The sequence below is a fragment of the Schistocerca gregaria genome, unplaced genomic scaffold, assembly GCF_023897955.1.
Source record: "Schistocerca gregaria isolate iqSchGreg1 unplaced genomic scaffold, iqSchGreg1.2 ptg000378l, whole genome shotgun sequence".
Taxonomy (NCBI): domain Eukaryota; kingdom Metazoa; phylum Arthropoda; class Insecta; order Orthoptera; family Acrididae; genus Schistocerca; species Schistocerca gregaria.
Genome location: NW_026061824.1, coordinates 6,755,815 through 6,827,903, shown reverse-complemented (window position 1 = coordinate 6,827,903; position 72,089 = coordinate 6,755,815). Strand labels below are relative to the sequence as shown.

Genomic DNA, 72,089 nt, shown 5'->3' with positions numbered 1-72,089 from the left:
CCGATCGTCAGAACGCTCGGAGTGGTGAATTCCATCCAACATAATCACACTCAATGTTTGAATAAACATAGGAGTCATGAAACGGAATCTCCCTGTTGAGAGAGAAGATCCATGTACCACAATTTGTGCAGCACATTGATTATTTTTAGTGACCATTGCAATAAGATTTTTAAAAATTTAAAGCAATTGAAGGAGATACGAAATCAAGAATATTTATCAAATTCCTAACATTTGTTATTCAGTAAAATTCAAGTGGTGTCCAATCTGCACTAAAAACCCTTTGAATGGAGAATCTGTTTCTGGTCATACAACCAGATGACCCTGCTATAAACAAAAAACATTTACACACATTTAACGGTTCAAATACATTACTCCACTGCGAAACAGATGAATATAAGTTATAAGGGTAACATTCAAAAGAAAAACCTCGGAAAAGAAACAGATCCTTCCTAATAACTCCAATACTCAGAATGCTTGGAGTGGTAGTTGCCATCAGACAAAATCACACTCCATGTTTGAACAAACATAGCAGTCATGAAACAAAATCTCCCTGTTGAGAGGCAAGAAACATGTACCACAATTTGTGCATGTGGTGTCAAATATGCACCAAAACACGATTGAATGGGGAATCTGCTTTCTGGCCATACAACCAGATGACCCTGCTGTAATAAACAAACATTTACCCACATTTCACGAATCAAATACATTACTCCAGTGTGAAATTGACCAATATAAGTGATAAAGGTTTCAATCAAAGGAAACACCCAGCAAAAGAAAACAGTATTTCTAATAACTCCAATCGTCAGAACGCTCGGAGTGGTGATTTCCATGCAACATAATCACACTCGATGTTTGGATAAACATAGCAGTCATGAAACGGAATCTCCCTGTAGAGAGAGAAGAAAACATGTACCACAATTTGTGCAGCACATTGATTATTTTTACTGGCCATTGCAATAAGATTTTTAAAAATTTAAAGCAATTGAAGGAGATACGGAAACAAGAATATTTATCAAATTCCTAACATTTGTTATTCAGTAAAATGCAAGTGGTGCCCAATATGCACTAAAAACAATTTGAATTAAGAATCTGTTTCTGGTCATACAACCAGATGACCCTGCTCTAAACAAAAAACATTTACACAAATTTAACGATTCAAATACATTACTCCACTGCGAAAGAGATTAATATAAGTTATAAGGGTAACAATCAAAAGAAGCACCTAGGAAAAGAAACAGGTCTTTCCTAATAACTCCAATACTCAGGATGCTTGGAGTAGTGCTTCCCATCCAACAAAATCATACTCAAAAGTAGAACAAACATAGCAGTTATTAAACGTATCTCCCCACTGAGAGAGCAGAAACATGTTACACAATTTGTGCAGCACATTTATTATTTTTCGTGACCATTGCAATAAGATATTTAAAAATAAAAAGCAAATGAAGGAGATACGTAAACAAGAATATTTATCAAATTCCTAACATTTGTTATTCAGTAAAATGCAAGCGGTGTCCAATCTGCACTAAAAACCCATTCAATGGAGAATTTGCTTTCTGGTCATACATCCAGATGACCCTGCTCTAAACAAACAACATTTACACACATTTAACGATTCAAATACATTACTCCACTGTGAAAGAGATGAATATAAGTTATAATGGTAACAATCAAAAGAAGCACCTAGAAAAAAAGAAAGAGGTCTTTCCTAATAACTCCAATACTCATAATGCTTGGAGTGGTAGTTCCCATCAGACAAAATCACACTCCATGTTTGAACAAACATAGCAGTCATGAAACAGAATCTCCCTGTTGAGAGGCAAGAAACATGTACCACAATTTGTGCATGTGGTGTCAAATATGCACCAAAACACGATTGAATGGGGAATCTGATTTCTGGCCATACAACCACATGACCCTGCTGTAATCAACAATCATTTACCCACATTTCACGATTCAAATATATTATTCCACTGTGAAATCAATGAATATATGTGATGAGGGTAACAATCATAACAAGGACTCAGCAAAAGAAAGAAGTCTTTCCTAATAACTCCGATTGTCAGAATGCAAGAAGTACTGCTTCCCATCTAACAAAATCACACTAAAAAGTAGAACAAACATAGCAGGCATTAAACGGAATCTCCCTGTTGAGAGGCAAGAAACATGTACCACAATTTGTGCAGCACATTCATTATTTTTAGTGACCATTGCAATAAGATTTTTAAAAATATAAATTAAATGAAGGAGATACCTAAACAAGAAGATTTATCAAATTCCGAACATTCGTAATTTAGTAAAGTGCATGTGGTGTCCAATCTGCACCAAAAGACCATTGAATAGAGAACCTGCTTTCTGGCCATACAACCAGATGACCCTGCTGTAAACAAAATACATTTACCCAAATTTCACGAATAAAATACATTACTCCACTGTGAAATTGACCAATATACGTGATAAAGGTATCAATCAAAGGAAGCACCTACAAAAGAAAACAGTATTTCTAATAACTCCAATCGTCAGAACGCTCGGAGTGGTGATTTCCATCCAACATAATCACACACGATGTTTGAATAAACATAGCAGTCATGAAAAGGAATCTCCCTGTTGAGAGAGAAGAAACATGTACCACAATTTGTGCAGCACATTGATTATTTGTAGTGACCATTGCAATAAGATTTTTAAAAATTTAAAGCAATTGAAGGAGATACGTAAACAAGAATATTTATCAAATTCCTAACTTTTGTTATTCAGTAAAATACAAGTGGTTTCCCATCTGCACTAAAAACCCATTGAATGGAGAATCTGCTTTCTGGTCATACAACCAGATGACCCTGCTCTAAACAAAAAACATTTACACAAATTTAACGATTCACATACATTACTCCACAGTGAAACAGATGAATATAAGTTATAAGTGCAACAATCAAAAGAAGCACCTAGGAAAAGAGAGAGGTCTTTCCTAATAACTCCAATACTCAGGATGCTTGGTGTGGTAGTACCCATCCAACAAAATCGCACTCGATGTTTGAACAAACATAGCAGTCATAAAACAGAATCTCCCTGTTGAGAGGCAAGAAACATGTACCACAATTTGTGCAGCACATTTGTTATTTTTAGTGACCATTGCAATAATATTTTTAAAAATATTAAGCAAATGAAGGAGATACCTAAATAAGAAGATTTATCTAATTCCGAACATTCGTTATTCAGTAAAAAGCATGTGGTGTCCAATCTAGACAAAAGACCATTGAATAGAGAATCTGCTTTTTGGCCATACAAACAGATGACCCAGCTGTAAATAACAAACATTTACCCACATTTCACGTCTCAAATACATTACTCCACTGTGAAATTGACGAATATAAGTGATAAAGGTATCAATCAAAGGAAGAACCTAGCAAGAGAAAACAGTATTTCTAATAACTCTAATCGTCAGAACGCTCGGAGTGGTGATTTCCATCCAACATAATCACACTCGATGTTTGAATAAACATAGCAGTCATGAAAAGGTATCTCCCTGTTGAGAGAGAAGAAACATGTACCACAATTTGTGCAGCACATTGATTATTTGTAGTGACCATTGCAATAAGATTTTTAAAAATTTAAAGCAAATGAAGGAGATACGTAAACAAGAATATTTATAAAAATCCTAACATTTGTTATTCAGTAAAATGCAAGTGGTGTCCAATCTGCACTACAAACCCATTGAATGGAGAATCTGCTTGCTGGTCACACAACCAGATGATCTTGCTCTAAACAAAAAACATTTACACACATTTAACGATTCAAATACGTTACTCCACTGCGAAACAGATGAATATAAGTTATAAGGGTAACAATCAAAAGAAGCACCTAGGAAAAGAAAGAGGTCTTTCCTAATAACTCCAAAACTGAGGATGCTTGGTGTGGTAGTCCCCATCCAACAAAATCACACTCGATGTTAGAACAAACATAGCAGTCATGAAACAGAATCTCCCGGTTGAGAGACAAGAAACATGTGCCACAATTTGTGCATGTGGTGTCAAATATGCACCAAAAGACGATTGAATGTTGAATCTGCTTTCTGACCATACAACCAGATGACCCTGCTGTAATCACAAAACATTTACCCACATTTCACGATTCAAATATATTATTCCACTGTGAAATTGATGCATATATGTGATGAGGGTAACAATCAAATCAAGGACTCAGCAAAAGAACGAAGTCTTTCCTAATAACTCGAATTGTCAGAATGCTCGGAGTAGTGCTTCCCATCCAACAAAATCACACTCAAAAGTAGAACAAACATAGCAGGCATTAAACGGAATCTCCCTGTTGAGAGGGAAGAAACATGTTCCACAATTTGTGCAGCACATTGATTATTTTTAGTAAGCATTGCAATAAGAATTTTAAAAATATAAAGCAAATGAAGGAGATACCTAAACAAGAAGGTTTATCAAATTCCGAACATTCATTATTCAGTAAAGTGCATGTGGTGTCCAATCTGCAACAAAAACCTGTTGAATGGAGAATCTGCTTTCTGGCCATACAACCAGATGACCCTGCAATAAACAACAAACATTTACCCACTTTTCACGAATCAAATACATTACTCCACTGTGAAATTGACGAATATAAGTGATAAAGGTATCAATAAAAGGAACACCTAGCAAAAGAAAACAAAATTTCTAATAACTCCAATCGTCAGAACGCTGGGAGTGGTGATTTCCATTCAACATAATCACACTCGATGTTTGAATAAACATAGCAGTCATGAAACGCAGTCTCCCTGTTGAGAGAGAAGAACCATGTACCACAATTTGTGCAGCACACTGATTATTTACATTGACCAATGCAATAAGATTTTTAAAAATTTAAAGCAATTGAAGGAAATACGAAAACAAGTATATTTATCAAATTCCTAACATTTGTTATTCAGTAAAATGCAAGTGGTGTCCAATCTGCACTAAAAACTCATTGAATGGAGAATCTGCTTTCTGGTCATACAACCAGATGACCCTGCTCTAAACAAAAAACATTTAAACACATTTAACATTTCAGATACATTACTCCACTGCGAAACAGATGAATATAAGTTATAAGGGTAACAATCAAAAGAAGCACCTAGGAAGAGAAAGAGGTCTTTCCTAATAACTCCAATACTGAGGATGCTTGGTGTGGTAGTCCCCATCCAACAAAATCACACTCGATGTTTGAACAAACATAGCAGTCATGAAACAGAATCTCCCAGTTGAGAGGCAAGAAAGATGTACCACAATTTGTGCATGTGGTGTCAAATATGCATCAAAAGACGACTGAATCGGGAATCTGCTTTCTAGCCATACAACCAGATGACAATGCTGTAATCAACAAACATTTACCCACATTTCACAATTCAAATATATTATTCCACTGTGAAATTATTGAATATATGTGATGAGGGTAACAATCAAAACAAGGACTCAGCAAAAGAAAGAGGTCTTTCCTAATAACTCCAATTTTCAGAATGCTCGGAGTAGTGCTCCCCATCCAACAAAATCACACTCAAAAGTAGAACAAACATTGCAGGCATTAAACGGAATCTCCCTGTTGAGAGGGAAGGAACATGTACCACAATTTGTGCAGCACATTTATTATTTTTAGTGACCATCGCAAAAATATTTTTAAAAATATAAAGCAAATGAAGGAGATACCTAAACAAGAAGATTTATCAAATTCCTAACATTCGTTATTCAGTAAAGTGCATGTGGTGACCAATCTGCAACAAAAACCCATTGAATGGAGAATCTGCTTTCTGGTCATACAACCAGATGACCCTGCTCTAAACAAAAAACATTTAAACACATTTAACGATTCAGATACATTACTCTACTGCGAAACAGATGAATATAAGTTATATGGGTAACAATCAAAAGAAGCACCTAGGAAGAGAAAGAGGTCTTTCCTAATAACTCCAATACTGAGGATGCTTGGTGTGGTAGTCTCCATCCAACAAAATCACACTCAATGTTTGAACAAACATAGCAGTCATGAAACAGAATCTCCCAGTTGAGAGGCAAGAAAGATGTACCACAATTTGTGCATGTGGTGTCAAATATGCATCAAAAGACGACTGAATCGGGAATCTGCTTTCTAGCCATACTACCAGATGACCCTGCTTTAAACAACAAACATTTACCCACTTTTCACGAATCAAATACATTACTCCACTGTGAAATTGACGAATATAAGTGATAAAGGTATCAATCAAAGGAAGCACCTAGCAAAAGAAAACAAAATTTCTAACAACCCCAATCGTCAGAACGCTGGGAGTGGTGATTTCCATTCAACATAATCACACTCGATGTTTGAATAAACATAGCAGTCATGAAACGGAATCTCCCTGCTGAGAGGAAATAAACATGTCCCACAATTTGTGCAGCACATTTATTAACTTTTGCGACCATTGGAATAACATTTTTAAAAATATAAAGCAAATGAAGGAGATACCTAAACAAGAAGATTTATCAAATTCCGTATAGCCGTTATTCAGTAAGCTGCATGTGGTGTCCAATCTGCACCAGAAACCGATTGAATGCAGAATCTGCATTTTGGCCATACAACCAGATGACCCTGCTGTAAACAACAAACACTTACACACATTTCACGATTCAAATACATAACTCCACTGTGAAATTTATGAATATAAGCGATAAAGGTATCAATCAATGGAATCACCTAGCAATACAATGAAGTCTTTCCCAATAACTCGAATGGTCAGAATGCTCAGAATGGTAGTTCCCATCCAACACAATGACACTCAATGGTAGAACAAACGTAGTCATGAAACGAAATCTCCCTATTGAGAGCGGGGAAACGTACCACAATTTGTGCAGCACATTGATTCTTTTTTTGTGACCATTGCAAGAAGATTTCTAAAAATTTAAAGCAATTGAAGGAGATACGAAAACAAGAAGATTTATCAAATTCCGAAGATTCGTTATTCAGTGAAATGCATGTGGTGTCCAATCTGCAGCAAAAACCCATTGAATGGAGATTCTACTTTCTGGCCATACAACCAGATGACCCTGCTCTAAACAAATAACCCATAACCGCATTTCACGATTCAAATATATTATTCCACTGTGAAATTGATGAATATATGTGATAAGGGTAACAAAAAAACAAGCACCTAACAAAACAATGAAGTCTTTCCTAATAAAACTCCAATACTCAGGATCCTCGGAGTGGTGGTTCCCATCCAACAAAATCACACTCGATGGTAGAACAACCTTAGCAGTCATGAAACGGAATCTCCATGTTGGGAGGGAAGAAACATATACCACAATTTGTGCAGCACATTGATTATTTTTAGCGACCATTGCAATAAGATTTTTAAAAATGTAAAGCAAATGAAGGAGATACCTAAACAAGAAGAATTATCATATTCTGAACATTAGATATTCAGTAAAGTGCATGTGGTGTCCAATCTGCAGCAAAAACATATTGAATGGAGAATCTGCTTTCTGGCCATACAACAAGATGACCCTACTGTAAACAATAAACTTTTAGCCACATTTTACGATTCAAATACTTTACTCCTCTGTGAAATTGATGAATACATGTGATAAAAGTATCAACCTAAGGAAACACCTAGCAAAACAATTAAGTCTTTCCTAATGACTCCAACGGTCAGAATCCACAGAGTGGTGGTTCCCATCCAACAAAACCACATTCGATGGCACAACAAACATAGTCATGAAACGAAATCACCCTATTGAGAGGAAGGAAACATGTACCACAATTTGTGCAGCACATTGATTGTTTTTAGTGACCATTGAAATAAGATATTTAAAAATATAAAGCAAATGAAGGACATACCTAAACAAGAAGATTTATCAAATTCTGAACATTAGATATTCAGTAAAGTGCATGTGGTATCAAATCTGCACCAAAAGACCATTGAATAGAGAATCGGCTTTCTGGCCATACAACCAGATAACCCTGCTGTAAACAACAAAAATTTACCCACATTTCACGACTCAAATAAATTACTCCACTGTGAAATTGATGAATAAAAGTGAAAAGGGGAAGAATCAAAATAAGCACGTAGCAAAACATTGAATTCTTTCCTAAAAACTCCTATATTCAGGATGCTCAGAGTGATGGTTCCCATCCAAAAAAAATCACACTTGATGGATGAACAAACTTAGCAGTCATGAAACGGAATCTCCCTGTTGAGAGGGAACAAACATGTACCACAATTTGTGCAGCACATTTATTATTTTTAGTGAACATCGGAATAAGATTTTTAAAAATATAAAGCAAATGAAGGAGATACCTAAACAAGAAGATTTATCAAATTCTTAACAATAGATATTCAGTAAAGTGCATGTGGTGTCCAACCTGAACCAAAAACCCATTGAATGGTGAATCTGCTTTCTGGCCATGCAACCAGATGAAACTGCTGTAATCGACAAATATTTACCCACATTTCACGATTCAAATATATTATTCCACTGTGAAATTGATGAATATATGTGATAAGTTGAAGAATAAAAATAAGCACCTAGCAAAACAATGAAGCCTTACTAAAAACTAATACTCAGGATGCTTGGAGTGATACTTCCCATCGAACAAAATCACACTCGATGGAAGAACAAGCATAGCAGTCACGAAACGAATCTCCTTGCTGAGAGGGAATAAACATGTCCCACAATTTGTGCAGCACAGTGATTACTTTTTGGGACCATTGGAATAACATTTTTACAAATATAAAGCAAATGAAGGAGATACCTAATCAAGAAGATTTATCAAATTCCGTACAGCCATTATTCAGTAAGGTGTAAGTGGTGTCCAATCTGCAACAAAAACCCACTGAGTGGAAAATCTGCTTTCTGGCCATACAACCAGATGATGCTGCTGTAAACAACAAACACATAACCACATTTCAAGATTCAAATATATTAACCCACTGTGAAATTTATGAATATATGTCATAAGGGTAACAATCAAAACAAGCACCTAGCAAAACAATGAAATCTTTCTTAATAACTCCAATACTCAGGATGCTCGGAGTGGTGGTTCAAATCCAACAAAATCACACTCGATGTTTGAACAAACATAGCAGTCCTGAAACAGAATGTCCCTGTTGAGAGGGAAGAAACATGTACCACAATGTGTGCAGCACATTGATAATTTTTAGTGACCATTGCAACAAGATTTTTAAAAATATAAAGCAAATGAAGGAGATACCTAAAAACGAAGATATATCAAAATCCGAACATTCGTTATTCAGTAAAGTACATGTGGTGTCCAATCTGCACCAACAGACCATTGAATAGAGAATCTGCTTTCTGGCCATACAACCAGATGACCCTGCTGTAAACAACAAACATTTACGAACATTTCACGAAAGAAATACATTACTCCACTGTGAAACTGATGAATATAAGTGATAAAGGTATCTATGGAAGCACCTAGCAAAAGAAAAAAGTCTTTCTAATAACTCCAATCGTCAGAACGCTCCGAGTGGTGATTCCCATCCAACAAAATCACACTTGATGTTTGAACAAACATAGCAGTCATGAAATGGAATCACCCTGATGAGAAGTACGAAACATGTACTACAATTTGTGCAGCACATTGTCTATTTTTAGTGACCATTGAAATAAGATTTTTAAAAATTTAAAGCAATTGAAGGAGATACCTAAAAACGAAGATATATCAAAATCCGATCATTCGTTATTCAGTAAAGTGCATGTGGTGTCCAATCTGCACCAAAAGACCATTGAATAGAGAATCAGCTTTCTGGCCATACAATCAGATGACCCTGCTGTAAACAACAAACATTTAAAGAACCAAATACATCACTCCACTGTGAAATTGATGAATATAAGTGATAAAGGTATCAAAGGAAGCACATAGCAAAAGAAAAAAGTCTTTCTAATAACTCCAATAGTCAGAATGCTCGGAGTTGTGGTTACCATCCTACACAATCACACTCGATGGTGGAACAAACATAGCAGTCATTAAACGGAATCTCCCTGTTGAGAGGGAAGGAACATGTACCACAATTTGTGCAGCACCTTGATTATTTTTTGTGACCATCGAATAACATTTTTAAAAATATAAAGCAAATGAAGGAGCTACCTCAATTGTGATATTCTGAACAATCGTTATTCAGTAAAGAGTATGTCGTGTCCAATATGCAGCAATAACCCATTGAATGGAGAAACTGCTTTCTGGCCATACAACCAGATGACCCTGCTGTAAACAACAAACTCTTAACCACATTTCACTATTCAAATTCAATACTCCACTGTGAAATTGATGAATATAAAGTAACAATCAAAAGAAGCATTAGCATAACAATTAAGTATTTCCCTATAACTCCAATATTCAAAATCATCGGAGTGGTGATCCCATCCAACAAAATCACACTCAATGGTTAAACAAACATAGCACTCATGAAACAGAATCTCCCTGCTGAGAGGGAAGAATCATGTACCACAATTTGTGCAGCACATTGATTATTTTTCGTGACCATGGAGTAACATTTTTAAAAACATAACACACATGAAAGAGATACTAAAATAAGAAGATTTATCAAATTCCTAACATTCGGTGGTCAGTAATGTGCATGTGGTACTCACTCTGCACCAAAACAAGAAGATTTATCAAATTCTGAACATTCGATGTTCAGTAAGGTGCATGTGGTGTCCAATCTGCAGCAAAAATCAATTGAATGTAGAATCTGCTTTCTGGCCATACAACCAGATGACCCTGCGGTAAACAACAAACACATAACCACATTTAATGATTCAAGTATATTAACCCACTGTGAAATTGATGAATAAATGTGATAAGGGTAACAATCAAAAGAAGCACCTAGCAAAACAATGAAGTTTTTCGTAATAACTCCAACACTCAAGATGCTCGGAGTGGAGGTTCCCATTCAACAAAATCACACTCGATGTTTGAACAAACATAGCAGTCATGAAACGGAATCTCCCTGTTGAGAGGGAACAAACATGTACCACAATTTGTGCAGCACATTGATTATTTTTAGTGAACATTGGAATAAGATATTTTAAAATATAAAGCAAATGAAGGAGATACCTAAACAAGAAGATTTATCAAATTCTAGACATTAGTTATTCACTAAAGAGCATGTGGTGTCCAATTTGCACCAAAAACCCAATAAATGGAGAATCTGCATTCTGGCCATACAACCAGATGACCCTGCTGTAAACAACAAACTCTTAACCACATTTCACGATTCAAATACATTACTCCACTGTGAAATTGATGAATGAGAAGGGTAACAATCAAAAGAAGCAATTAGCATATCGTTGGATTGTAGATTATTCAAACTTATTTGTTCATAGACTTTCCATTTGGCGTTTGTTTACTTTCAGGTAACGATTGTTTAAATTCACGTAGCTCGTTAGATTACATCCATTGTAGGTTCATTATCTTACTGATTTAAGAATATAGTTTGTTGTATTAAGAGATCATTGTTTAAATTTTATTACTGTACATTGCCATGAGTACTAAGTGTGGAAGCTGCCGTAAGAAGATAGAATCGGGTGTGGTATGTGGAGGATGTGGGGGTGTTTTTCATTGGGGCTCATGTAGCGGGAAATTTGACGAGATTATGCTTTTGGCTCTTCCATGGAACTGTAGGTTCTGTAGTATAGAAAAAAGATTCGTACAACAGGAGGAAAAGATGTGTGCCCTTCAGGCTGAACTAGATTCGGTAAAAACTGAATTAACTAAGTTCAAGGGGGAAAAAGCCTGCGGGAAATGGGAATTGGTAACAAGGAAATCGCAAAAAGGGACCAGCCATGTAGATGTTGTCGAAGTTCCAGTTATGAATAAATTCTCCTTGTTACCTGGAGTAGGAAGGGAGGAGCCAAAAACAGGAGTAGTTGAAAGTAGGGTGCAGCAGACTACTAAAATTGGTAACAGCATTAGGTCGGGAAAATCTAGTAATAGGAAAAGAAAAGTCTTGCTGCCAGGGAGCAGTCATGGGAGGGGTGTAGGCCAACTAGTGCAGGAGAAATTAGGAGCAGATTACCAGGTCACGAGTTTGTTTAAGCCAAGTGCTAGGCTTAGCCAGGTGATAGCAGAAATAGGACCACTCTGTAGGGACTTTGACAAGAATGATGAGGTGATAGTAATAGGTGGGGCAGGAAACAGCCTGGCTAAGGATAGGAATTATGATATTAAGAGTGACCTGGATAAAATATGAGCTGCAACAGGATGTGCGAATGTGGGTTTTGTTGAGGTATTGCAGCGTTAGGATCAGCACTCGGTTAACCCTTCTGTGTGGCGAGTTAACAGAGAGTTGTGCGAGCAGCTGCTGGACGGTGCAAAAACACACATTTGTACAGTGCCTGTTGGTAGCATTGGGAGATGGGGATACACTCGACATGGCCTGCACCTAAATAGTCTAGGGAAGAATAGATTAGCTGATTTAATTGTAAGTCGTCTAAAGGGGGCCACTAGCACTCAAGGCAAAACCCCTGTGACCCAAAAGGGCATAGGAGCACCTTTTTTTAGGTTGAACAAAATGTCCAGACGGGCAGCTCTTAAAGGTAAAAAAAATAAATGGTTCGAATAAAGGTAGAGGAAACAGTTATGTTAATATATTTCACCAAAATATCAGGGGATTAAGGAACAAAACAGACGAACTAATAATTTGTTTTGAGAATATTAAAAATACAACAGAAGTTGATGTACTGTGCCTGTCTGAACATCATATAACTACACAAATGGAAAATGGAAATATTAATGGGTATAAACTAGCAACTTATTTTTGTAGAGACAATATGGAGAAAGGAGGAGCTGCCATTTATGTTAAGGGGGAACATAGTTTTAAAAACAGAGAAACCGCAAAATTCTGTGTAGAACAGCACATTGAAGTATGCGCTTGTGAGCTTAAATTGGACAGTGGTAAATTCATAATTGTGACTGTGTATAGGACCCCACTTGGAAATTTTCAAATGTTTCTTAAAAACCTAGATCTCTTGCTGTGTTGTCTGACAGAAAAGGGAAAACACATTATCATTTGTGGAGATTTTAACGTAGATTTTCTTAAACACTCAAGCAAGAAGAACGACCTTGAACTATTACTTTGCTCTTACAATCTGACATCAGTCATTGATCTTCCTACTCATATTGTACAAGACAGTAGCACCCTGATAGATAACATTTTCATAGACCAAGATAAATTAAAAGAAGTAAGCACCTATCCTATTAAGAACGGGCTTTCTGATCACGATGCACAGCTACTTTCAATTCATGACTTTGCTCCATACAGTAATGAAAAAAAAAAAAAAAAAAAAAAAAATAATACACCCAATTAACCATATAACAATTCAACAATTTAAGGAAAGCTTGAGAAGCGTAGACTGGGAGGATGTTTATCGGGAACCTGATGCAAATGTTAAATTTAACTTATTCCATGATAAACTTGTGGGCATATTTGAAAACAGTTTTCCTAAGAAATTAGTGAATCATAATTCAAATAAACTTGATAAAAAACCATGGCTGACTAAAGGGATTAAAATTTCTTGTAGCCGGAAATGGGAACTATACCAAGACACTAGAATAAGTCGAGATGAAGAAAAGCTCAACAATTATAAGAAATAATAATATATTAAGGAAAGTTATAAAAAAATCCAGAAGTATGTGTATCAAGTCTGAGATTAGCACCTCTGATGACAAAACAATATGGAATATAGTTAAAAGGGAAACAGAGCAACCAAGGTCACAGGACAACAGTATTACTGTTAAGCACAATGAAAAGCTTATAAATGAAAAATCACTGGTTGAAAATATTTTTAATAATCATTTTATAAATGTAGTGGAAAATATAGGCACCAGCTGCTCACCAGATAGGGCAGAACTCCATATGAAAGTGGCATTCCTGGTGCAAACAAATGAAATTGAAATCCTACCCACCTCACCGTCTGAAATTAAGAAAAAAATAAATTCACTTAAGAATAAAAACTCACATAGAACTGATGGTATCTCCAATAGAATACTAAAATCTTGTCCACACCTGATAAGTCGAGTTCTTAGCCACATATGTAATAGCTCATTGAATCAGGGAATATTTCCTGACAGATTGAAATAGGCCATAGTTAAACCCTTGTATAAAAAAGGTGACAAGACAGACGTCAACAATTATCGTCCTATTTCGCTTGTGACATCCTTCTCAAAAGTGTTTGAAAAAGTAATGTACTCAAGAGTAACTTTACACATTAGTGGGAATAACGTTTCAACAAAATGTCAGTTCGGTTTTCAGAAAGGTGTTTCAACAGATAGTGCTATACACACTTTCACTGATCAAATTTTAAATGCTCTGGATAGTAGAACATCACCAATTGGGATTTTCTGTGATCTCTCTAAGGCTTTTGATTGTGTGGGTCATGAAATCCTCTTAGATAAGCTGAAGTACTATGGAATGAATGGTTCAGTACACAGACGGTTCACTTCATATTTAACTGGTAGAATGCAGAAGGTTGAAACAGTAAACCCACATAGTACACAAAGGGCAGCAGATTATTCAGACTGGGGATGTATCAAGAATGGGGTACCACAGGGTTCTGTCTTGGGGAATTTATTGTTTTTAATATATGTTAATGACTTGCCTAATTATATTCATGAAGATGCAAACTTGGTCCTCTTTGCAGATGACACAAGTATTGTAATCAAGCCTAAAAAGCAAGAATCAGCTGAGGAAAATGCAAATAATGTTTTTCAAAGAGTTATTAGGTGGTTTTCCGCAAATGGACTTTCATTGAACTTTGAAAAAACACTGTACATACAGTTCAGTACAGGGAAAGGCATACCACCGGAAATAAATATAGAGTGTGGGGGAAAATCTTTAGCTAAAGCAGATCGTTCAAAATTTCTGGGTGTCTGTATTGATCAGAATTTAAAGTGGAAGACACACATTGACAATCTACTGAAACGATTGAGCTCAGCTACCTATGCTATTAGTGTCATTGCAAATTTTGGAGACAAGCACATCAGTAAGTTAGCTTACCACGCATATTTTCATTCGTTGCTTTCTTACAGAATCATCTTTTGGGGCAATTCATCACTAAGAAAGAAGGTATTTATTGCACAAAAACACGTGTTATCAGAATAATGTCTGGGGCTCATCCAAGATCATCTTGTAGACAATTATTTAAAGAATTAGGGATATTGCCAGTAGCTTCACAATATATATACAGCCTAATGAAATTTGTTGTTAGAAACCCAGATCACTTCAGAATTAATAGCATACTCCACAGCTACAATACTAGGAGACAGGGTGACCTTCACTACCGTTCATTGAATTTGACATTGGCACAAAAGGGGGTCAATTCTACTGCCACAAAGATTTTTGGTCAATTGCTAAACAATATCAAAAGTCTGACAGACAAACAATCGGCATTCAAAAGTAAGTTAAGAGAATTCCGGAATGACAACTCCTTCTCCTCCATAGATGAATTTTTTGACATAGGCCAAAGAAATACAGTAAGCTTTAACAATTGTACCGTATATAAGACTAACAATGATTACTTGGGATAAATGAATCTTGTGTACCTTGACACTTTCCACATCATTACGAAAGAATCGTGTTCATGACCCATGGAACAAGTAATATAACTAACTAAAACAGAATCTCCCTGATGAGAGGTACGAAACATGTACCACAATTTCTGCACCACATTGATTATTTTTAAACACCATTGAAATAAGGTATTTCAAAATATAAAGCAAACGAAGGAGCTAGCTAAACAAAAACGTTTATCAAATTCCGAACATTCGGTGTTCAGTAAGGTGCATGTGGTGTCCAATCTGCACCAAAAATCCATTGAGTGTAGAATCTGCTTTCTGGCCATACAACCAGATGACCGTGCGGTAAACAACAAACACATAACCACATTTAATGATTCAAGTATATTAACCCACTGTGAAATTGATGAATAAATGTGATAAGGGTAACAATCAAAAGAAGCACCTAGCAAAACAATGAAGTTTTTCGTAATAACTCCAACACTCAAGATGCTCGGAGTGGAGGTTCCCATTCAACAAAATCACACTCGATGTTTGAACAAACATAGCAGTCATGAAACGGAATCTCCCTGTTGAGAGGGAACAAACATGTACCACAATTTGTGCAGCACATTGATTATTTTTAGTGAACATTGGAATAAGATTTTTTAAAATATAAAGCAAATGAAGGAGATACCTAAACAAGAAGATTTATCAAATTCTAGACATTAGTTATTCAGTAAAGAGCATGTGGTGTCCAATTTGCACCAAAAACCCATTGAATGGAGAATCTGCATTCTGGCCATACAACCAGATGACCCTGCTGTAAACAACAAACTCTTAACCACATTTCACGATTCAAATACATTACTCCACTGTGAAATTGATGAATGAGAAGGGTAACAATCAAAAGAAGCAATTAGCATATCGTTGGATTGTAGATTATTCAAACTTATTTGTTCATAGACTTTCCATTTGGCGTTTGTTTACTTTCAGGTAACGATTGTTTAAATTCACGTAGCTCGTTAGATTACATCCATTGTAGGTTCATTATCTTACTGATTTAAGAATATAGTTTGTTGTATTAAGAGATCATTGTTTAAATTTTATTACTGTACATTGCCATGAGTACTAAGTGTGGAAGCTGCCGTAAGAAGATAGAATCGGGTGTGGTATGTGGAGGATGTGGGGGTGTTTTTCATTGGGGCTCATGTAGCGGGAAATTTGACGAGATTATGCTTTTGGCTCTTCCATGGAACTGTAGGTTCTGTAGTATAGAAAAAAGATTCGTACAACAGGAGGAAAAGATGTGTGCCCTTCAGGCTGAACTAGATTCGGTAAAAACTGAATTAACTAAGTTCAAGGGGGAAAAAGCCTGCGGGAAATGGGAATTGGTAACAAGGAAATCGCAAAAAGGGACCAGCCATGTAGATGTTGTCGAAGTTCCAGTTATGAATAAATTCTCCTTGTTACCTGGAGTAGGAAGGGAGGAGCCAAAAACAGGAGTAGTTGAAAGTAGGGTGCAGCAGACTACTAAAATTGGTAACAGCATTAGGTTGGGAAAATCTAGTAATAGGAAAAGAAAAGTCTTGCTGCCATGGAGCAGTCATGGGAGGGGTGTAGGCCAACTAGTGCAGGAGAAATTAGGAGCAGATTACCAGGTCACGAGTTTGTTTAAGCCAAGTGCTAGGCTTAGCCAGGTGATAGCAGAAATAGGACCACTCTGTAGGGACTTTGACAAGAATGATGAGGTGATAGTAATAGGTGGGGCAGGAAACAGCCTGGCTAAGGATAGGAATTATGATATTAAGAGTGACCTGGATAAAATATGAGCTGCAACAGGATGTGTGAATGTGGGTTTTGTTAAGGTATTGCAGCGTTACGATCAGCACTCGGTTAACCCTTCTGTGTGGCGAGTTAACAGAGAGTTGTGCGAGCAGCTGCTGGACGGTGCAAAAACACACATTTATACAGTGCCTGTTGGTAGCATTGGGAGATGGGGATACACTCGACATGGCCTGCACCTAAATGGTCTAGGGAAGGATAGATTAGCTGATTTAATTGTAGGTCGTCTAAAGGGGGCCACTAGCACTCAAGGCAAAACTCCTGTGACCCAAAAGGGCATAGGAGCACCTTTTTTTAGGTTGAACAAAATGTCCAGACGGGCAGCTCTTAAAGGTAAAAAAAATAAATGGTTCGAATAAAGGTAGAGGAAACAGTTATGTTAATATATTTCACCAAAATATCAGGGGATTAAGGAACAAAACAGACGAACTAATAATTTGTTTTGAGAATATTAAAAATACAACAGAAGTTGATGTACTGTGCCTGTCTGAACATCATATAACTACACAAATGGAAAATGGAAATATTAATGGGTATAAACTAGCAACTTATTTTTGTAGAGACAATATGGAGAAAGGAGGAGCTGCCATTTATGTTAAGGGGGAACATAGTTTTAAAAACAGAGAAACCGCAAAATTCTGTGTAGAACAGCACATTGAAGTATGTGCTTGTGAGCTTAAATTGGACAGTGGTAAATTCATAATTGTGACTGTGTATAGGTCCCCACTTGGAAATTTTCAAATGTTTCTTAAAAACCTAGATCTCTTGCTGTGTTATCTGTCAGAAAAGGGAAAACACATTATCATTTGTGGAGATTTTAACGTAGATTTTCTTAAACACTCAAGCAAGAAGAACGACCTTGAACTATTACTTTGCTCTTACAATCTGACATCAGTCATTGATCTTCCTACTCATATTGTACAAGACAGTAGCACCCTGATAGATAACATTTTCATAGACCAAGATAAATTAAAAGAAGTAAGCACCTATCCTATTAAGAACGGGCTTTCTGATCACGATGCACAGCTACTTTCAATTCATGACTTTGCTCCATACAGTAATGAAAAAAAAAAAAAAAAAAAAAAAAAATAATACACCCAATTAACCATATAACAATTCAACAATTTAAGGAAAGCTTGAGAAGCGTAGACTGGGAGGATGTTTATCGGGAACCTGATGCAAATGTTAAATTTAACTTATTCCATGATAAACTTGTGGGCATATTTGAAAACAGTTTTCCTAAGAAATTAGTGAATCATAATTCAAATAAACTTGATAAAAAACCATGGCTGACTAAAGGGATTAAAATTTCTTGTAGCCGGAAATGGGAACTATACCAAGACACTAGAATAAGTCGAGATGAAGAAAAGCTCAACAATTATAAGAAATAATAATATATTAAGGAAAGTTATAAAAAAATCCAGAAGTATGTGTATCAAGTCTGAGATTAGCACCTCTGATGACAAAACAATATGGAATATAGTTAAAAGGGAAACAGAGCAACCAAGGTCACAGGACAACAGTATTACTGTTAAGCACAATGAAAAGCTTATAAATGAAAAATCACTGGTTGAAAATATTTTTAATAATCATTTTATAAATGTAGTGGAAAATATAGGCACCAGCTGCTCACCAGATAGGGCAGAACTCCATATGAAAGTGGCATTCCTGGTGCAAACAAATGAAATTGAAATCCTACCCACCTCACCGTCTGAAATTAAGAAAAAAATAAATTCACTTAAGAATAAAAACTCACATAGAACTGATGGTATCTCCAATAGAATACTAAAATCTTGTCCACACCTGATAAGTCGAGTTCTTAGCCACATATGTAATAGCTCATTGAATCAGGGAATATTTCCTGACAGATTGAAATAGGCCATAGTTAAACCCTTGTATAAAAAAGGTGACAAGACAGACGTCAACAATTATCGTCCTATTTCGCTTGTGACATCCTTCTCAAAAGTGTTTGAAAAAGTAATGTACTCAAGAGTAACTTTACACATTAGTGGGAATAACGTTTCAACAAAATGTCAGTTCGGTTTTCAGAAAGGTGTTTCAACAGATAGTGCTATACACGCTTTCACTGATCAAATTTTAAATGCTCTGGATAGTAGAACATCACCAATTGGGATTTTCTGTGATCTCTCTAAGGCTTTTGATTGTGTGGGTCATGAAATCCTCTTAGATAAGCTGAAGTACTATGGAATGAATGGTTCAGTACACAGACGGTTCACTTCATATTTAACTGGTAGAATGCAGAAGGTTGAAACAGTAAACCCACATAGTACACAAAGGGCAGCAGATTATTCAGACTGGGGATGTATCAAGAATGGGGTACCACAGGGTTCTGTCTTGGGGAATTTATTGTTTTTAATATATGTTAATGACTTGCCTAATTATATTCATGAAGATGCAAACTTGGTCCTCTTTGCAGATGACACAAGTATTGTAATCAAGCCTAAAAAGCAAGAATCAGCTGAGGAAAATGCAAATAATGTTTTTCAAAGAGTTATTAGGTGGTTTTCCGCAAATGGACTTTCATTGAACTTTGAAAAAACACTGTACATACAGTTCAGTACAGGGAAAGGCATACCACCGGAAATAAATATAGAGTGTGGGGGAAAATCTTTAGCTAAAGCAGATCGTTCAAAATTTCTGGGTGTCTGTATTGATCAGAATTTAAAGTGGAAGACACACATTGACAATCTACTGAAACGATTGAGCTCAGCTACCTATGCTATTAGTGTCATTGCAAATTTTGGAGACAAGCACATCAGTAAGTTAGCTTACCACGCATATTTTCATTCGTTGCTTTCTTACAGAATCATCTTTTGGGGCAATTCATCACTAAGAAAGAAGGTATTTATTGCACAAAAACACGTGTTATCAGAATAATGTCTGGGGCTCATCCAAGATCATCTTGTAGACAATTATTTAAAGAATTAGGGATATTGCCAGTAGCTTCACAATATATATACAGCCTAATGAAATTTGTTGTTAGTAACCCAGATCACTTCAGAATTAATAGCATACTCCACAGCTACAATACTAGGAGACAGGGTGACCTTCACTACCGTTCATTGAATTTGACATTGGCACAAAAGGGGGTCAATTCTACTGCCACAAAGATTTTTGGTCAATTGCTAAACAATATCAAAAGTCTGACAGACAAACAATTGGCATTCAAAAGTAAGTTAAGAGAATTCCTGAATGACAACTCCTTCTCCTCCATAGATGAATTTTTTGACATAGGCCAAAGAAATACAGTAAGCTTTAACAATTGTACCGTATATAAGACTAACAATGATTACTTGGGATAAATGAATCTTGTGTACCTTGACACGTTCCACATCATTACGAAAGAATCGTGTTCATGACCCATGGAACAAGTAATATAACTAACTAAAACAGAATCTCCCTGATGAGAGGTACGAAACATGTACCACAATTTCTGCACCACATTGATTATTTTTAAACACCATTGAAATAAGGTATTTCAAAATATAAAGCAAACGAAGGAGCTAGCTAAACAAGAACATTTATCAAAGTCCGAACATTCGTTAATCAGTAAAATGCATGTGGTGTCCAATCTGCACCAAAAACCCATTAATGGAGAATCTGTTTTCTGGCCATACAACCAGATGACCCTGCTCTATACAACAAACATTTACACACATTTAACGATTCAAATACATTACCCCACTGCGAAATACATGAATATAAGTTATAAGGCTAACAATCCAATGAAGGTCCTAGCAAAAGAAACAGGACTTTCCTAATAACTCCGATACTCAGGATGCTCGGACTGGTGGTTCCCATCCAACAAAATCACACTCGATGTTTGAACAAACATAGCAGTCACGAAACAGAATCTCTCTGCTGAGAGGGAAGAAACATGTACTACAATTTGTGCAGCACATTGATTATTTTTAATGATCACTGCAATAAGATTTTTGAAAATATAAAGCAAATTAAGGAGATACCTATAAACGAAGATATATCAAATTCCGAACATCTGTTATTGAGTAAAGTGCATGTGGTGTCCAATCTGCACCAAAAACCCATTTAATGGAGAATCTGCTTTCTGGCCTTACAACCAGATGACCCTGCTGTAAACAACAAACATTTACCCACATTTCACGATTCAAATAAATTACTCCACTGTGAAATCAATGAATATAGGTGATAAAAGTATCAATCAAAGGAAGCACCTAGCAAAACAATGAAGTCTTTCCTAATAATTCGATGGTCAAAATACTCGGAGTGGTGGTTCCCATCCAACAAAATCACACTTGATGGTAGAACACATGTAGTGATGAAACGAAATCTCTCTATTGATGGGGAAGAAACATATACCACATTTTGTGCAGCACATTGATTACTTTTAGTGACCATCGCAATAAGATTTTTAAAAATATAAAGCAAATGAAGGAGATACTAAAACAAGAAAATTTATCAAATTCCGAACATTCGGTGTTCAGTAAGGTTCATGTGGTGTAAAATATCACCAAAAACCCATTGAATGGGGAATCTGCTTTCTAGCCATAAAACCAGATGACCCTGCTGTAAACAACAAACACATAAACACACTTCACGATACAAATACATTAATCCATTGTGGAATTGGTGAATATAAGTGATAAAGGTAACAATCAAAAGAAGCACCTAGCAAAAGAAAAAAAGGTCTTTCTAATAACTCCAATAATCAGAACGCTCGGAGTGGTGATTCCCATCCAACCAAATTACACTCGATGTTTGAACAAACATAGCAGTGATGAAACGGAATATCCCTGATGAGAGGTATGAAACATGTACTACAATTTGTGCAGCGCAATGTTTATTTTTAGTGACCATTGAAATAAGATTTTTAAAAATATAAAGCAAATGAAGGAGATACCAAAACAAGAAGATTTATCAAATTCCGAATATTCGGTGTTCAGTAAGGTGCATGTGGTGTAAAATATCACCAAAAACCCATTGAATGGACAATCTGCTTTCTGGCCATACAACCAGATGACCCTGCTGTAAACAACAACCATTTACCCACATTTCACGATTCAAATAAATTACTCCACTGTGAAATTGATGAATATAAGTGATAAAGGTATTAATCAAAGGAAGAAACTAGCAAAAGAAATTTTGTGTTGAGAAATGATATTCATAGTCATAATACTAGAAACAGAACATCTGTAGACGTATCATATCATAGATTATCAAAACCGCATAACTCTTACCTAGTTCTTGGACTAAGGATGTTTAATAGACTAAGTGCTGACTTTAAAGAACTGCCTGTAAATATCTTTAAAGCTAAATTATACAAGCTACTAGTGAACAATCCATTTTATACCATTTGTGAATTCTTTGAAGATGAAAATATTGTATTCTAACGTGTACCTATTTTATGTTAACCAATTTACATCAATATAGTAGTTTATATAGAAATATATGCTCTTGACTTTGCTATTGCTGTAATCAGCCGAACAACAATAAAATAATAATTATTATTATATGCCTACTTTGGTTTCTAATAGCCGCATTTCTGAAGTTTTATCTGTTCGTCCCAAACTGACAGGCCCTCATCGGAATGGCTCGTAGTTTAACAGCCCTTGCACAATCCCATCTTGTCTTCTCTCTGAATTTTCCCATTGTCTATTCCCATTCCACACATAATTATTTCTTGCCCTGTTCTCATTTCGTCTCCAGTTGCCCTTGCTTTCAGTATTGGAATTTCCCTGGCAGTTATAATGTCGATTTTGCTGATAATTTTCATTGTTCCCATTATAATTACTTCGATAATTTCCACTCTTTCATTTCATACCAAAATTGTCACTACAATTCATAATCAAGTCAACCGAGTGTAATTTTTCGACCCCTGGAAAATTACGCACGTCAACACCTGGCCAAAATCCGCTAAAAGGAGTCGCCACCGATTTCATGGCTAAATTATCCCAAATCTCAGTTGTTTCTGTAATCGTGCTACCTCATTCTCATTGTCTTTAATTACGGCGTTACAACACTCTACATGATTCCCGACAGTCTTTACTTTTTCCACAACATTGTTTTCAAGTATTGACAATTTGCCATAGAAATTTTTCGTATGCAACTCCATTCTGGTAACCATTTCCTCCTCTGTAAGTTTAGAAATTTTTCGTATGCAACTCAATTCCGGTAATCATTACCCCCCTATCTAATTTTCCTTTCATTTGCAAATACTTCGAAAATTTTTGCGGTTTCTTCCGCTTCCCGTTTGATCGTTAGTTTGACTTTATTGAGCGTAACTTCTATGTTGACACCCTATCCTCAATCTTATTTGCACATTATTCTAAATTAATTTTCATTAATTCCATGTCAGATCTGATACTTTCAGTTCCTTTAACGAATTGCTGAGCCACTTGGCTATTTTCTTTCGAAAGTTTTACTTCTACACGTTTTGCATTTGCTAACAATTCGAGACACTTTTATTTTCAATTACGTTCTTAAATTCAGAATTTTGTTTTAAAAGTAATCGCAACATCGTGGATGTATCTAATTCTTCGACGACATTTTTTGATAACTCCATTCCTGTACTGGTACAAACCTCGCCACTTGCATTCGAATTTGCCTAACCCCCCTCCCCCCCCCCCCCCCCCCAGCAACAAGATTGTATGTCATATCCTCCATTAACGTCATTTTAAAGCAAGAAATTTTTAAACTTATTAACCCACAAAATACGTCTAAAAACAGTCAACAACATGAACAAATCAATATATGCACTTACCTTGTTTTTCGCATGGTCTTGCCGTTAACTGTAGGCCTAATTTTGTTGTTTCTTAATTGCTTCCGTACTTTAAAATATGTTATTTGCCTTCGTCATTGGATTCCTTTTCCTCTTCCCCTTTATTGGTTGATTTACTGTTACTGTACCTATTGTTATCTGTGAACATAGAACAAGTATCAGTTCGAACAATTCAATTTGAATCCCGGGCAGGAAGTTCCCATATGTATTGTACCTCTCTCGTCCGGGGAAGAAATATTGAATATCATCAATTATTTTATATCAAATTATGACACGTGTTTAAAAACCCGTGAGGTCTTCCTGGTTTCAATAGTGGACCACAAGTCCCCGTCAGTCTGTTCACTCTATTAACAGAGCATAAGAGACTTAAAGAGAAGGTAACTTCACAGTACGAACATTAAATAATTTAATTACCTCACCATGAATACTCTTTGTCTAGGGGTAACTTCTGGATTTGCTGTAATTGTTACTACAATGGGTCCTTGGGTTTGTAATATGCTACGTAACTGATACTGTTTAATGGCTTCCATATTATATATTTTCGTAATATCATCTTCATAACAATCAGTACTTCACCAAAATAAGCTTTCCCAACATAAGTCGTTGTCTCAAAATGTTCATCAACACGAATTTTCTCAAAATTTTCCATTTCTCATGACTTCTCATGACACTGTCTCTTGGACTTAGTATAACGTAACTGTTTCTGCCTCAACAATCCATGACCTTACAAAGTACGCAGGTGTACCAACATGAATTGAGCATACATATTTTTTACATCGCACGTATACATCTATGAAAACAGTGCGAAAATTGAATAGAGTTCTCAAATAGTTCTGCAGCAATGCATAATATTATTGTCCTGCAAATTATTAGTTTTTATAATAGAGCGATAATATATCTGTCTATGTTGACATTATTAAAGTTCACAGTAATTTTATATATAACTGTTCTTTCATGTCGATTCACAGCAACACATATATACCTTGTGGATTGTATCGATAGTTTCAGTCGTTCATTAAGCCGGGTTCACACACGCAACGAAAGTACCGCCACAAGTCAAGTCATTCTGGAGTGGCGCATTGAGCTACCGTTCACACAGGACGCCACAAATTCTTCGTAATTGCGCAGTTCGCAAAATGGCGTCACCTGTCTCGGCTGATTAAACGGCTGTACATATTACTAAATAAGATGTTTTGGAAACATAATAAATATAAAATATTACTTACCAAAGTGTTTCTCATCTCTCTTGTCTCGACTACACGTTATAAGAACCGGTCTGCAGCTTCAAACCAAGCAAGGCTGGGTTTATAAATACCGTCTGTAGATGCACCACTCTTAAGTGATTTCAGTACTTCTTTATGTTCATTCATGTAAGCATTTCGAATTTTTAATTTTGTTGTAGCTACATCAATTCCAGGTACATATTCACGCATACTGTTTACTATTTCAATTAAAGCAGCATCTCTCAAATTTCTGTCTTTGTATGGTTCGCTTTTGTGGTTCCAAAGGCATTCTCGTTCTTGATACACTTCCAAGAATCTCATAATTGTCGCTGTTGACCACTTTTTCAGCATATTAATAGCAAACTCCCAAACAAAAGCACTATCTACGAACGAATACGCACTAGAATGGTTTGAATCCAGCCACGAGGTAGCAATGGAATGACGTTATTCGATTGTGGAGAAGGCAAAATGGTGCAACAAAGTAGAACCAAGTTCAACTGTTTGTGGCGTGACAAAAGTTGCGCTTCTTAAATGGCGTCACCGAAAACTAAGAGTTCACACATGCAACTACAAAGCAACAGCAGTTCGCCATTAGCAGTGGCGATACTTTTGTTGCCTGTTTGAACATTACAACTTCGTGGCACATTTGCACAAAAACACGTTGAATGGAGAATAATTTTTGTAGTAACTCAAACAAGTATATTTATTACAATCTGAAGATCTGTTAGTTGGTAGGTGCACGTTGAGGCTCATTTGCACCCAAAACACATTGAATAGAGAGTAACCTTTGTAGCCACACAACGACATCACCCTGCGTTTTCTTTTTAAAAAAAAAAAAAAAAAAAAAAAAAAAGAAAAAAAAACTTTACCTACATTTCGCAATTCGAATAAACTATTCAGTTGTGAACTTGAGAAACAATAATCTGATAAGAATAAAATTTAAAATAAGGGCAAACGAAAAGGATGAAGGCTTTCTAGTATCTCCCATATTCAGTATGCTGCAAGTGGTGGTTCCCTTCCACCAGATTTCAGGATATATGCTAGCTTCCTACATCTGCAGAGTAGATATGAATGGAGGAGGAGTTGCCACATTCATTAAAAACTGCCATAAAATCAAGAATACTAACATTAATAAATTCTGTTTAGAGCAGCATCTAGAAGCATGTGCAACAGATGTAGAGTTCAATAACAGATCCTATATAATAGTGACTATTTACCAAGCAGCTGCAGGAAATTATAATCTATTCATATCAACAAAGTTAATTATGGCAAAGTCTTGTGAGCTTAGTACAATTCGAAGTTACTTGTGTAACCAGTCTATTATAACTGGGACATTTCCTGATTGGCTAAAATATGCAGATGTTAAGCCTCTATTCAAAAGTGGGGATAAAGAGATAACATCAAACTACAGACTGATTTCATTTTTGCCAGCATTCTCAAAAATTTTAGAAAAAGTAATGTATAGGCAGCTTCTCAACCATCTGACCACAAATAACATATAAGCAAGAACACACTTTGGATTTCTGAAGGGTTCTGATATCGAGATGGCTATTTACACCTACAGTGAAAATGTACTTAATTCATTAAATAACAAATTATAAGCAGCAGGTATTTTCTGTGATTTGTCAAAGGCATTTGACTGTGTGAACCACAACATCCTTTTAAATGAATTAGAATTCTATGGTGTCACGGCAGTGCTGCAAAATGGTTCAAGTCATACCTTGGTAACAGGAAACAAAGGGTGTCAGTGCAAGGGACTAGTGAATTAAGTCATCAGTCATCAGAATGGGAAGAAATTACATGTGATATCCCACAAGGATTCATCTTAGGGCCATTGCTTTTTCCTGTGCACATTAATGATCTCTCATCAGTTACACAGCCAGAAGCAGAGTTCATTTTGTTTGCAGATGACACAAGTACTGCAATAAATAGTATGTCGAGTGTAGTTTTAGAAAGATCTGTAAATGATATTTTCATGGATAATAATAAATGGTTTAAAGCCAACATTAAACTTCGAAAAGACTCACTATATCCAATTCAGAACCTGTAAGAGGTTTCCACCCAGTAAATGCATAAAGTATGAAGAAGAGCAGACAGAAGATGTTGACAGTCTTAAATTCCTGAGATTACAACTTGATAATAAATTCAGTTGCGAAAAGCACACCACAGAACTGCAGTAACACCTCAATAAATCTGTGGTTGTAATTCGAGTGGTAGCAGACATAGGTTACATAAAAATGAAAGAGCTTCAAGTCAAACAAAAGTTTTTAGAGTACAAAAGCATGTAATACGTATTATTTGTGGAGTAAATTCATGGACGTCCTGTACATACCTCTTCAGAGAACTGGGTACACTAACTACTGCCTCTCTGTTTATTTACTCCTTAATGAAATTTGTCTTAAGTAATATATCTCTTTTTCCAACAAACAGCTCAGTTCATACATACAATACCAAGAACAAAAATGATCTGCACAAAGTCTTAAAAGCAATTACTTTAGATCAAAAAGGGGGTCAACTACTGAGAAACACTTATCTTCAATAATATGCCAGCAAAAATAAAAAATTTAGTTACAAATGAGAATCAGTTTTTAAACGAGCATGAAAGACTTACTAGTGGCCTACTCTTTCAATTCCACTGACAAATTTTTTAATAGAAACAAATGATGTTTCGTATATACTCACACTATTAGTTGTGGTTGATTGGGAGGTCGTTCCAAGGTGTGGCAGGCAGCGAAAGACGTCCCCGGAGGCTGATCAGAAGGCCTCCCCGATGCGTCTGACAAACCGGTTTCAGGCACTGTCTCTGGCTGAGTCAGATGCAGCTGCCTGCCCTGTTTCAGAGGATCATTCTCAGCCTTCAAGGTACGAGCAATCGCAGAGGGTGGGCTTACTGGTAGTTGGGAGCTCCAATGTTAGGCGCGTAATGGGGTCCCTTAGGGATACGGCGGCTAAGGAGGGGAAGAAATCCAGTGTGCACTCGGTGTGCATTCAGGGAGGAGTCATTCTGATGTGGAAAGGGTCCTTCCGGATGCCATGAAGAGCACAGGGTGCAGCCAGCTGCAGGTGATGGCACATGTCGGCACTAATGACGTGTGTCGCTTTGGATCTGAGGAAATTCTCTCTGGATTCCAGCGGCTATCTGATTTGGTGAAGGCTGCCGGTCTTGCTTACGAGATGAAGGCAGAGCTCACCATCTGCAGCATCGTTGACAGAACCGACTGCGGACCTTTGGTGCAGAGCCGGGTGGAGGGTCTGAATCAGAGGCTCAGACGGTTTTGCGACCGTGTTGTCTGCAGATTCCTTGACTTGCGCCATAGGGTGGTGGGGTTTCGGGTTCCGCTGAATAGGTCAGGAGTTCACTACACTCAGCTGGCGGCTACGTGGGTAGCGGAGGCTGTGTGGCGTGGACTGGGCGGTTTTTTAGCTTAGAAGGCCTCGGGAAAGTACGGGGTGGGCTGCAATGTCAAAGGGTGCTTGGCAATTACAGCACGTGCTTGGATCAAGGAACAGTCGGAATTATAGTTGTAAATTGTTGTAGTTGCGCTGGAAAGTCCCTGAGCTTCAAGGGATAATAGAAAACACAGAAGCTGATATCGTTATAGGTACAGAAAGCTGGCTAAAGCCTGAAATAAGTACTTCAGAAATTTTTACGAAGTCTCAGACGGTGTTCAGGAAAGATAGATTAGGCAGAATTGGTGGTGGAGTGTTTGTGTCTGTCAGTAGTGGTTTATCTTGCAGTGAAGTCGAAGTAGATACTCCATGCGAATTGGTATGGGTGGAGGTTATACTTAACAGCCGACTTAAGTTAATAATTGGCTCCTTGCGGAACAGTTCAGAGAAAGTTTGAGTCTCGTAACAAATAAATACCCCACTCATACGGTTATAGTTGGTGGGGACTTCAACCTACCCTCGGTATGTTGGCAAAAATACTTGTTAAAAACCGGTGGTAGGCAGAAAACGTCTTCCGAGATTGTCCTAAATGCTTTCTCCGAAAATTATTTCGAGCAGTTAGTCCACGAACCCACGCGAATTGTAAATGGTTGCGAAAACACACTTGACCTCTTAGCTACAAACAATCCAGAGCTGATAGAGAGCATCATGACTGACACAGGGATTAGTGATCACAAGGTAGTTGTAGCTAGGTTCAATACAGTTTCTTCCAAATCCATCAGAAATGAACGCAAAATAATTTTATTTAAAAAAGCGGATAAAGTGTCACTAGAAGCCTTCCTAAAAGACAATTTCCATTCCTTCCGAACTGACTATGCGAATGTAGACGAGATGTGGCTCAAATTCAAAGATATAGTACCAACAGCAATTGAGATATTCATACCTCATAAATTGGTAAGAGATGGAACGGATCCCCTGTGGTACACAAAAAAGGTCCGAACGCTGTTGCAGAGGCAACGGAAAAAGCATGCGAAGTTCAGAAGAACGCGAAATCCCGAACATGGGCTAAAATTTACAGACGCTCGAAATTTGGCACGTACTTCGATGCCAGATGCCTTTAATAGGTTCCACAACGAAACATTGTCTCGAAATTTGGTAGAAAAACCGAAGAAATTCTGGTCGTATGTAAAGTACACAAGCGGCAAGACGCAGTCAATACCTTCGCTGTGCAGTGCCGATGGTACTGTTACCGACGACTGTGCCGCTAAAGCGGAGTTATTGACCGCAGTTTTCCGAAATTCCTTCACCAGGGAAGACGAATGGAACATTCCAGAATTTGAAACACGAACATCTGCTAGCATGAGTTTCTTAGAAGTAGATACCTTAGGGGTTGCGAATCAACTCAAATCGCTTGAAACGGGCAAGTCTTCAGGTCCAGATTGTATACCAATTAGTTTCCTTTCAGATTACGCTGATACTATAGCTCCCTACTTAGCACTCATATACAACCGCTCGCTCACCGATAGATCTGTACCTACAGATTGGAAAATTGCACAGGTCGCACCAATGTTCAAGAAGGGTAGTAGGAGTAATCCATTTAACTACAGACCTATATCATTGACGTCGGTTTGCAGTAGGGTTTTGGAGCATATACTGTATTCAAACATTATGAATCACCTCAAAGGGAACGATCTATTGACACGTAATCAGCATGGCTTCAGAAAAGATCGCTCTTGTGCAACGCAGCTAGCTCTTTATTCGCACGAAGTAATGGCCGCTATCGACAAGGGATCTCAAGCTGATTCCGTATTTCTAGATTTCCGGAAAGCTTTTGACACTGTTCCTCAGAAGCGACTTCTAATCAAGCTGCAGAGCTATGGGGTATCGTCTCAGTTGTGCGACTGGATTCGTGATTTCCTGTCAGGAAGGTCGCAGTTCGTAATAATAGACTGCAAATCATCGAGTAAAACTGAAGTGATATCAGGTGTTCCCCAGGGAAGCGTCCTGGGACCTCTGCTGTTCCTGATCTATATAAATGACATGGGTGACAATCTGAGCAGTTCTCTTAGATTGTTTTCAAATGATGCTGTAATTTACCGTCTAGTAAGGTCATCCGAATACCAGTATCAGTTGCAAAGCGATTTAGAAAATATTGCTGTATGGTGTGTCAGGTGGCAGTTGACGCTAAATAAGGAAAAGTGTGAGATGATGCACATGAGTTCCAAAAGAAATCCGTTGGAATTCGATTACTCGATAAATAGTACAATTCTCAAGGCTGTCAATCCAACTAAGTACCTGGGTGTTAAAATTACGAACAACTTCAGTTGGAAGAATCACATAGATAATATTGTCGGGAAGGCGAGCCAAAGGTTGCGTTTCATTGGCAGGACACTGAGAAGATGCAACAAGTCCACTAAAGAGACAGCTTACACTACACTCGTTCGTCCTCTGTTAGAATATTGCTGCGCGGTGTGGGATTCTTACCATGTGGGACTCACGGAGGACATCGAAAGGGTGCAAAAAAGGGCAGCTCGTTTTGTATTATCACGTTATAGGGGAGAGAGTGTGGCAGATATGATACACGAGTTGGGATGGAAGTCATTACAGCATAGACGTTTTTCGTCGCAGCGAGACCTTTTTACGAAATTTCAGTCACCAACTTTCTCTTCCGAATGCGAAAATATTTTGTTGAGCCCAACGTACATAGGTAGGAATAATCATCAGAATTAAATAAGAGAAATCAGAGCTCGAACAGAAAGGTTTAGGTGTTCGTTTTTCCCCCTCGCTGTTAGGGAGTGGAATAGTAGAGAGATAGTATGATTGTGGTTCGATGAACCCTCTACCAAGCACTTAAATGTGAATTGCAGAGTAGTCATGTAGATGTAGATGTATTAGCATTGTTATATCAGCTTAAGAATAGGATGTATTGTATATACTCATGCTATTATTATTGTTATTACAGCTTTAAATAAAATAAAAATATGAAAAAAAATAATTGACATTTTCCACATCCATGAGGATCTCCTCAGCATGGATCTATAGACTGAAAAACTAATCTAATCTAAGATTTCCAGTTGATGGGAAAATAAACATTGCATCTGTACAATGGAATCTCCCTGCTGTAAGGAAATAAAGCTTTACTACATATTGAAATGTACATTGATTGTTCCTAGTAAATCATTTTTATATGTTTTTAAATATATAGAGTAAATGAAGGACATACTAGTCACCCCCCCCCCCCCCCCCCCCATGAACCATGGACCTAGACGTTAGTGGGGAGGCTTGCATGCCTTAATGCCTCAGTGATGCAGATCGCCATACCGTAGGTGCAACCACAATGGAAGGGTACATGTTGAGAGGCCAGACATACGTGTGGTTCCTCAAGAGGGGCAGCAGACTTTTCAGTAGTTGCAGTGGCAACAGTCTTGATGATTGACTGATATGGCCTTGTAACACTAACCAAAACGGCCTTGCTGTTCTGCTACTGCAAACGGCAGAAAGCAAGGGGAAACTACAGCAATAATTTTTCCTGCGGACGTGCAGCTGTACTGTATGGTTAAATGACGATGGTATCCTGCTGGGTAAAATATTCCAGAGCTAAAATAGTCCCATATTTGGGTCTCTAAATGGGGACTACTCAAGAGGACGCCATTATCAGGAGAAATAAAACTGGCATTCTACTGATCGGAGCATGGAATGTCAGATCCCTTAATCGGGCAGATAGGTTAGAAAATTTAAAGAGGGAAATGGCTAGGTTAAAGTTAGATATAGTGGGAATTAGTGAAGTTCGGTGGCAGGAGGAACAACACTTATGGTCAGGTGAATATGGGGTTGTAAATAAAAAGTGAAATAGTGGTAATGCAGGAGTAGGTTTACTAATAAATAAAAAAATAGGAGTGCAGGTAAGCTACTACAAACAGCATAGTAAACGCATTATTGTGGCCAAGATAGACATGAAAGACCATGCCTACAACAGTAGTACAAATTTATATGCCAACTTACTCTGCAGATGATGAAGAAATTGATGAAATGTATAATGAGATTAAAGATATTATTTAGGTAATGAAGGGATGAAAATTTAATAGTCATGGGTGACTGGAATTCGACAGCAGGAAAAGGAAGAGAAGGAAACATAGTGGGTGAATGTGGATTGGGGGTGAGAAGTGAAAGAGGGAGCCGTCTGGTTGAATTTTGCTCAGATCATAACTTAATCATACCTAACACTTGGTTCAAGAATCATTAAAGAAGGTTGTATACATGGAAGAATCCTGGAGATACTATAATGTTTCAGATAGCTTATATAATGGTAAGACAGAGATTTAGGAACCAGGTTTTAAATTGTAAGACATTTCTAGAGGCAGATGTGGACACTGACCACAATCTATTAGTTATGAACTGTAGATTAAAACTGAAGAAACTGCAAAAAGGTGAGAATTTAAGGAGATGGGACCTGGATAAACTGACTAAACCAAGGGTTTTAAGTTTCAGGGAGAGCATAAGGGAACAATTGACAGGAATGGGGGAAAAATACAGTAGATGAAGAATGTGTAGCTCTGAGGGATGAAGTAGTGAAGGCAGCAGAGGATCAAGTAGGAAAAAAGATGAGGGCTAGTAGAAATCCTTGGGTAACAGAAGAAACATTGAATTTAATTGATGAAAGTAGAAAATATAATAACGCAGTAAATGAAACAGGCAAAAAGGAATACAAACGTCTCAAAAATGAGATCGACAGGAAGTGCAAAATGGCTAAAAAGGATGGCTAGAGGAAAAATATAAGGATGTAGAGGCTTATCTCACTACGGGTAAGATAGATACTACCTACAGGAAAATTAAAGACACCTTTGGATAAAAGAGAGCCACTTGTATGAATATCAAGAGCTCAGATGGAAACCCAGTCTTAAGCAAAGAAGGGATAGCAGAAAGGTGGAAGGAGTATATAGAGGGCGATGTACTTGAGGACAATATTATGGAAATGGAAGAGGATGAAGATGAAGATGAAATGGGAGATATGATACTGTGTGAAGAGTTTGACAGAGCACTGAAAGACCTGAGTCGTAACAAGGCCCCAAGAGTAGACAATATTCCATTGGAACTACTGACAGCCTTAGGAGAGCCAGTCCTGTCAAAACTCTACCATCCGGTGAGCAAGAAGTATGAGACAGGTGAGATACCCTCAGACTTCAAGAAGAATATAATAGTTCCAATCCCAAAGAAAGCAGATGTTGACAGATGTGAAAATTACTAAACTATCAGTTTAATAAGTCACAGCTTCAAACTACTAACACGAATTCTTTACAGACAAATGGAAAAATGTGTAGAAGCTGACCTTGGGGTCAGTTTGGATTCCGTAGAAATGTTGGAACACGTGAGGCAATACTAACCCTACGACTTACCTTAGAAGAAAGATTAAGGAAAGGCTAACCTATGTTTCTAGCATGTGTGGACATAGAGAAAGCTTTTAACAAAGTTGACTGGCATACTCTCTTTCAAATTTTAAAGGTGGCAGGGTAAAAAAAAGAGAGTGACAGGCTATTTACAATTTGTACAGAAAGCATATGGTAGTTATAACAGTTGAGGGGCATGAAAGGGAAGTAGTGGTTGAGAAGGGAGTGAGGCAGGGTGGTAACCTTTATCTGACGTTATTCAATCTGCATTTTGAGCAAGCAGTAAAGGAAACAAAAGAAAAGTTCAGAGTAGGCATTAAAATCCATGGAGAAGAAATAAAAACATAGAGGTTCGCTGATGACATTGTAATTCTGTCAGAGACAGCAAAGGATTTGGAAGAGGAGTTGAACAGAATGGACAGTGTCTTGAAAGGAGGGTATAAGATGAACATCAACAAAAGAAAAACAAGGATAATGGAATGTAGTCGAATTAAGTCAGGTGATGCTGAGGGAATTAGATTAGGAAATGAGACACTTAAAGTAGTGAAGGAGTTTTGCTATTTGGGGATCAAAATAACTGATGATGGTTGAAGTAGAGAGGATATAAAGTGTAGACTGGCAATGGCAAGTAAAGCACTTCTGAAGAAGAGAAATTTGTTAATATCGAGTATAGATTTTAGTGTCAGGAAGTTGTTCTTGAAAGCATTTGTATGGAGTGTAGCCATGTATGGAAGTGAAACATGGACGATAAATAGTTTGGACAAGAAGAGAATAGAAGCTTTCAAAATGTGGTGCTACAGAAGAATGCTGAAGATTAGATGGGTAGATCACATTACTAATGTGGAGGTATTGAATAGAATTGGGGAGAAGAGGAGTTTGTGGCACAACTTGACAAGAAGAAGGGACCAGTTGGTAGGACATGTCCTGAGGCATCAAGGGATCACAAATTTAGTATTGGGGGGCAGCGTGGAGGGTAAAAATCGTAGAGGGAGACCAAGAGATGAATACACTAAGCAGATTCAGAACGATGTAGGTTGCAGTACGTACTGGGAGGTGAAGAAGCTTGCACAGGATATTGTAGCATGGAGAGCTGCATCAAACCAGTCTCAGGACTGAAGACCACAAAAAAAACAACAACAATACAACAACTTAAAAAAGTATATTTATTAAGATCAAACAATCTGTTAGTTGCTAAGGTGAACATTGTGACTCATTTGCACCAAAAACAAATTGAATGGAAAATAGTCTTCGTAGCAACACAACCACATCACTCTGCTGTAATGAATAAATTATTCAAATGTGAACTTGAGACATATATATATCCAATTAGAATAAAATTTAAAAGAATGCCATACCAAAAGAAAGAAGGCATTCTAGTGTCTCACTTTCACCAAAAATACATTGAATGGAGAGTAATCTCTGTAGCCGCACAGCTACATCAGCCTGCTGCTTAGAACAAAACTTACTACATTTTGCAATTACAATAAACTAGTAAACTGTGAACTTAAGAAATATATCTGAAAATAATAAAATTTAAAAAAAGGACATACCAAAAGAAAGAAGGCTAGCTAGTGTCTCCCACACTCATTATGCTGGTTGTGGTGGTTCCCTTCTACCAGATTCACAGCAGAGCGGAAAATAAACATTGCACCTGTACAATGGAAGCTCCCTGCTGTGACAAAATCAAGATTTACTACATATTGTAGTGTACATTAATCCTTCTTAGTGATCCTTTTATATGCATAACAAATATGTAAAGTAAATGAAGAACATCTAAAAAAGCATATTTATTAAGATCAGAATACCTGTAACTTTGTAAGGAGCATGTTATGTCTCAATTGTACTAAACGCATATTGAATGGAGAATAATCTTTGTAGCAACACAACCACATCACATTGCCGTAAAGAAAAGAAATAAAACTTTACTACAATTGGTAATTCAAAAACACTAGTAAACTGAATTTGAGAGATATATTAGAAAAGAATTAAATTTTAAAGAAGGCTATACCAAAAGAATGAAGGGTAGCTAGTATCTCCCACACCCATTATGCTGGTTGTGGTGTTTCCCTTCCACCAGGTTGCAAGTCGATGGGAAAATGAACATTGCACCCGTAGAATGGAATGTCCCTACTGTGAGGAAATAAGGATTTACTACATATTGTAATATACATTGATTGTCCTTAATGACCTTTGTGATATAATTTATAAATATATAAAGTAAATGAATGGCATACCTAACATGTATATTTATTAAGATCCGGAGGTCTGTAAGATGGTAAGGTGCACACCATGTCTCACTTGCATAAAACATTATTGAATGGAGAACAATATTTGTAGCAAAACAAGCACAAGAATAAAATTTAATAGAAGGGCATACCAAAAGAAAGAAGGCTTTCTAGTATCTCCCATAGTCAGTATGGTGCATATTTTGGTTCCCTTCCACCAGACTGTAGACGATGGGAAAATAAACATACCAGTACAGTGGAGTCTCCCTGTTGTGAGGAAAGTTAGACATACAACATTTTTTAGATATACAACATTTTGTAATGTACATTGACCATTCTGACATGATTTTTAAATATATAAAGTAAATGAAAGACATATCTAAAAAAAATATATTTATTAAGATCCAAAGATCTGTAAGTTGGTAAGATGCAGGTTTTGTATCATTTGCACCAAAAACACATTGAATGGAGAATAATCTTTGTAGCATCACAACCACATCACCCTGCTGTAAAGAACAAAATCTTTACTACATTTTGCAATTAGAATAAATTATTTAACTGAGAACATGAGAAATATATCTGATAAGAATAAAATTTAAAAGAAGGGCATACTAAACAAAACAAGGATTTCTAGTTTGTCCCATAGTCAGTATGATGCATGTGGCTGTTCCATTCCACAAGGTATCCAGTCAATGGGAAAATAAACATTGGACTCGTACAATGGAATCTCCATGCTGGGAGAAATAAAGATTTGCTACATATTGTAATGTACATTGATTGTTCATAGTGGTCACTGAGATTTGATTTTTAAATATTTAAAGTAAATGAAGGACATTCCTAAAAATGTATTTATTAAGATCCGAGAATCTGTTAGTTGGTAAGGTGCACATTATGTCTTATTTGAACCGAAAACACATTGAATGGAGAATAAACTTTCTTGCCACACAACATGATAACTCTGCTGTAAATAACAAAACCTTCCCACATTTCACAATTCAAATAAATTATTCCACTGTGAACTTGATGAATATAACTGATATGATTATAATTCAAAAGAAGGACATACCAAAAAAGAAGACTTTCCCAGTATCTCCCATGTTCAGTATGCTGGATGTGGTGGTTCCCTTACACCAAAATCCCATTCTATGGTATAATAAACATTGCAACCATGCAATGTAATCTCGCTTCTGTGAGGAGAGATAGATTTACTCCATCATGTCAAGCAAATAAATTTTTCTTTGTAAACATACCGATACAACATCTAACAATATAAAGCACTAGAAGGACATACATAATTAATAAGATTTAGAAGTTTGGAATATCTGTTGGTTAATATTGTACATGCGGTGTCTCATTATAAAGATATACCAAAAGAAAGAAGATTTTCCTAGTTACTCCCATAGGATTTGGTGGTTCCCTTCCACCAAAAACACAGTTGACGGAAAAAAATTGCAGACATACAATGTAATTTCCCTGCTTAGAGGAGAGAAATATTTTCTTCTTAGTGAATATTGGGATATGAATATGTAAAATATAATGCAAAGGAAGGACATTCTTAAACAAAGCACAGTCTTTCTTGGCGTATTCCACTGACGCATTCTTCTTGCGTTATCAGCAGAGTGGTGGCGTAGTCTTGTCGCAATGTTTCAATGAGTTTCATACCCATCATTTTCTGGTGAAGTGTTGGGATGCTTTGTTCTGCATATCTATATGTCGAGCAAGCCACACGTGGACTCCCGCTGAGATCATCCGAGGAAGTGAGGAGGGAGACCAGCAGGGTACTCAAGAAAGCAAGAATGCCTGAGAACAACATTTAAGCAGAAGAGCACAAGGCACTGATGAACCTTCACGATCACAGGGGTCTAGCGGTCTTAGCAGCAGACAAAAGCAATGCGACAGTCCTACTGAAGTCGGAAGATTACTGGTAGAAGATCTACATCTTAGTGAAAGGTCCAGCATACAAAGAAGTGGGGAAAGACACAATTGCTTCTGTTACAGGCAAGACCATCAATCTTCTCAATAGCTCAAGACTTGACAGAAACACCATCAGGAAGCTTTACCCTCGGGCACCGGTTCCACCAAAACAGTATGCGCTCCCAAAGTACCTTAAGGAGAATGTCCCACTACATCCTATATTGAACACCATAAATTCTCTGATGTATGGTGTAGCCAAGCACCTAGCACACCTGTTAAAACCACTCGTGGGTCATTGCCCTCCCCATGTCAAGAACTCGACCAAATTTGTTAAGGTACTCCAAGGGTTACATCTGGACGAGAAGGATCTAATAGCTGGCTTTGATGTCACTTCTGTTTTCACCTGTGTGCCTCTGGATGATTCCGAGGCTCTGCTTGAAGATCACTTCGATGAGGACACACTCAGACTCTTTTGTCTTGTGTTAACCACAATGTACTTCAAATGTGGTGGGAAATCAACAAACAGATGGTGTTACCATGGGTTCCCCTCTGGCCCCAGGTATGCCAACTTGTGCATGGAGCCCTTTGAAAATGTGGCATTGAACACTATCTGCCATAAACCAAAGGTGTTCTACAGATACATAGATGACACTTTTGTAGTGTGGCCCCATGGTATGAAAAAACTATAGGAGTTCCTACACCATCTCAACGATGTACATGATAGCATCAAATTTAGCATGGAGGTAGAAGAGAATGGCTGCCTTCCCTTCTTGGATATTTTGACCAGGAAAAATCCAGACAGTACATTGGGACATTTGGTCTACAGCAAGATGATGCACACGGACTTATATCTCAATGCTTGGAGTTGCCACCATCCAGCAAAATGTAACACAGTAATGAACACCTTAGTACAAAGAACCTGGTCAATCTGTGACAGCGAGAGTTTGCCATGTGAGTTAGCACATATGCGGGAAACCTTCTTTAAGAGCTACACTGTGACACAAATAAGATACGCCTTGCATGCAGACAAGGAGAAACAAGAAGAAGATAAGCAAAACGTGTGGCGTTTCTGCCATGTGCTGGACTGCCAACAGCCAAGATCATAAAAATATTAAAGAAACAAAATAACGACCATCTTTTGTGCACCAAAAAAGTCAAAGATATTCTTGGCTCAACCAAAGATCAGCTGGGGTTGCAGACACTGCACATTTACAGTATTGAGTGCGAATTTGGGATGGAATATATCAGGTAGATACAATGATACATCAGAAACGTATGACTAGGACAGACAAACAAGTCTGCGGTAGCAAAACATAGCATTATCAAGGGACAATCAGGTAGATACAATGATACATCAGAAATGTATGACTAGGACAGACAAACAAGTCTGCGGTAGCAAAACATAGCATTATCAAGGGACACATCTTCGAAGAAGCTGTGCAGCATCAACAGTTTCTGGGGCTCGATCTTCAAAGAGGCAGTGGAGATATGTCTGCACAACAATTTAGTAAACAGCAGTAGCGGTTTTCAGCTCAGTGCAGCTTGGAATTCCACAATTGACATAATACATCAGGAACACTCTGATCTGAAGGCAGTGGCATCCGCAGACAGATTGGATAGCCACCTGGTCTAGATACTGGGCAGGGCCGCAGCCCCTGCCCCCACTAATACCCACACGGTACTCCCTGAAACGTTGTGACAAGATGACACCACCACTCAGCTGATAACCAGAGAATAATTCATCAGAGCTTGTTTATCAAACTCTGATAATCTGTTAGTTAGTAAGGTGAATCTGGTATGTCATTTCCACCACAAAACCCATTCAAGGGATAATAATCAACTTAGCCACACAACCACATCACCCAGCTGTAAAGTAAAAAAATTTGAACATTTCACAAATCAAATACATTTTTCCACTGTGGACTGGAAGAATGTAACTGATAAGAATGCAAAGCAAAAGAAGAACATACCAGAAGAAAGAAGATTTTCCAATTATCTCCAGTAGTCAGTATGGTGGATGTGGTGGTTCCCTTCACCAAAACACAGTCGATGAGAAAATAAACATTGCACCCATGCAATGAAATCTCCCTGCTGTGAGGAAAGAACCATTTACTATGTTTTGTATTGCAAATAGATTGTTCTTCGTGAACATAGGGATATGACTATCAAAAATACAATACAAAGTAAGGACATACCTAAACAAAGCCGATTTATCAATTTTAAAAAATCTGTTAGTATGGTACATGTGGTGTTTCATTTCCACTGAAAACCTGTTGAAGTGAGAATAAACATTGTAGCCAAACAACAACATTACCCAGTTGTAAAGGATAAAAAATTTACAACATTTCAAAGAACAAATAAATTATTCTACTGTGAAATTGATGAATATAACTGATAAGAATGTAGGTAAATGAGAACATACAAGAAGAAAGAAGAATTTCCCAGTCTCTCCAGTAGTCAGTATGCTGGATGTGATAGTTCCCTTACACCAAACACCCAGTGGATGTGAAAATAAACATTGCCACCTGTTGTAACCTCTACAGGAATGCCACGGATTACCGCTAACCAAAATGTGGTGGTATCGACTGGAGCAGCTGTGAACAAACAAGAATGGAATGGAAGGACAGTCAAGATGACAGACAACCAAGCAAGGTACCAAGATCAACAACAAAGTATTAAGCAACAGGGTCATAAGAGATAACCTCACGAAATCAAACTATGCCCCCTCATAAACGGGAAGCAAGCACACACAATGTGAACACGATGTCTGTAAGCGAGATGTCTACTGACTCAATGCAAGCACCAGGCTGCCTCACTGAGTGAGAGGCAGGGTATTTTGCTATTGTCCACTGGGCCACATGCTCCACAGTGGCGCCCCCACATTAGACTCAGGGTCAGTAGCACGTGCAGCCACAGCATTCGGGGTGATTGCTCCAGAGACCTCTAGTGGTCATCAAGTTCCATGCGGTCTCCTGTGGATTTGAAACTCATGGAGCTTGGTACCAGATCCTTCTCCCCCCCTGCATTGGGGTGAAAATGCCCCTGTCTGTGCTGCGGTGTTCGGCAGATGGGAGAAGACCCAGGCTTGTCAACTGCCATTGTCGGGGAGGAAGGGACACCCGAGGTGTCCATGTCAGCCAAGCCAGAGGCCAGGGTGTTGCAAGGAGCTTCCGATCCAGCTCAGGATGGGAATGGTTGGCGGTAGGCTTGCGGGGATGTAGCAACCGAGGGCAGTGGCAACGACTCAATGACCATGTCTGTACCTGAAGGAGGTAGTGTAGGAGGAGGTGGCAGCGGTAGTCCGACAGGGGTACATGGATGGAGCTGGTTATGATGGTGGGGCTAGAATCCTTTCGACACTTGCACTGACGTCACACACTGACCATGGGCCATGACGACCATGGCAGACGCACAGCCCACCTTGCTCCCTTACATGCGGGCCCACAAGGCCATGCTCGGGGTGTAACGCTGAGATGGCTAAGAGTGGGGTGGGAAGTTGACAGCTTCAGCAAATGGAGCAGGGTCTGCAACTGTCGCCCAAGGAGGAGCTCTGTCAGACTATGTCCGTCAGTTGGTGTGTTGGGATATGTGCTCAAGAACAGGGTGAGGGCTGATGTCGTTAGAGATGTTTCCACTACCTTTGTCAACTGTTGTTTAAATGTGCTGTTCTCAGCCATTGGTATTCCGATGTGTGAGGGCTGCCCCAGTGCCGTAGGCCGACGCATCCACCACCACAACCAAGGTGCGATCTAGAGATGAGGGAGTAACTCAAGGGGCACACTTCAGCATCGCCTTTAAATGAAGAAAAGCCTGGTCACAGGCAGGAGTCCTATCAAAAGGTACCCCTTTGTGATGCAAGTGATTGAAGGGTTGAGCAACAGAGGCAGCTTGGGGCAAGAACTTTAAGTAATAAGTAACCTTGCCCAAAAACACCTGGAGTTCAGATAAGTCCTTGAGATGAGGAAGGGCCTCAATGGCCACGACATTGCAATCTGAAGGGTGAATGCCATCTTTGCTAAGCCAGTGGCCTAAGTATTCCACTTCTAGTTGAAAAAAAAAAACAACACTCGTCCAGGTGACAGCGTATACCCACTGATTGCAGAGCGTGAAACAAGGTGCTGAGGTTGTGCAAATGTTCCTGGCAGGAACGCCCGGTGACTGATATGTCATCTAGATAATTAACGTAGGCTGGGATAGGCTGTGGCATAAGCTGCTCCAGGAACCATTTTCAAATTAGCTGGCACTGAAGAGACACCAAATGGAAGGCGCTTGTACTTGTATAAGCCAAAAGGTGTGTTGATAACCAAGATGTTCAAGGAATTGGAATCCAAAGGTAACTGGTGGTATGCCTCAGCCAGGTTGATCTTAGAAAAGTACTCGTCCCCACAAGTTTGGCGGGAAGTTCTTCCTGTTGGGAAATGGGGTAAGTGTCTACTAAGGACTGAGCATTGACAGTAGCACTGAAGTCCCAAAACAGCTTAAGGGACCCATTGGGTTTCCATATAACCACCAATGGTGTCACCCAAGCACTGTATGTCACAGACTTGAGGACGCCAGCAGCCTGGAGCCGATGAAGTTCCTGCATGACTGCTAGTTGTGAGGCCACCAGAATGGGTCTGGCCTGGAAAAAGCAAGGCTGCACATCTGGCTGAAGTGTGATGTGTGCCTCAAAGTGTGAAGCACACCCGAGATATGTCACAAACAATGATGCAAAAGGCGAGCACAGATCGTCCAGGTTCTGAAAAGGAACAGCCAGGGAAATGACCATAACTTCTTCGGAAATTGAAAAGCCAAACAGTTGAAATGCATCTAGTCCAAAAATATTTGAAGCTGAGGGATGGTCGACGACAAATAGGGTAAAGAGCCAGGGAACATGTTCGTAGGTGGACTGTTTACAAAGGGGAATGGAACCGTCGCCACAGGCAACCAAACATCAAGAGGGCGGCAACAATGCAGGAGAGGCCAAGCGAATATACAATGCAATATTTATCCGGGAGATGGTGGCCCCAGTGCCAACCTGAAAACTGGCATCCTCGGTAAAAAGGCGGAGCGTGAGGAGTAGCCTCCGTACTGATGGGTCCCCCAGTGGGACGACTGATTGCAGAGCATTTACTGTATCCTGAGGCCCATTAGGTGAAGGACAGAGGTGAGTCGAACGAGTATGACAAACAGATCACATGTGGCCCTCCTTCTTACACAGCATGCACGTTTTCCAGCAATGGGGGCAATCAGCTAGAGCATGTGCGGTAAAGCACTGTGGGCAAGATGGAAGCTGGCCACACGACCAGCTCTGATACCATAGAGACATCAGACAAAGAGGAGTCCCAGTGCCACTGGTCTCTGTTGGCTGGGCCACATCGACATTGCAAGGGTGGAACCCACAGAGATGCGTCGATCGCAGCCACTTGCAGCTGAGCCTTGAGACACTCATTAGCCACCTCAGCAATTTCAGATGAGTGGGCAATTCGGAGAATCTCTTCCAATGAGGGATTATTGAGTTTCAATGCCTCAGTGTGGACCTCAGTATCGGGAGCCAGCTGAACCACCACATTCTGGACCAGGGAGCCCACATACGAAGCCTTACATTGCTGATTGGTGCATTTAAAATCACATTGATGGCTGAGATCCTGCAAGTCCATGACCCAGGAACGATATGATTGTCCAGGCTGTTTATGGCACTGGTGGAACTCCTGCAGAGGGGCGACCACATAGTAGCACTAGGAATAATAGTTTGACAGCAAAAGGCATATCTCCTGGAAAGAGAGAGCTACAGGATCAGACAAGGGTGCCAACTTGCGGAGAAGAAAGAATGTGTCTGGGGTGGCCCAAGACAAAAACAATGGCCACTGCAGTAGGTCATCCGTGATTTGAAAAGCCGTGAAATGTTGTTTCAGCCTATGTAAGTATGTTTTACAGTCATCTTTAGCGTCATCAAAAGTTGGGAATGACAGCGGATGTGGGGAAAGCATCGGACACCCGAGGACTTGAAGCTGTTGTGGTAATGCGTACCGGGCATCAACTGTACCCTTTAGCAACCACATCGACTTTTGTAATTTGTCTAACTGGAGGCTGCTGCTGCTGCTGCACGAGCTGCTGCTGTTGTTATTGCAACAGACAGACCAACTTAGCCTCGATGCGAACAACTATCAAGGTTTACCTTGTCACCAGAATGTTGTAACGACGGCAGGAACGGTCGGGGGATTGCCACTAACGAAAATGCGGCGGGATCGAATGGTAGCGGCCGGCGAACAAACAAGTCAGACGAATGGGAATGGAAGGACAAGCACGATGACAGACAACCAAGAAGACACCAAGATCAACAAGAAAGTATTAAACAATGGGGTCCCAAGAGAGAACCTCAAGAAATTAAAACAAGATCCCCTCATAAACAGGAAGAAAGCACACGCAATGTAAACACGATGTCTGTAAGCGAGATATCAACCAACTCAATGCGAACACCAGACTGCCTCACCAATTTTTTTTCTTTATTGTTATTTTAACACTTCATACAAAAGGTGGGCTGGCAGCGGCAATATTACGCCGCTCTTCGGTCACAGATAGCACAAATAGAAACAAGGAAGGTACAGAAAAACAAAACATAATGGTGGTTCAAAAAATGGCTCTGAGCACTATGGGACTCAACTGCTGTGGTTATTAGTCCCCTAGAACTTAGAACTACTTAAACCTAACTAACCTAAGGACATCACACACATCCATGCCCGAGGCAGGATTCGAACCTGCGACCGTAGCAGTCGCACGGTTCCGGACTGCGCGCCTAGAACCGCGAGACCACCGCGGCCGGCCATAATGGTGGACAAAAAAACAGTAGACACATGAGTAAAAAACATGGAGCCATTTACAGGTGTAGTAAAATAAAAAAACGTTCAGCACTTGTACACAAACAATGATGACTGAAATGACACACGTGAACGATGGAGCATGGGCGGTGAAAACACTGAGGCACTAACACGACGGTACACACAAAGAACTGAAGGTGATGATCTCTGGTGCGCAAATGTTCACTTGACGTGTACGGGTCCGGGGACCTGCCAAAAGGGGAAAAGGTGGGGGAGGAAGGGGAGGGGAGGGTGTAGATGCCAGTGGCAGAGGAGATGGAAGGTGGAGGAAAGAAGGTACGGGGGGGGGCGGTAGGGGAAGCCCAGGGGGAGGAGGGGGGAAGGAAGGGAGGAGGAAGAGAAGGCAGAGAGGGTGCCCTAAGGAAAAAAACACAGGGTGTGGAAGGGGAGGATCAAAATTGGTAGGAGGGGGAGATGGAGGGGAGAAGGACATCATCAGGGAGGGGAAGTTGGTGGAAGCCACTATGGGTGAGGGTATGGAGAATGGAGAGATGGAGAGCAGGTGGAAGGTGGGAAAACAGGCACGGCAGCAGACGGGGGTGGGAGAGGATGGGAGAGACAAGTGGGTGAGGGGGATCAAGTTTACGGGAGTTGTAAAGGATCTGCATCCGTAGCTAGCCGAGTGAGAGGCAGGTGCATAAATAGACGACAGCATATGTCGCCAATGGCCGCTGGGACCACGTGCTTCACAGTGGCGTCCTCACGTTAGACTCGAGGCCAGGAGCTCACGCAGCCACAGCTTATGGCGCGACTGCTACAGAGACCTCTAGTGGTCATCGAGTTCCATGCCGTCTGATGCGGATTCGAAACCCACAGCAGTCGGTACCAGACACCCATACAATGGAATCTCTCTACTATGAGGAAAGTAAGATTTACATTTTGTAAAGCAAATAGATCGTTCCTAGTGTCCTTAGGAATATGACTTTTAAAAATATAAAGCAAACTTAGGAGATACCTAACCAAAGCAGATTTATCAAGTTCCGAAAATCTATTATTGAGTATGGTGCGTGTGGTGTCTTATTTCCAGCAAAAACACACTGAAGGGAGAATAAACATTCTACATCTACGTCTACATGGTTACTCTGTAGTTCACACTTAAGTGCCTGACAGAGGGCTCATCGAACCATTTTCATACTACTTCCCTACCATTCCACTCTCGAATGGCGCATGGGAAAAAGGAACACCTAAATCTTTCCGTTCGAGCGCTAATTTCTCTTATTTTATTATGATGATCCTTTCTCTCTACACAAGTGGGTGTCAACAAAATATTTTCGCATTCGGAAGAGAAAGTTGGTGATTGAAATTTCGTAAATAGATCTCGCCGCAATGAAAACTGCCTTTGTTTCAGTGACTGCCACCCCAACTCGCGAATCATATCAGTGACACTCTCACCCCTATTGCGCGGTAACACGAAACGAGCTGCCCTTCTTTGCATTTTTTCGATGTCCTCCGTCAATCCTACCTGGTAAGGATCCTACTTCGCACAGCAATATTCCAGCAGAGGACGGACAAGTGTAATGTAGGCTGTCTCTTTAGTGGGTTTGTCGCATCTTCTAAGTGTTCTGCCAACAAAGTGCACTCTTTGTTTCGCCTTCTTTACACTATTACCTATGTGGTATTTCCAACTCAAGATGCTCGTAATTGTAATTCCTAGGTGTTTAGTCAAATTGACAGTCCATAGATTTGTGCGATTTATCGTATACCCGAAATTTATCGGATTTCTTTTAGTACCCATGTGGATGACCTTGCACTTTTCTTTGTTTAGTGCCAATTTCCACTTTTCGCACCATTCAAAAATTCTCCCTAGTTCATTTTGCAATTGGAATTGATCGTCTGATGATTTTACTACATGGTAAATTACAGCACCATTTGCAAACAATCTAAGGGGGCTGCTCAGATTATCAGCTAGGTCATTTATGTAAATGAGGAACAGCAGAGGGCCTATGACATTACCTCGCTGAACGCCAGAAATCACTACTGTTCTGTTCGATGATTTACCGTCTATCACTATGAACTGTGACCTCGCTGAGAGGAAATCACGAATCCAGTCACACAACTGAGACGATACTCCATATGCACGCAATTTGATTAATAATAGCTTGTGAGGAGCGGTATCAAAAGCCTTCTGGAAATCTAGGAATATGGAGTCGATCTGAGATCCCTTGTCGGTAGCACTCATTACTTCATGCAGTTGCACAAGAACGATATTTTCTGAATCCGTGTTGGTTATGTATCAATAATTCATTTTATCGAAGGTGATTCATAATGTTCGAGTACCGCATATGCTTCAAAATCCTACTGCAAATTGAGGTCAGTGATATGGGTCTGTAATTCAATGGGTTACTCCTATTTCATTTTTTGAATATCGCTGTGCTCTGTGCTACTTTCCAGTCTTTAGGAACAGACCTTTCATCAAGTGAGCAGTTGTATAGGATTGCTAGGAAAGGCGCTCTTGTGTCTGCATACGCTGAAAGGAACCTGATTGGTTACCATCTGGGCCAAGAAGACTTGCCTTTCTTAAGCGATCTGAGTTCTTTTGCAACACCTAAGACATCTACTTTTATGTCACTCATGCTAACAGCTGTTCTGGTTCCGAATTGTGGAATATTTACTTCGTCTTCTTACGTGAAGGGATTATGGAATACTGTGTTTAGTAACTCCGCTTTAGTAGCACCTTCTTTGCGACTGGTGTACTTTATATACATCCAGAATCTCTTCGGGTTTTCTACCATATTTTGAGACAATGTTTCATTGTGGAAACTATTAAAAGCATCTCGCATTGACGTCCACACTAAATTTCGAGGTTCCGTGAAATTTAGCCAGTCATGAGGATTTTTCGTGCTTCTGAATTTGGCATGCTTTCTTTGGTTGCTTCTGCAACAGTGTTCTGACGCGTTTTGTGTACCATGGTGGATCACTCCCGTCTCTTCTTAACTTATGCGGTATGAATCTATCTATTGCTGTCGATACTGTACCTTTGAATTTGGGTCATATCTGGTCTATACCTACATAATTAGCTTGGAAAGAATGGAGACTCTCTCATGTGGGCTCATGAACTAATTGTTCAAAGTAATTCTCAGAGAAAGCATTTAGTACAATTTCGGAAGATGTTTTCTGTCTACCACTGGCTTTGAACATGTATTTTCGCCAAAAAATCGAGGGTACATTGAAGTCTCCACCAATTATAAGTATGAGTGGGGTACTTATTTGTAATGTGATTCAAGTTTTCCTAGATCCATTCAGGTATTATATCATTTGACTCGGGGGCGTCGTTAGAAGGAGCCAATTATTTATTTTGGCATGGCTGTTGAGTATAGCCTCTACCCATAGTAATTTGCAGGAACTATTTATTTCAGCTTCACTGCAAGATAAACTACTACAAACAGGCACTAACAGACCACCACCTACTTTATTTAATCTATCCTTTCTGAGCACACTTTGCGCCTCTGTAAAAATTTTGGCAGAATTTATCTCCGGCTTTAGCCAGCTTTCTGTTCCTATAACGATTTCAGCTTCAGTGCTTTCTATCAGCACTTGAAACTCTGGTACTTTTCCTACACAGTTACGACAATTTACAGCTACAATACCGACTGTTGCTTGGTCAATTCTTGTCGTTCCTTTGCCCTGTACCCTTTGAGACTGGAGCCCTTTTTGATCTTTCCCGAGACAGTCTAACTTAAAAAAACCGCCCTGTCCCTGCCACACAGCCCGTGCTACACGTGTAGCCGCCTCCTGTGTGTAGTGGACACCTGACCTATTTAGCGGAACCCGAAACCCCACCACCCTATGGCGCAAGTCGAGGATTCTACAGCCTACATGGTCGCAGAACCGTCTGAGCCTCTGATTCAGACCCTCCACTCGGCTCTGTACCAAAGGTCCACAAGTGGTCCTGACGACGATGCTGCAGATGATGGTGAGCTCTGCCTTCATCTCGCTATCAAGACAGGCAGTCTTTACCAACTCAGATAGCCGCCGGAAACCAGAGAAAATCTCTTCCGATCCATAGCGACACACTTCATTAATGCCGACATGAGCCACCATCCACAGTTGGCTGCGCCCTGTACCCTTCATGGCATCCGGAAGGACCCTTTCCACATCTTGGATGATTCCCCGCAGTATGCACACAGAGTGCACATTGGCTCTCTTCCCGTCCTTAGCTGCCATATCCCTGAGGGGCTCCATCACTCGCCCCTTCCCCATGACAAGCAATCCGACCCTCTGCACTTGTCCGAACCTCTCAGGAAGACCGGCTACTGACTCAGCAGGTGTGGCCGCCCTTGCTGGCTAAGAAGTACTTTCAGCACTGGGCAGAACCTCAAACCTGTCACGGAGGCATAAGCGTACAGCCTTGCGACCAGCACCAACTTTCGCCTTCCGCCCAGGTATCCGTGACCCCGCCACGGTTCGCCAATCACCGTCAGGCAAGTGTCGACCTGCAGGGCGCAGTGGCACCAGAGATTCCAGGCAATGCTACAGGTTCCACAAGCGCCAAAGCGCTCGCCTTGGTTGTCCTAATGTCACCACGGCCCAAGGCAACAGCCTGGAACCTGTCGACCATGGCCAACACATCTTCCAGCTGTTTACAGACGGTGGACAATACCCCTGAATCCGTACACAACAGGCGCAGTCCCTATCCATCATTAACATCTTTTTTCCTCTCTTTTATCTCACAAGCTGTTTAAAACAAACAGATGACTGGCGATTACGCGAATTTACACTACACAGGTACTAAAATGTGATGCTACAACTCTAAGGTACTATAATACACACGAAAATTATGACTTAAACTATGCAAGCACACAAAAACACGCAAAGGAATTAAGAATTAAACTATAAAACAAATAAGTGAGCTAAGAGTATGACTTGCTGCTGGCTTCTGCTTATCCATTGGCGGCAGGGTAGCAACACAACCAGATAACCCTGCTGTAAAGGACAAAACATTTACATTTCACATATTAAATAAATGATTCCACTGTTAACTTGATGAATGTAACTATAAGAATATATAACAAAAGATGGATGTACCAAAGAAAGTCCCTTTGCCCATACACTCCTGTAGTCAGTATGCTGGATGTGGTGGTTCCCTTCCACCAAAAACTGTCAATGCCAATAGCGAGTTCTTAGTGAACATAGGGATATAGCTATGAAAAATATAAAGCAAAGGAAGGACATACCTAAACTAACCAGATTTATCAAGATCCAAAAACCAGTTAGTTAGTGTGGTAAATGTGGTGTCTCATTTCCACCAAAAACCCGTTGAAGGGAGAATAAACATTACACCCACAAAACCGGGAGACCCTACTGTAAAGGACAAGAAATTTAGTACATTTCGCAAGTCAAATAAATTATTCCACAGTGAACTTGATTAATATAATTGATAAGAATGTAAGGCAAATGAAGGATATACCAAAAGAAAGAAGATTTTCCCAATGTCTCCTGTAGTCAGTACGTTGGATGTGGTGGTTCCCTTCCACCAAAAACCCAGTCGATGAGAAAATAAACATTGCACCAATAAACATTGCACCAATAAAATGGGATCTCCCTGCTGTGTGGAAACAAAGACTTCCTACATTTTGTAAACCAAATAGATTGTGCTTAATGAACATTGGGATATGAAAATAAAAATGAAAGGAAAGACATATCTAAACAAAGAAGATTTATCAATGTTTTATGAAAGCGTAGCGGGACCAAACGGGAGCGGCCTGTGATCAAACAAAATGACCAGCGAAAGATGGAAACGAATAACGACGAATGAACGAACAAGACCTAACGAACAACAACACACAAATAGCAACTGGGTCACAAGTGAACCCTCACGAATCCATAACATCTACTTGTACATGGAAAGCAAGTAAACACGCCGTCTGTGGACGAGTTGTTGATAGACTAACGCGAATATCAGATTACTTGCTGAGCGAGAGGCAGGCGCTTAAATACCTGATAGAGTATATTGCTATTGGCCGCTAGGACCAAGCGCTCCACCGTGGCGCCCTCACATGTACGAAGGCAAGGAGTGCGAGCGCACTCACGGCTAACGGCGTGACAGCTGGAGAGACCTCTTGTGGTAATTGAGGTCCATGGCATCTGGCGCGGATTCGAAACACGCGGCGCTCGGTACCAGAATCAAGATCCAAAAATCTCTTAGCAACTATGGTGCAAGTGGTGTCTCACTTACACCAAAAACCTGTTGAAAGGAGAATAAATATTGTAGCCGCACTAGCAGATCACCCTGCTCTAAAGGTCAAAAACGTTACCACGTATCACCAATCAAGTAAATTATACCACTGTTAACTTGATCAGTATAACTAATAGGAATCTAAATCAAAAGAAGTACATACCAAGAAAAGAGAGCATTTCCACGTATATCCCACGGAAACACCGAGTAAGTGGGTAAGTAAACACTGCACCCATACAATGTAACCTACCTCCAAATTGAGTGTTCTAAATAAACATAGGGATCTGACAGTCAAAAATAAAATACAAAGGAAGGACATAGCTAAATAAAGCAGATTTATCAAGATCCGAAAATCTGTTGGTTAGTATTGTGCATGGGGAGTCTCTTGTCCACCAAAATCCCGCTGAAGGAAGAATAAACATTGTAGCACACCACCAGAACACCCCGTTGTAAAGGACAAAAATTTTACAACATTTCACAGATCAAGTCAATTACTTCACTGTTAACTTGATACATATAACTGATAAGAATGTAAAGCAAAATACATACATAATAAAATATAGAAGATAGGCTGTTAGTCAGTATGAGGGAGGTGGTGGTTCCCTTCCACCTAAAACCCAGTTGATGGATGGTTGGTCTGTGAGGGGTTGAAGGAAACAGATTACAAAGGCCATCGTTTCCTTGTTCCAGGACCATAAAAGTAAGCAAGGAATAAAAAAAAAAAAAAAACAAGCAACAGAGATGACAAGGGACGACATAGTACAAGAAGGACACAGGCAAAGGCCAGACAAAAGAAATTAAAAGTACACAGCGTGTGAAAGTGGTTGGCAGACCATGGAAACAAAAAAGGAAAAGCCAACCACCAAGAAATACACTAAAAACCCCAATCTAAAACCGCACACCAAAGGCCAGACTCAACACAAACAAAGACACTAACGCTTAGGTCGAGCGATGAAAGCCCCCTGCACGGAAAAAGTCAAAACTAAGTCTGCCATTGCAGCGTCGTCTGATAAAAGTGTAGGCGGCATATCAGGCAGCGCAAAACTCTGCCTGGGCGGAGTTAAAAACGGACAGCCCAACAGTATGTGGACCACATCGACAGAGAGGTGGGTCCTCGTGGCGCAATAAATATCTGTGTGTCAGCCAAGTGTGGGCAATGCGAAGGCACCAGAGGACCACAGAGACCCTGTGAGAAGCCCGCAGAGAAGACGACCACTCATTTGATCTCTCCTTGATGGCGCGGATTTTATTGGGCGTAACTAAGCTGTGTCATTCAGCAACCCGAATCTTGAGAACTTTGTGGCATAACACTGATCAGAGTTCAGATTCGGGTACTCCAATCTCCAGAAGTGGTTTACGAGTGGCCTGTTTGGCCAGCCTGTCAACGAGCTCATTTCCCCGGATTCGAACGTGCCCTGGGGTCCATAGAATGACCACTGGACGACCAGATCATTTGAGGGCTTAAACTGACTCCTGGATACTTGCTACCAGAGGATGGCGTGGGTAGCACTAATCAATGGCCTGTAAACCATTCAGAGAATCACTGCGGACCAGGTAGGACACAATGGGCAAGAACGAATATGCTCAAGGGCGCGAGAGGTGGCCACCAGCTCGGCAGTGAAGACACTGCAGCCATCCAGCATGGAGTGCTGTTCGATATGCCCTGAGTGAGCATAGGCAAAGCCTACGCGACCATCAACCAGCGAGCTGTCGGGATAAATGACTTGAGAATCGTGGGATTCGTCAAGGATCGATAAGAATTGACTGTGGAGTGCCTCAGGAGGATTGGAGTCCTTATAGAAATGCGATAGGTCCAGCCATAGTTTCGGCTGAAGCATACACCATGGAGGTGTATGTGATGGACCCACACAAGACGCTGTAAGGGAAAGGACTCGAGTTCAAAGATAGGAAATGGATACATACAGCGATCATTATCCCTGATTGAGGCCGCCATTCTGGGAGATGAATCACTGCATTCAGGAACAAAAGACAGTCATTCTGATGCCGAGGCGAGCTATGGACATGTGATGCATATTGGGCAAGCAGTTGGCGGCGCCTGATGTGCAATGGAGGGACTCCAGCCTCCACTAGTAGACTGGCCACTGGACTCGTTCGAAAAGTGCCCATCCACAGATGGACCCTACTGTGGTGCACAGGATCAAACAACTTCAATGCTGAAGGCACTGACGAACCATACACTTCACTCCTATCGTCAAGTCGTGACTGAACTAGGGCTTTGTAGAGGTGCAGTAATGTAGGGCGATCTGCCCAAGTCTGTTCATTCTGTATGGCTCCCTGTAGTTGGCTTTCAGCAACACCGATGGTTTAGAAACTGAAGCAAAGGCAGAAATCGTCAGCATATATGGAGGGCGACACTGACGGCCCTAAAGCTGCTGCTAGGCCATTTATAGCGATTAAAAACAGGGGAACGCTCAACAGATAGCCATGTGGGACCCCCTTCTCTTGGATATGGGAGGAGCTAAAGGAGCCTCCGACTTGAACACGGAAGATAAAAAGGGAGAGAAAGTTCCATATAAAAATCGGCAGTGTGGCAAGGATGTGGTGGCGCCAGGTCGTGTCGTAGGCCCTCCGCAAATCAAAAATGACGACTACCAGATGTTGACAACTGGAAAAAAATGCTTGGATGGCAGACTCAAGGCACACCAAATTATGTGTCGTTGAGCGGCCTCGGCGGAAACGACCCTGGGATGGAGCCAGATGCCCCTGAGACTCCAGGAGCCAACACAACCTCCGGCTCACCATTCATTTGAGTAATTTGCAGAGAACGTTGATGAGGCTAATGAGATGGTAGCTGTCCAATGCTGCGTGGTTCTTCCCAGTTTTCAAGACTGGGAGGATGATGCTGTTTTCTCACTGGGACGGGAACACTTCCTCACCCCAGGTGCAATTCAAGATAGACATAATCTGACACAGTGAGGCCAGAGACAGATGTTTGAGAAATTGGGAGTGAATTCGGTTAGCTGTGTCAGGACAATGGGCAAGGGCACTGAGGAATTCCCACTCAGTAAAATTAGCATATTATGGCTCAGGGCGGGGCGATGTAAAAGACAAATATTGTCGTTCTGCCATCTCTTTCAAGGAACAAAACGCTGGGTGATAATTGGCAGGTGCACAACTTGGAGCAAAATGCTCAGAAAAATGCTCGGCGATTTCACCTGTGTCGGTGCACACTGCCCCATTGACTGAAACCCCATTTACCCCCAGCGGGGTCAGGTAACCATAAAGGTGGCGAATCTGAGTCCACACCCGGGAGGCAGGGGTACGAGAACCAATGGAGGAAACATATCGTTCCCAGCACTCTTGCTTCCGTCATTGTATCAGGGGGCAGGCATGGGCACAGAGCCGCTTAAAAAAAATGAGAGTCTCCAATGATGGATGCCGCTTGTGTAGTTGGAGGGCCCGCCTACGCACTTTGATGGCCTCAGCGATTTCCAGCGACCACCAAGGCACAGTTTTACGCCGAGGGCACCCAGAAGGAAGAGGAACCGTGCGTTCTGCAGCTGATACGATCTACGCAGTGACCTGCTCGACCACCACATTAATAGCGCCACGAGTGGGAGTGTCAACAGTGACGGCAGATGTGAAAGCCAGCCAATTGGCCCTATTAAGGGCCCATCGCAGAAGACGTTCAGAACTGTGACGCTGGGGTAGTGACAGGAAGATCGGAAAGTGGTCACGACCACACAGGTTGCTGTAAACCCTCCAATGGATGGATGGTGAAAATCCTAGGCTGCAAAGCGAGAGATCAATGGTCGTATTTGTGCCACGAACCACACTGAAGTGTGTGGGGTCTCCATTATTTAAGAGGCACAGGTCGAGCTGAGAGAGAAGATTCTCAACATCTCTAACCTGGCCAGTAATCACGGCCCCACCTTCCAAGTGTTTATAGGCATTGAAGTCCTCCAAAAGTAGGAATGGTGGAGGGAGTTGGGAAATCATAAGAGCCAATTCATTAAGAGGTACTTCACCATCTGGAGGAAGGTAGACATTGAAGACGGTAATATCCAAGATTGTCCTTATCCTCACAGCAACAGCCTCTAAAGCTGTGTGAAGAGGCACTGATTCAGAGTAAACAGAGATAAGGACACACAGACATATGCCACCTGACGCCCTGTTACAGTCAGTCTGATTTTTATAAAACCCCCGATAGCCTCAAAGGGCATGGGTCTGCATTGCTGGGAACCAGGTTTCTTGGAGGGAAATACAGAGAGAGCAGGCGTTGAGCTCAAAATCTGTCTTAGTTCAACCAAGTGGTTGAAAAAAACCACTGAAATTCCACTGGAGGATGACGCCATGATTAGGCTGGAAAGACAGGAAGCGCTGAAGGAGGCAGGTCACTACTCAGGGTCACTTGCTGCCATCGATTGAGTACCTGTGAGAGTGACATCCATTGTGTCTGAGGGTCCAGCGAGATCTAGGTCCTCAGCAGACGCCAGAATCTCCACCTCTTCCTCAGATGCAGAGCTTGTAGGGAGCAGTGGAATGGGTGCCACCGCAAGGTCAGGATTCCTGTTGGCCTTCTTCTTGTCTCCTGCTGGTCCTTCGACGGATCCAGCTAGGAGGGCTTCACTGGGTCAGTCTCAGGGAATGGGGAGGACCGTGAAACTCTATGACCAGCCACCTGTGTGTGGTTGCTTCAGCCACTGGTGGGCATCCACTTTTCCACTGGTCAGAACTCAGGAAGGGAGTGACCCAAGGGACCCCTTCCTGGTGAGAGGAGCCAAAGAAGACGCACGCTTCTCTGAGTGAGAAGTGGGGACTGGTGTCCCCGATGATTGGGGGAGGGGGCGTTGCTCCTGAAGTATGTGGTGCAGGAGCAACAGGGAGGGAAATGTTCCCCACCATCAAGGGGGCAAGTGGAGTCGGACAGCTCTGAGAGCCAACTGTACACAATGAAATGGGAGATGGTAGAACCACTGTCGCAACAGCAGTGTAGGTTGATGTCATATGCACAGGATGGAGTCTCTCGTATTTCAGTTCAGCTTCAGTGTATCAGTGTAGCTCAGGCGATCCAGAGTCTTATATTCCACAATCCTCCATTCTTTCTGTAAAATCCGATAGTCCAGAGAGCAAGGGGAAAGGTGTTCTCCGCTGTTAATACAGATGGGAGGCGGGACACAGGGGGTATTGGGAAGCAAAGGACGTCCACAATATCAACACGTGACGCTGGAAGTACACCAGGATGACATATCCCCAAACTTCCAGTGTGGTGTCACCGCCAGACACCACACTTGCTAGATGGTAGCCTTTAAATCGGCCGCGGTCCGGCATTACTGGATGCCTCTGGACAGCTCGTCCAGGGTCAACGTGCGATGCAAAACTATGCGGCAGCAGCCGCTTCACCGCTAACTCAGCCACAACATGCTGTTGCACCCACTATTCGAGCTTGTGATGCTGCACTGGAAAGCTGGACGGAGTGGTCACGCCAATTTGGATTCCATCTCGCCGCCTACAGAATTCAAGGTAACGAGCGGCAGCCTTTTTTGTTATCTTCCGTCGGGGTGACCCTGTACCGTGTGATAGTCAAATTATTTCTCCGACGCAACGTAGCAACTCTGTCCTACGAAGAAATTTTGTCTGCATTAGGTGCATATTTCAAAGAATCAGTCAATGTAGTTGCAAAAAGGTATACCTTCTTTCGTACAAAACGCACGGCAGGTCAGACTAATCGGGAGTGGGTTGCAACCTCACAAGGCCTTACTAGGGATTGTGCTTTTGAGTGTCAATGTGGACTCCCTTGTTCAGATACTATGGTACGTGATGCAATTGCACAGAAAGTTTCTGATGTTCGTATAAGGAAACAGATTTTGAAACTAGTAAATCCCTCCCTTCAACAAGTGGTGGTCATATTGGATCGGCAGGACACACTTGTCTTTGCTCAGGAATCATCTGAAGCTTCGCGAGCAGTGTGTCAGGTTAACCGGCCCGCCGGGCGAGCTGCACGGAGCAGTAAACAGCCCTCGCGCACGGCCGCGCTGCTGCCGCCAGGGTCTCAGCCACATGTGCCGCGCAGGCAGTGATCAAATCATGCCCGCGGTGTGCTACTAAACATTCGCGTGAGAATTGCCCGTCACGCCAAGCTATTTGCTTTTATTGTAATAAAAAAGGACATGTTCAGAGTGTTTGCCAGAAAAAGCACAGATCGGAAGCTCAAAACCGTTCCAGGCTCTTTACTTCGCGCCGGAATCGGAATCGAACCATGGATACTCAGGCTCGCGAAACTTCGCCCATGGAAATTCATGTAGTTCATTCCACTCCGCCCAGTGCCACTCTCTCTAACAGTGACTGTGTTCGTCCCAAAAATAGTGTGCGTCGTCATCGCCGGAATTCCCGTCAAGTCACAAGTGATTATGTACCAGTGTCAGTTCACGTTGCACGAGACAGTCGCTCTTGTAGTCAGCAGGACAATAAACTTTTTGTAGACTTGGACATTAACGGCAAAGTGATACCATTCCAGCTCAATACCGGAGCTACAGTTTCACTGGTCAATCAAGACACTTACAAACTGCTGGGCACACCTCCGTTGCGTGCCGCAAATGTTAAGTTAACTAGCTATTCAGGGCAAGGTATCCCTGTGTTCGGACAGTGCAGCCTTCTTGCAACATACAAAGGACAAACAAAACTTGTGTCATTTTACGTCCTTCGTTCTTCTTCTGCAGTGAACTTGTTTGGTTTCGATTTATTTCAGTTGTTTTACTTGTCTATAGTAAATCAGGTCCTATCAGTGACCAGACTGTGCCTTCAGACAGTGTTTCTCGTCTATGTGAAGAATTTGCAGATATTTTTGCACCGGGCCTCGGTGGCGCTAAGAACTATAAAGCGCATTTGGAACTGAAAGTAAACGCGAAGCCGAAATTTTTCAGAGCGTGCAATGTTCCCCACGCATTGCGTGATGAGGTCGCAAAAAACATTACACGATTTGGAATCGCCAGGTGTAATTGAACGTGTGCAGGCTTCTCTCTGGGCATCACCCTTAGTAATTTTGCCAAAACCTTCCAGAAAGTTGAGACTTTGTGTGGACTTCAAGGCAACGGTGAATCCACAACTAGTGATTGCAACTTTTCCTTTAGCCCGCCCGGAAGATCTTTTTGACAAACTCTACCTGGGTAAATATTTTTCGAAGTTGGACCTCGCAGATGCGTACTTGCAAATACCGGTGGACAAAGAATCCCAGCGCGTTTTGGTGGTTAACACGCATCTTGGTTTGTATCGATTTAAACGACTGCCATTCGGGTGTGCATCCGCCCCTGCATTGTTTCAGCAATATCTACAAACTGTTTGTTCGTCGGTCCCTACTGCAGCAAATTGTCTGGACGATATTGCGAGCCGTCCGCGGTGGTCTAGCGGTTCAGGCGCCCAGTCCGGAACCGCACGACTGCTACGGTCGCAGGTTCGAATCCTGCCTCGGGCATGGATGTGTGTGATATCCTTAGGTTAGTTAGGTTTAATTAGTTCTGTTCTAGGGGACTGATGACCACAGATGTTAAGTCCCATAGTGCTCAGAGCCATTTTTCGATATTGTGATCTCCGGAAAAACGGAAGAAGAACATTTGGCCAATCTCCGAACATTATTTCAGGTCTTGCGACAAAATGGTCTTCGCTTGCGGAAGGACAAATGTGTATTTTTTACTCGGGACTTGCCATACTTGGGACATGTACTCAATGCCCAAGGCATACATCCCTGTTCCACACACCTTCGTGCCATACAAGACTTGCCATCGCCGCAGAATTTGAAGCAGCTACAGAGTGTGCTGGGAAAAATTAATTATTATCACCGTTATATACCGCATGCCTCTTCTATTTCAGCTCCGCTTCATCGCTTACGCCGTAAGGGTGTTCCGTTCGTCTGGACGACGGAATGCGAATGCGCCTTTCGCTAGTTGAAATCGGCGTTGCTTTCCAATACTTGCCTTAGGCCATTCGACAACCGGCAGCCCATTTTGTTGATGGTGGATGCATCGGATTTCGGGATCGGTGCTGTACTTGCGCACAAAGATGGATCGCACGATCGCCCTATTGCCTTTGCGTCCAAATTGCTCTCGTCTGCGCAAAGAAATTATTCACAGATCGAGAATGAAGCATTGGCTATCGTATTTGGTGTTACAAAGTTTCATGATTCCTTGTACGGTCGTCGCTTTACCATAATCACAGACCATAAACCTTTGACATCGCTTTTTCATCCGACCAAGCCTGTACCTCCACGTACAGCGCAGAAATTCAGTCGCTGGTCTATTTTCCTCTCGCAGTACCGCTACGATATCTTCCATCGGTCCACTGCTAAGCACGGAAACGCCGATGCGTTGTCCCGCTTGCCTGTTGCTGAGGATAGGGCATTCGATTCCTCCGAACTTGCTTGCATGTTCATTGATGCGGAAACCGATGTCGTGGTCGAATCGTTTCAGATTGATTTTCGTCGTGTAGCTACAGCCTCAGCTGCCGACCCTGGCCTTGCTACCGTTCTGCGTTTTGTTGCTACGCAATGGCCCTTGTCAAAGTCACGGATCGGGGACCCGTTCGTTCGCCGATTTTTTGTTCACAAGGAGAGACTTTTTGTACGACGTGGTGTTTTGCTGTTGCGTTCTGATAATGATCAGTCCAGGGTCGTGGTACCACGTTCGTTACAGTCCTCTGTCTTACAGCTTCTCCACCAAGGACATTGGGGTATAGTGAGAACGAAACAACTTGCTCGTCAGCGCTGTACTTGGTTCGGAATCGATGCCGCGATTACGAATATGTGCTCTTCTTGCAGGGTGTGTGCCAAACAACAATCAGCACCACCGCGGGAGTTCTTTGCATGGCCAAAAGCCACATCCCCTTGGCAACGCTTACACATCGATTTTGCTGGTCCATTCTGGAACGCTCGATGGTTGGTTGTGGTAGATTTATTCAGTAATCTTCCTTTTGTTGTCCGGATGTCTTCGACGACGTCATCTGCCACCATCCAAGTGTTATCCGCTATCTTTTGCATTGAAATGTCCGCAATTCATGTCCGCGGAATTTCAGTCAATCTGCAAGGCCAATGGTATTCAACATCTGACGTCCGCGCCGTTTTCGCCACAGTCAAACGGTGCAGCTGAACGATTGGTCAGGACTTTCAAGTCACAGATGTTGAAGTTGAGAGAGCCGCATTCTCGGGAGGACGCGTTATTGCTCTTTTTGTCCTCGTGTCGCTCTCAGCCCCGAGATGGTCGCTCGCCGGCTGAGTTGCTTCACGGTCGCCCTCATCGAACCTTGATGTCTTTGCTACATCCGCCGCATCAGGTTCCTGTGCAGCGGCAGACACCTGCTTTTGCTCCAGGCGACGTTGTCTACTATTGCCACTACCAAGGTTCACGGCGTTGGCTCGAAGGGCGCATTCTTCGCTGCCACGGACGCGCTACGTATCTGGTTTTGGGGGCCTCTGGTGAGGTGCGTCGGCATCTCAATCAGCTGCGCCTCTGTCGTCGCACGGGGTCTGTCGCTCGCCGTCTGCTTTCAGCGACGGTGCCGCCCGGTCGGCGCCCCGGGGACCCCTCTACTGGCTCGCCTCAGCCCCAGGTGTTACCGACGCTGCCTTCCATTTTGCCCCATGGCGACGCGCCGCCGACGCGGCCGCCACCGCGGCCGCCGCCGCCTGTTCTGCCGCCGGCGACGCCCGCAGTGGACGCGTCGCTGCAACCGCCGGGCGCCTCCCTGAGTCACGTGCCGCCGATCGCTTCCCGTGACCAGTTGTCCTCCGCCATGGAACTCTTGCCCGCTCCGGACCATATGTCGTCTTCGCCCGTCGGGTGCCCCGGCCCGATGGAGGTCGACCCTTCGGCCCCTCCTGTCTCTCTACGGGCGCATACACCGCATATTGGCGTGCACCCTGGAGCAGGTTTTCAGGCGTTTCCTAGCTCCCCGCGCTCCGAATGGCAGGATGCGGGTGGCACAGCCTCGCCTGTTGTATCCCCACCTCGTCGCATACGTCAACATGGAATCCTCCCCACGGTGGGCGGAAGCCTTATGCCACAACCGTACGCCGATTTGCGGGGGAGGAATGTGGTGTCACCGCCAGACACCACACTTGCTAGGTGGTAGCCTTTAAATCGGCCGCGGTCCGGTAGTATACGTCGGAACCGCGTGTCGCCACTATCAGTGATTGCAGACCGAGCGCCGCCACTCGGCAGGTCTAGACAGACTTCCTAGCACTCGCCCCAGTTGTACAGCCGACTTTGCTAGCGATGGTTCACTGACAAAATACGCTCTCATTTGCCGAGACGATAGTTAGCATAGCCTTCAGCTACGTTATTTGCTACGACCTAGCAAGGCGCCATTATCAGTTACGACTGATACTGTGAATCATCTAATGTCAAGAGCGACGTTCGTCATTAATGGATTAAAGTTAAGTATTCCACCAGGTACGTCCGTTTTTCTCAATTCTAATTCCCTTGTCATGTTCCAGACCTCACGCCAGCCTGCGTGAGTTAAAACACGTGTATTTCGGCCTCCTGTAGTAACGGTGTTGGCTCTCCTGCCAACCACAACCTCCAGCATTTAAAACACCGCATCGGGGGAGAGATATACGCTTCACAACACAGCAGTAAACCATCACCTTGACCTTTTCGGGTAATGCATCATCCTCGAAGGCCAAGACGAAGACAGTGGTGACTTCCTGATTATCCCTCAGATCTCAATGGATGCGCCAGAGAAAGTGAACACCTTATTGTTCTAGCTTGGTGGGAGTTCATTGTCAGACTGCAAAAGAAGATCCTTGTGGAATATAATGCCCTAGACCATATTTAAACTCTTATGGGGCGCTATGGTAACTGAAACATCCCCCAACTTTACACAAGCAAGTAACCGTCATGACTGGACAAAGGATGCTGTTTCTTTCAAAACTGCCCCAGAGCACATTTTCGACAAGCCCTCACCTCCCCAAACTTGTCCTCTAAATGCTCCACAAAAAACTGAGGCTTTGTTGATATTAATGATTGCCCATCAACTTATGTACAGGTGAGGTACTGGGGTGAATAACCTTCGCTGCCATCTTTAGCCATTTGTTCCTCTCATGGAGTGGCCAGGGAAGGGAACGCTCTTGGGTCGTATTTTCTTCGGTTGAGGTTTGACCTAGATCGCTTAGAGACTGCTGCTGGAGACCCCCTACTGAGAGATGATATACCACGCTTCATTGCATGTCTTCCGCCCTGATGCAACCCACTCCAACCAAGGGCCCTCCCCATGGGCGCCACCCAGCCTCAGTAAGGGCCACCTGGCAGGATGGCCATTGCTGGGAGTTCCGATGCCCCAGGGAGATAGGCATCTACTACTTGGCATATGTGGGGAGTTAACGGCTCAGGCATCAGCAGAGCAATCACTGTGTTGCAGGGCCACTGTGCTGGATATTAGGTACCAGGAAGTCCATGATCGTCAGATCCGCACAAAGTGACACTGCACAGTGCATGGCGGAAACCAAACCCAGGAATGTATCCACGCCCAAGAGATGGAGAACGAGTGGGACTGCAATGCAACGATGAGTAAGCAGGCAAAATTTCTCAATGCACGAGGGACACAATCCACCATGTAAGGTGCTCTTCCGTAATTGGCTCGCTCTTTTGAAAAATTTTGAAATATGGAGGTAAAACCCGAGGGGGGACCATCACACAAAGGTCGAAATGTGTGAGACTCATTTTAGTCACCTCTTATGGCAGACAGGAATACCACAGGCATATTCTAACCCACATCGCAAAGATGAAATAAACCTCTATAAAAAAAAAAAGCAATCTCAAGGTGTGCTGCATGCTAAGGAGATGCATGAGTGTTGAGATGGAACAGTCATTAGCAGGCAAACTCTGAGGAATCTGCCGCACCTCAGTTGTATAAGGCTTACTCAGGCACATGGGACTCTGTCTGAGAGGACGCTTATTTCCCTAGCTACTCGTGGGACCGAGATGGAACCCTCAAAATCTTCTTCCCTTCACTGGAAAGGGTGTACTGCCTGGGAGTTCTCACGCTCCTTCATCAAAAAGAATGCAGTAGGCTAGTCATTGTGATAATCAACTTGTTATCAGTAACGGGCCTCAAGGAGTCATGAATTATAATGGCTTTGTAGTGATCAAGAGGAAGGTGGGGACGTTTTAAAAAATGTCTCCCTCCTATATACATAAAGGCTTAGAACGACTGGCTGGTACCTTAAAGTCTGTTAAGCAGTTGCAAATTGGCTCCTTGCTTGTCGAGACTAACTGTGCAAAGCAGCTGGAACTTCTTATTAAGTCACAGAAATTGGGTGAGTACAACATTATTGTTGAGTTGCATAACTCCCAGAACTCCAGCAAAAGTGTGGAAACCTGCCGTTATATTATGGACATTGACATTGCTGAACTGAGACAAGAATGGACCCCACAGGGGATCATAGATGTGGAAAAAAAAGGACACACAAGACCAATGTACAGACTGAGAAGGACGCCACTTTTGTTGTGGCTTTCAATTCTCCAACACTACCTGAACACATTATGGCAGGTTCCCTCCGACTTAGGGCTCTGCCCTATGTACCTAACCCTATTTGATGCTTCAAATGCCAGCATTTTGGCCATTTGAATCTAAATTGCGGAGGTGAAGCGAATTATGGGAAGTGTGGAAAGGCAGCCAGTGAAGTTGAGACTGACTGTCCGTCTCCAGCAGTCTGCATTAGCTGCTCTGGAAGCCATCCAATCTGGAGCTGAGCCTACCCTGTTTTTGCAGAGGATCGCAGAATTCAAGAAATCAAAGTGACCAAGCGGATCCCCTATGCAGAAGCCAAAAAGGAGTATCAGGATATGAAACGCGCCGTCTTTGCCACTTCTTATGCTTCCTTGGTGCAGGAACCTGTCATTAAGATTTACGCTTTGAGTCAGACGATGTCCAGTGAGCCATTCTTTACTACTAGCACCTGTACTTGCACCTGCATGTGCCAAAGCCGATTGAAAGACATAGCACACCAGCCAGCTTCGATGGAAGACGCCAATAATGCTTCTGCAGCATACAGCCCAAAGGCACCCAAAAGCAGAGTGCCTCTCAACACCAAATTTCTTCAAAGACAGGTGGCTCTCACTGCCCTCATTCTGCCTCATCCTTGCTGGGAAAGGGAGCAGGAAAAGAAACTCAACATTCGTATTGAAAGCTGACCCAGGTACCATAAGACGTCATTCTGGCACGTCTGACTGATGATGAGGACATCCTGGATTTTTATGCCTCGTCACCAGACCCAGTCAGCCCCACCACTATGCCTTGCTCTACAAGCGCCTCACCACTTTGGTGCAAAGACAGGGCTAAATCGAGACCACATTGATGAAATGGCTACCATACTCCAATGGAATATCAATGGATACAGAACTCATCTGGAGGAATTGAGAGTCCTTGTACTGGAGAGAGCGTTTTGCCTTTGCCGTTTTGCCTTTGCCTACAAGGGACATACGTGTACTTGGAGGCTATCACCTTTACAGAAAAGATGATCTTACTGGTGATAGGGCAAAAGGTGAGGTTTCAGTGTTCGTAAAGGACACTTTTCACTCCTCACTCCTTAAAAACAACACTACAAACAGTTGCTGTTCAGATAGTGGCCCACGTTGACTTCACAGTGTGCTCTTTGTACCTACCACTTCATGAGTCTCTTAAAAGTGCGGTTCACACTCATCCTTTTGATGAACTCCCCTGTCCCTTCCTCCTTTTGGTGGATTTCAATGCACACAGTGCACTATGGTGTTCTCACACCACTCACCCCAAGTGTCGGGTGCTTGCGGATCTACTGCACACAACAGATCTCATACTATTGAACATGGGTCAAGCTGCTAAAATGTCAGGTTCGTCTACCACCATAGATCTCTCCTTCAGCTCGCCTACTATTGGGGACACTGCTCAGTGGCTAGTGGACGATGACCTTCATGGTAGTGACCATTTTCCTATATGGATCCATGTGCCTGATCGAACAGATCCTGAAATAAAGGCACCGAGATGGTTGTTCAAAAAGGTTAACTGGATACTTTACAGGCGGTTAGTTGTTTTCTAGCAATGTGATGCCATCCAGGACTGGGTGGATCACATTACAGCTGTGATTCACCATGCCACTGATGCATCCATCCCAAAGTCTGTGGAAATGCCTAGGAACCGACCTGTCCCTTGGTGGAACGATGAGTGTCGTTTTGCAATCAGGAACAGGATAGCAGCAATACGCAGATTCAGTCGATGCCATGCAGATGAGGATCTTGCAAACTTTTGAATGGCATGTGCAAAGGTGAAGAGAATAATTTGGCAGAGTATGCAGAGGTCTTTGCAAGGGTTCCTGAAATCCATGAATAAATTGACACCCACACGTAAAGTATGGGAAGCCTTTAGAAGGCTCTCAAGGCACAACTCTCGACCACCAATAGCAGAAGTACGAATACAGGGGTCTCTTGTAACATCGACGAGGGATATAGCTCAGAAATGGCTGAATCATATAAATCCATTACGGCCGATTCCAGCCAGAATACCAGCTTCTGTCAATATCGGGAGGAACAGGAGAATGCTCATCTTGGTTTCTGTTCCACCAACATCGATGAATACAAACAGCCTTTCTCTCTGTGGGATCTGGATTCTGCATTGCCATTTGCTTGTGATACGTCCCCTGGAAATGACCTTACAACCTACATCATGCTGCAACAGTTGGACTGACAGCCAAAGGAGGTCCTCATTCAGCTCTTCAACAAAATTTGGATAACTGCCAGCTTTCCCAAGTCGTGGAAGTATTCTATTTTAATCCCAATTTTAAAATCAGGACCCTGGTAGTTATCATAGTATTAGCCTGACAAGCTACGTAGACGTATGGTCAATTGGCGCCTAGTATGGGTACTGGAAACCAGGTCCCTACTCAGTCGCTACCACTGTGAGATCAGGAGGTACCACTCCACTCCCGATAACTTGACCCTGCTCGAGGCTGCAGTTCAACAACCTTTCCTTCGTAAGCAACACCTTATCGGTGTTTTCTCCGATTTGGAAAAGGCCTATGACACTACCTGGGGGCATAATATTTTGTTGCAGCTCCATCAGTGGGGATTCCGTGGACGTCTACTGACCATCATACAGTCCTTTCTCTCGGACATATATTTTAGACAAAGGGTTGGGAATGTCCTGTCTCACCATTTTAAGCAGGAGAATGGTGTCCCTGAATGGAGTGTTTTAAGTGCCACCACTGCAAGCAGTAGTGTTGCAACCACGATGCCCAGTACTATGTTCCTTGTCTGTGGATGATTTCTCCACCTTCCGTTCATCCTCCAGCTTCACCACAGCTACTCGGCAACTGCAGTTGACGATCAGGTGGTTGGAGAATTGATCTTGTACCACAGGTTTTAAATTCTCATCAGAGAAAACAGTTTGTGTCGATTTTAATCATTCCCGCTGTCTGTTTAATTTCCCCATTTTAAAACTAGGGGACACTGTTCTCACTTTTAAGGAAATGGTGAAGTATCTGGGTCTTATATTTGATGAGACGTTACCATGGTTGTCACACATTAAAGAAGTGAAACAGAGATGTCTCGAGGTCTTAAACACCCTTAAATGTGTCAGTTGAAGGTCTCGGGGAGCTGACAGAGTACGTCTGCTCCAACTTTATAAGCCCTTTGTGTGACACCGGCTTGAATATGGATGCCAGATTTATGGGTCAGCAAGGCCTTAATACCTTAAAATGCTGGATGCAGTTCACCTCAAGCGTATTTGGGTGTCAACAGTGGCCTATCGCACGAACCCTGTTGCTAGTTTGTGTGCGCAGGCTGGTGAGACTCCACTGTCTATTCGACGTCTTCTTCTCGTGGTACGCCAAGCATATAGAGCATTCTCCATTCCTATATCACTAGCATCCAGCTACATTATTCAGCCACCACTGTAATGGCTGTTCGATCATCGACCACAAGCAACATGGCCATTTGGGATCCGTGCAAAAGAGAGCCAGGAGTGGAGTAGGGTACACCCTGGCTACCACCAAGGCCCAGATCGCTTTCAGAACTGACTGCTCACAAGAAGCATTGTGCCCCAGACTCAGTTTTTAATATTAAATTTAATGAAATTTTACGTAGCCACCCAGATTTTATTTCTGTCTACACGGATGAATCTAAGCAGGGATATGTTTTCGGTTGTTCCGTCGTGTTCCCCGACATTGTCCTCAAAATGCTGTTTTCAGTTTATTTCATTGAACTGTCTGCTATCCTGAGGGCAATGGAGCAGGTGATATGGTGTTGTGACAAAAAAATTATCGTCTGCTCCGACTCTCAAAGTGGCCTTCTCTCTGTTGGACAGATGTATGATGGTGCAACAAGTGCAGGATGCTCTCCTACTCTTGCGAAGGCAAAACAACGAAGTCATTTTTGGCTGGGTTCCAGTACACACAAGACACCCAGGGAAACAAACTCTCTGCTGCTAAGGAAGCTTGCTCCCTTCCTCCTCCTGCCCACTGCTCAGTCCCTCTACGGGCTGTCACTTCATTTGTGACTAGCAGGACCCATATGTTGGCGGGAGTCCCAGTGGCTGGAGCTGAGGAACAATAAACTACGTTCCACCAAGACTTAAGTGCGACCATGGATCACCTCCTTCGACTCGCAATGGCGTGAAGAAGTAGCCCTTACTAGGCTTAGAGTGGGACATTGTCCATTGAGGCATGGCTTCCTTTCATGTCGCGAGGAGCCCCCAGTATGTCAAAGATGCAGGATATAGCTGTCAGTGTAATATCTTTTAAATGATCGTGTTTTATATGACGACATGAGAGTTGAACTGGACGTCCCACAGGATCTTCCCTCTATTTTAACTAATAACGAGGCGAATGTTATTCATGTCTTAAAATTTTGTGTGATGTCTGGAGTTCTTCCCAAAAAACTTGCTGTAAGGTCTTAATGTGTCACAGAGTGGCTGGGTCATGAATTATTTATAAGTTTTCATCCAGCCATGGTTATTTGTCCCTTTTTAACATCATCTTTACAGGAATTTTCTACATGATTTTATTTAGTTATCCCGCTGTGTCTCACTGGGGTTTTATTATGGGCTTTCCTGGACCTCATCTATTTGGGGTTGCTTTATTTTTCCTGTGGTGGGATCAAACGTAGTATTCCAGTTTATTGATCTCCTTCCACTGACTGTGAAAATCTTCTCCAGTAAAACATTAAAAGGCAATGATGACCTAGCAGTTTATCACCCTCTACCATAAACCACCATCATCATCAATTCCACCAAAAAGCAGTCAAAATCAGAATAAACATTGCAGCCCCAACACCCAGGTCACCATGCTGTAAAGGACAAGAAATTTAGTACATTTCGCAAGTCAAATAAATTATTCCACTGTGAACTTGATGAATATAACTGGTAAGAATGTAAGGCAAAAGAAGGATATACCAAAAGAAAGAAGATTTTCCCAGCAACTCCTGTAGTCAGTATGTTGGATGTGGTGGTTGCCTTCCACCAAAAACCCAGTCGATGGAAAAATAAACATTGCACACATACAGTGGAGTCTCGCTGCTGTGAGGAAGAAAAGAGTCATTACATTTTATAAATCAAATAGATCATTCTTAGTGACCATAGGAATATGACTTCTAAAACTTTAATGCAAACGAAGGAAACACCTAAACAAATTAATTGTTCTTAGTAAACATACGGATCTGACAATCAAAAATAAAAGACAAAGGAAGGACATAACTAAACAAAGCAGATTTATCAAGTTCCAAAAATCTGTTGGTTAGTATGGTGCATATGGCGTCTCTTGTCCACCAAAATCCCACTGAAGGGAGAATAAACATTGTAGCACACCATCAGAACACCCCGTTGTAAAGGGCAAGCCGGCCGCGGTGGTCTCGCGGTTCTAGGCGCTCAGTCCGGAACCGTGCGATTGCTACAGTCGCAGGTTCGAATCCTGCCTCGGGCATGGATGTGTGTGATGTCCTTAGGTTAGTTAGGTTTAAGTAGTTCTAAGTTCTAGGAGACTAATGACCACAGTAGTTGAGTCCCATAGTGCTCAGAGCCATTTTTTTGTAAAGGGCAAAAACTTTACAACATTTCGCAAATCAAGTCAATTACTTCACTGCTAACTTGATACATATAATTGATAAGAATGTAAAGCAAAATACATACATAATAAAATATAGAAGATAGGCTGGTAGTCGGTATGAGGGAGGTGGTGGTTCCCTTCCACCTAAAACCCCGTTGATGGATGGTTGGTCTGTGAGGGGTTGAAGGAAACAGATTACAAAGGCCATCGTTTCCTTGTTTCAGGACCATAAAAGTCTACAAGGAATAAAAAAAGAAGATTGTTCTTAGTGAACTTACGGATATGACTGTTAAGAATATAAAGCAAAAGAAGGGCATACCGAAAGAAAGAACATTTATCAAAGATCTCCCATAGTCAGTATGGTGGATGAAGTGTCTCTGTTCCACCAAAAATCCAGTCGATTGGAGAATAAACATTGCAGTCCTTTAACCTGATCACCCTGGTGTAGAGGACAAATTATTTACTACATTTCGTAAATGAAAGATCATTCTTAGTTGAACCCTGAGGATGTACTTTTAAAAATAATAGTACGGAGGAAGGATGTTGTTGTTGATGTGGTCTTCAGTCCTGAGACTGGTATGATGCAGCTCTCCATGCTACTCTATCCTGTGCAAGCCTCTTCGTCTCCCAGTAGCTACTGCAACCTACATCCTTCTGAATCTGCTTAGTGTATTCATCTCTTGGTCTCCCTCTACGATTTTTACCCTCCACGCTGTCCTCCAATGCTAAATTTGTGATCCCTTGATGTCTCTACATCTACATCTACATCTACATCCGTACTCCGCAAGCCACCTGACGGTGTGTGGCGGAGGGTACCCTGAGTACCTCTATCGGTTCTCCCTTCTATTCCAGTCTCGTATTGTACGTGGAAAGAAGGACTGTCGGTATGCTTCTGTGTGGGCTCTAATCTCTCTGATTTTATCCTCATGGTCTCTTCGCGAGATATACGTAGGAGGGAGCAATATACTGCTTGACTCTTCGGTGAAGGTATGTTCTCGAAACTTCAACAAAAGCCCGTACCGAGCTACTGAGCGTCTCTCCTGCAGAGTCTTCCACTGGAGTTTATCTATCATCTCCGTAACGCTTTCGCAATTACTAAATGATCCTGTAACGAAGCGCGCTGCTCTCCGTTGGATCTTCTCTATCTCTTCTATCAACCCTACCTGGTGCGGATCCCACACTGCTGAGCAGTATTCAAGCATTGGGCGAACAAGCGTACTGTAACCTACTTCCTTTGTTGTCGGATTGCATTTCCTTAGGATTCTTCCAATGAATCTCAGTCTGGCATCTGCTTTACCGACGATCAACTTTATATGATCATTCCATTTTAAATCACTCCTAATGCGTACTCCCAGATAATTTATGGAATTAACTGCATCCAGTTGCTGACCTGCTATTTTGTAGCTAAATGATAAGGGACCTATCTTTCTATGTATTCGCATCACATTACACTTCGCTACATTGAGATTCAATTGCCATTCCGTGCACCATGCGTCAATTCGCTGCAGATCCTCCTGCATTTCAGTACAATTTTCCATTGTTGCCACCTCTCGATACACCACAGCATCATCTGCAAAAAGCCTCAGTGAACTTCCGATGTCATCCACCAGGTCATTTATGTATATTGTGAATAGCAACGGTCCTATGACACTCCCCTGCGGCACACCTGAAATCACTCTTACTTCGGAAGACTTCTCTCCATTGAGAATGACGTGCTGCGTTCTGTTATCTAGGAACTCCTCAATCCAATCACACAATTGATCTGATAGTCCGTATGCTCTTACTTTGTTCATTAAACGACTATGGGGAACTGTGTCAAACGCCTTGCGGAAGTCAAGAAACACGGCATCTACCTGTGAACCCGTGTCTAAGGCCCTCTGAGTCTCGTGGACGAATAGCGCGAGCTGGGTTTCACACGATCGTCTTTTTCGAAACCCATGCTGATTCCTACAGAGTAGATTTCTAGTCTCCAGAAAAGACATTATACTCGAACATAATACGTGTTCCAAAATTCTACAACTGATCGACGTTAGAGATATAGGTCTATAGTTCTGCACATCTGTTCGACGTCCCTTCTTGAGAACGGGGATGACCTGTGCCCTTTTCCAATCCTTTGGAACGCTTCGCTCTTCTAGAGACCTACGGTACACCGCTGCAAGAAGGGGGGCAAGTTCCTTCGCGTACTCTGTGTAAAATCGAACTGGTATCCCATCAGGACCAGCGGCCTTTCCTCTTTTGAGCGATTTTAATTGTTTCTCTATCCCTCTGTCGTCTACTTCGATATCTACCATTTTGTCAACTGTGCGACAATCTAGAGAAGGAAGCACAGTGCAGTCTTCCTCTGTGAAACAGCTTTGGAAGAAGACATTTAGTAATTCGGCCTTTAGTCTGTCATCCTCTGTTTCAGTACCATTTTGGTCACAGAGTGTCTGGACATTTTGTTTTGATCCACCTACCGCTTTGACATAGGACCAAAATTTCTTAGGATTTTCTGCCAAGTCAGTACATAGAACGTTACTTTCGAATTCATTGAAAGCCTCTCGCATAGCCCTCCTCACACTACATTTCGCTTCGCGTAATTTTTGTTTGTCTGCAAGGCTTTGGCTATGTTTATGTTTGCTGTGAAGTTCCCTTTGCTTCCGCAGCAGTTTTCTAACTCGGTTGTTGTACCACGGTGGCTCTTTTCCATCTCTTACGATCTTGCTTGGCACATACTCATCTAACGCATATTGTACCATGGTTTTGAACTTTGTCCACTGA

The 72,089-nt window shown here is 41.6% G+C and overlaps 1 protein-coding gene across 3 annotated transcripts; it reads right to left on the bottom strand.

The window, feature by feature from the left end:
* Window positions 1-24,128: 24,128 nt before the first annotated feature.
* LOC126309711 (uncharacterized) lies at window positions 24,129-51,315 on the bottom strand. 3 transcript variants are annotated; one of them, XR_007554357.1, is made up of 5 exons: window positions 40,249-40,355; window positions 37,431-37,551; window positions 35,690-35,811; window positions 28,048-28,196; window positions 24,129-24,280 (listed from the first exon to the last, which is right to left on the bottom strand). XR_007554357.1 is itself a non-coding variant. In XM_049992094.1 (5 exons), the coding sequence occupies exons 1-3, from the start codon at window positions 51,217-51,219 to the stop codon at window positions 35,708-35,710; spliced, it is 372 nt and encodes a 123-aa protein (XP_049848051.1). In that variant the 5' UTR covers window positions 51,220-51,315; the 3' UTR covers window positions 24,129-24,280; window positions 28,048-28,196; window positions 35,690-35,707. The 3 variants fall into 3 exon arrangements, 2 of the variants coding, with proteins under 2 accessions (XP_049848051.1, XP_049848052.1); XM_049992094.1 differs by lacking the exon at window positions 40,249-40,355 and adding an exon at window positions 51,073-51,315; XM_049992095.1 differs by lacking the exons at window positions 35,690-35,811; window positions 40,249-40,355 and adding an exon at window positions 51,073-51,315.
* Between the last annotated feature and the right edge of the window lie 20,774 nt (window positions 51,316-72,089).

What these genes read in the sequence shown, in the direction of transcription:
- LOC126309711 (XM_049992094.1), bottom strand. Translation starts at nt 51,219, where the DNA reads ATGCCATGGACCTCAATTACCACAAGAGGTCTCTCCAGCTGTCACGCC. An exon ending in ATAGCAATATACTCTATCAG is followed by an intron (nt 37,552 to 51,072) that starts GTATTTAAGCGC and finishes CTCTCCTCACAG; the next exon opens with AAGCGAGATTACATTGCATG. An exon ending in TGGGAAAGTCTTCTTTTTTG is followed by an intron (nt 35,812 to 37,430) that starts GTATGTCCTTCT and finishes ATTTTGTCACAG; the next exon opens with CAGGGAGCTTCCATTGTACA.